At 46.7% G+C, this 63350-nt stretch overlaps 1 protein-coding gene across 1 annotated transcript; it reads left to right on the top strand.

Moving 5' to 3' along the window:
* The first annotated feature begins 21241 nt into the window (after positions 1-21241).
* PSAT1 (phosphoserine aminotransferase 1) lies at positions 21242-50401 on the top strand. The gene is made up of 9 exons (XM_004772143.3): positions 21242-21400; positions 25504-25564; positions 26912-26981; positions 30067-30272; positions 31294-31466; positions 33284-33453; positions 40785-40913; positions 47903-48040; positions 49198-50401. The coding sequence occupies exons 1-9, from the start codon at positions 21341-21343 to the stop codon at positions 49301-49303; spliced, it is 1113 nt and encodes a 370-aa protein (XP_004772200.2). The 5' UTR covers positions 21242-21340; the 3' UTR covers positions 49304-50401.
* The last annotated feature ends 12949 nt before the right edge of the window (positions 50402-63350 follow it).

Below are 63350 nucleotides of genomic sequence, written 5' to 3'. Positions count from 1 at the left end.
TCTGCAGAAGGCAGTAGTACTATGTGGAGGGACAAACGGGGGCTTTTCATATTTTACTCCACTTTAAGTTATTTGATTTTTTTTTCAATGTAGCCTCCATGCCCAATGTGGAGTCCAATATAGGACTTGAACTCATGACCCTGAGTTCATCACAGAGACCTTGGAAAATACAAACATATGATCTGTCATCCTGTATGTTATGTCCTGTGTCCATTTATTTTTTTAAAATGTCTGTCCTAGTATCCATGTGGAAAATGAGCTTTACCATGTAACCTCTCAGAGCTTTGTACCCCTGGCGGCTTCCTACATAGTATATTCAAACTGCCTTTTTTTTTTTTTTTTAACCACAACCCACAGTAAAAATTATACTTTATACAAAGGAAAAGGTGATTGTCCTGGCCCACAACTGCCTTGTGTGCACACAGAGCGAGTGGAAAATTTCATCAAACAGTTCTTACTGTACTTCTAGTGACACTCTAGTATGTTCTGTTCTGTTTCATTCCTTTAAAGAAAATTCTGTTTGCAACCCACTAAGTAGGTTTCACAATCCACTATGGGGTCATGAGCTGTGGTATGAAAACACTGGGGAGAATGCTTCAGACATGTGTTCTGACCACTCTTGACCAAACTGCAGCAGGTGTAAAATGCAAGGCTTTCCCACCTTTGCTTGGTTCCTCTATAGGGCAAAGTCCTCCATTTGTGCATTCCTTGCAAAGCTCAGCTTTCTTGAGCTAGTAATTTATGTGAGGTAATTTATGTGAGATTCCCCTCTAAAAAAAACAAAAAAAATCCTTTCGTTACAGTGAAAGACCAAGTTTTCACACTGATGCGTCTATGCAGAATCTTAAAAATGTAATTTGGTCAAAGAATTAAAAAAAAAAAAAGGCAAATGTCTATGATTTAAAGGCCTCACTTGATGTTGCTCACAAGGCACATAATGTACTTATTGTAAGGGTTGAAAGGGCTCATTCCCTCTTAGTACAGTTTGTAAATTTTAAACTAGTGTGAATTTAATAGCGAAAAACAGAAAAACAACCAAGCAGTTTAGAATTAAATAAGGACACCTCCTATAGATTAGATAATCATTAACTTTGTTCCTGAGTGACCAGTGAGGATTACTTTGACCAGTGGTTTATTTTAAGGTCTCCGAGAAAGACAGTCCTCAACGTCCTTCATTGTGGAGGAGGCTTTTATCTCTATGCCAGAAATACCAAAAAAAAAACACTTCACAAGGATCTTAAAACTGGATAATCCCAGGTCATTTTATCTTATGATAAAATTTGGCCATGGTGTGAAAAAACAAAAATGCGGAGAGGGGATAGGAGAAGTGTTGTGTAAGGCTACAAACTTACAACAAGTACTAAGTAAGTCCTATAGATGTAATCGCAGTGTAGTAAATAATCATCAAGCTTGCTAAGAGACTAGATCGTGATTACTCCTACCACTAGAAAGAAATGATAGCGGGGGCGCCTGGGTGGCTCAGTGGGTTAAAGCCTCTGCCTTCGGCTCAGGTCATGATCTCAGGTTCCTGGGATCGAGCCCCGCATTGGGCTCTCTGCTCAGTGGGGAGCCTGCTTCCTCCTCTCTCTCTGCCTGCTTCTCGGCCAAATAAATAAAGAAATGATAGCTGTGTGATTGGTACAGGTACTGACTACCGCTACAATGACAATCATACAAATGTATCAAATCAATACGTTCTACACCTTAAATTAACAAAATGTTATATGTCAAAAATATTTCAATTAAAAAAGAACCTAAAATCAACTTAGTAAATAGCTCTAATTTATTTACGCCAAAGTCCAACTAAATCTTTCTTAAGAAAGATTTACATTGGAGCGCCTGGGTGGCTCAGTTAAGCTCTCAACTATTGATTTCAGCTCAGGTCATGATCTCAGAGTCAGGTCATGATCTCAGAGTCATGGGGTTGAGCCCCACGTTGGGCGTTGCACTCAGTGGGGAGATGGCTTGAGATTTTCTCTCTCCTCTTCCTCTGCCCTTCCACGTGCATGCTCTCGCTCTCTCAAATAAATAAATAAAATGTTTTTTAAAAGAAAAAAAAAAGGAAAGCAGGAGAGAATCTAGTGCCTTACTGTACATCAGGTAGAAGACATTTTCACATATTATTCCAAGACTTGAAAACCTATGAGGGGTCAAAGGTGTTGAAAAAAAAAAGGAAAGCAGGAGAGAATCTAGTGCCTTACTGTACATCAGGTAGAAGACATTTTCACATATTATTCCAAGACTTGAAAACCTATGAGGGGTCAAAGGTGTTATCTTCATACCCTTTCTATCAGTCATACCCTGGTTCAAGCTACTGCTAAAAGTCTAGTGAACAGTTGGCTGTTTTTTGGGTTGATTGGCAAGAAAGGCATATTTGAAGCTATGGAACATGGTTTTCTTGGTTTCCCGTTCCTTATGGATGCTTATATTATTTTCTATAGTTGCTCTCTTCTCCAATGAAGTTAATGTAATAATCTTGTAACTAAATAATAAGTTTAAATTGGCTAATCCTCAAAAATTTTGTTATAGATTTCCATTCATTTTTTATTTTTAACAATTAAATATAAAATTACATAACGTTTTCCAGGGGCACCTGGCTGGATTGGTTAAGCGTTGGACTCTTAGTTTCGGCTCAGGTCTGGATCTCAGGGTTGTGAAGCCTACTTAAAAATAAATAATAACTTTTTGCAGAAATCACTCCTCTTATACAGAGTGAAGTCCATAGTCTTCAAGGCCTGGGTTTTGAATACAACTGATAAGGTGAAGTTGGGTGTTTTCTTTCACTGATAGGAGCAGATTTACCCTGAACCTTTTACTGGGGCTTAAGATTTTAGTGCTTTGGGTTAAAATAAAGCCTCAGGCCTACAACCCTCAGTTGTCCTTGATTTTGCCATACCTTAAAGGTATTCCCTTTTTGTCCCAATTTCAACAAATGTGCTGCCAAAGCAAGCACTCAGGTATCTCCTTTTATAAACAGGACCAGCATGGAACTTTCCACTCACGGGTGCTAACTCTGTTCCACAATTCACAGAGAGATTGTAATCACTTAGGGTTTGTCCCTGTCACTCTTCTCTACAACAAAAAGATGCCTCTCCGCCTATGTCTCGTCTCCCTCGTTCTCCCTTGAAGGAGAGTCAATGCGTCGCGCCTTGGCTGAGAAATGGGCCTTGCGGGCCGGCGGCCGTCTGACTAACAACGTTGAAGCTTCAGCCCTTGCCGGGGACTTCAGCGGAATCAGCAGCAGCTTCATCTCCTCAGGGACTTCAAAGGCCCATGAGGAAGAGACAGGGTCCCTGCCGGAATGAGGCGAGTCTTAACGTCCCAGGCCAAGATGTCTCCCTGAGGTGGGTTTTGAGGAGAAGCCGCTTCTGAGGAGGGCTCCCCCCACAGCACAGGGGCCTCGGGCCAGGGTTGGCCCTATGCAAGCCGTGGGGAGGGCTCCGTGGCGGCAGGACTGACCCCGCCAACGTGGGTCTCTCCCAGCTGAGTTTCGGTTCACAAGTCAGCGACTCCACACAAACAGCGCAAGAAGCGACCGCCTGGAGAACCGGAAGCCGAGACTGTGCTGCCGTGGAGGCCGCTGTGGAAAGAATTCGACTCTCCCGCCGTCGCTGAACGAGCCCCCTCGGACTGACCCCGAACTGAAGGGAAAGTGGGCAGGAAATAATTGTGGATTTTTAATTTCTGTAGAGCTCAACCTTCAAGAGAAAGGATATTAATTTTTTTTTTTAGACTTTAATTCCTCCCTGAGAATTTAATAATGTGAGGCATTTCATACAGTTCAAATCAGGGCATTTTAATATAGCCGGCATTTATTCTTTGGAATGGATTTATGCCTCATTTGAATTCATTGCATAATGTCCAGTGAGCTCTAGCGAATGAATGAATGCCTTACCTGGGAAAATCCAAGATGGAAGACAGACTGCGGAGTGCATTTTGAGGCCAGAGCATTGGGCTGGGCTTGGGGGAGTTTAATCCGTGCTCCACTGAGACCCACTTCAGAGCCTTCGAGGTCCCATGGCTGACCTCAGGAGGACTCACAAGGGGACGCTGATGAGGCCGGGGAGCACTCAACGTTTTCCCAGGAAGAATGGCTGCACTTGCGCAGGGCCAAGCTGTGTGTGTTAAGAAACCCAAATGTTAGAAACACTGGGGACGTCAGGAGAGAGACGTTTTCCCCCTCCCTTCTTGGGTCAGCTGAAGTCCGTAAAGCTGAGTGTCTGATTTCTCAGAACTTCTAGGCTCTCAGCGTTCGTTCTCCTTGTCAGGCGCCCTTCCTTCTCCCAAGATGGAGGGCCTTATTCTGCCTGTTTGAGGTCAGCAGGGGGGTTGTTCATCACACAGGCTCGGCCTCCTCCTTCTGGATATCTTCTGGATCCTGCCTGTCCCCACAGCCTGCCATTGCCTGGTAAGTCCATTCCATCCCGTGAAGGAAGAAGGCGCTATCCAAAGATAGTTTGGATTTGGCCCTCCTTCCTAGGCTGCAGCTCCCCTTGAAAAGTACTCAAGTGGCTATTTTAATCCCCTTTAGGGCCTATTGGGATTCCGTGAATAGGTTTCAGCTGGGTTCAGAACTTGGAAGAACAGTAGAATTAATTAGCATCCCCGAAACAACACAGGCTGTGTTCCTTCACGTGTCAAGAAAATATAATACTTAACTCTGGAGTCCCACCACCATGGCTTCTGTCCTTGGAGAGAATGACCATCTTCCTCAGTTCCAGTTAGAAATCCTAGGGAAACCACCTCACACCCATTAGGATGGCTACTCTAACAAACCAACAAACTCCAGAAAGTACCAACGGTTGGTCAGGACGTGGAGAAAGAGGAAGCCTTGTGCCCTGTTCGTGGGAATGTGACATGGTGCAGCCACTACTAAAAACAGTATGGAGTTTGCCCCAAAATTACAAATAGAACTATTATATGACCCAGCAACTCCACTTCTGAATATATACCTCAAAGAACTGAAAGCTGGGTCTCAAATATGTACTTGCACACCCATATTCATGGCAACATTAGTCACAGTAGCCAAAATGTGGAAGGCACCCAAGCATCCACTGATGAATGAAAGGATAAACAGAATGTGGTATATACATATATGAGGTAATAGAAAATAGATATATTAGTCTTTAAAATACATATATTTAAAATCTGTATACATGGGCTCCTGAATCCTGGCATCGGGCTCCTAAAACCCTTGTGATTTTCTAAGTGATAAGAGCACTAGAAGCATCTCTTGTTCTGATGAGGTGACTCTGGGGGTGGGCTTCCAGATGGCTCCTGGTTGGGGGCTGGTCACCAAAGAAACAAGACATAATTAGTAGCTTGGAGTTTTCAGCTCGGCTCCTCCTTCTCTAAAGAGAAGAGAGGGGCTGGAAATGGAGTTAATAATTGATCATGCCTACGTGAGAAAACCTCAAAATAAGTTCCAGTAGTATAGGCTTCTGAGAACTTCCAGGTCGATGAACACATCCATGTACCAGGAGGGTGTCGTGGGCCATACAGGGGACAGGATCTCCTGCCCTTAGAACCCTCCCAGACCTCGCCCTATGTATTTTTTTTAATCTGGCTGTTCTTCCATATCCTTTGTTATATCCTGGTAGATAGAAGTAAGTGTCCCTGAGTTCTGTGAGCTGTTCCAGCAAACAATTGAATCCAGTGGGGGAGAAGGTCATGCAAACCTCTAGCTGTAGCCAAGTCAGACAGAAGACGTGGGTAAACTGGGGACCTACTTCTTGCTGTTGGCATCGAAAGTCTTGAGGGACTGATCCCTTACCCTGTGGGATCTGATGCTAACATGAGGCAGAGAGGTCAGAAGCAAGTTAAATTGTAGGAGCCTCAGCTGGTGTAGCAGAATTGCTTGGTGGGGGAAAGCGCTCACCCCTCCCGTGTCAGAAGTGTGGTGAGCGTGTTAGTCCTGTGGGAGTAAATACTGGTTTTTTTCTTATGCGATGTACAAGAGAGTAGTCACATGCACAGAGACAGGAAGTAGAATGACAGCAGCCAGAGCTGGGAGGAGGGGAAGTTGTTTAACGGGGTAAAGAGTTGCAGTTTTGCAAGCTGGACGCCTTCTGGTGGTTGGTTGCACAACAGTATGAATGTACTTAATACTACTGAACTGTCCATATAAAAATGAGTAAGATGGTAGAGTTTTTGGTTATTTGTATTTTACCACAATTTTTTTTTAAGATTGTGATGAACGCCCCTTGCATCGGGGGCTAACTCTCGAAGCCATCAATTGTGGCCAGTGGGCAGTGTCCGCGCAGAACATCTGAGCCTCCACTCCTATGAAGAAAGGAGCCCTGAGTGTCCGCTGCTGCTGCCGCCGGCCTTCATATAATTTGAGACCAGTGAGATTCTGGAAAGCTCTGGAATCCTGTGGCTGAAAAATGTCTGTGGTAAAGAAAATCATAAATGAAACTGAAGAGTCATTGGAATTTTTGCAGAAGAAACAATTCTGTATTTTTTTTTTTAACCAGTAAAAGAAAGAGGTGTCAACTCTCCGAGTTGTCTAAGCCGAGAACAATGAAATTAATAAATCTCCGAAGTTCAATCTGAGATGCCAGGACAGGAAGGGCAAGAGAGACAGAGTCTTTATTTATTTTTTTCTTTTTTTGCTGAAGCCCTAGGATACAGTGTTCTTACACGATCAGTATTTCCCAATGATATATGATCTTCTGAGTTCATTTAAGGTCATGTGCAATTTGCAGCAGTAAGGATTTAGTGATTTTAAAATAAAAATGTCTTTCTTTTGTAATGTCACCTAGCACTTTGGTTCAGGATAAAAATGTTAATCATTGATTTTCTGTTGAAACTTGGTTTTCCACTGGGCCAATACCTCATACTGAGTAGTCTTACCCGCATGGGTGATGAACTGGAATGTCTGACAGACAGTGTACATCAGCAAAACAGCTAAGAGTTCTGATTATTGACAGAATTTGAATGAGGTCATCAAGCCAAACTATGCAAAGGAGGGGAAGGAGAGGGGATATATAGTGTTCGCTTTCTCAGCCCTCTGCCTTTCCTCTGTGAAGACTGTCCCACTGTGGGATTAAGCTGATCCTACCTCACTTCAGTATTGGGGTGCTGCCAGTCCTACTGCTCCACACCCCTGGGTGCAGGAGTAAGTGTGTGACCCAAAGGCCCCAGAGTCCTTTCAAGGTGATTTTGAACTAGAAGCAAGGGAAGACAGTCCCTTCTCTCATGGCAAAGACGGGACAGTCCCTGGCCATGGTTTCAGGCCTGAGGAGAAAGCCAGTCTGAGAGAACAAAATGGTGTGAAAAGAAAAACAAAAATGGGGGACAAAAACATGTGCAAAATCACAGCTTACAGTGCGTGGGGGTTTTGTCCAGGTTGTCCTTGAAGCAAAGCCTCACCCTTGCCCACCGCCTTGGGGGTTGGCTCCCAGTTCCATGAATGGATTCATTTCTCCTCTGCCTGAGTTGGTCAGAGTTGAATTTCTGTCATTTTCAGTGGAAAGAGTCCAGGGATGCAGCCCAGCGCATATCTGCATGGGACACCCAGCACCACAGGACAAGGAGAGTCCCTCGAAGATAAATCAGTGCAACATTAGGCTACTGACTTCCCTTCCTGAGAAAACAGGGAGTCGCAGGAAGTTGGCTTGAACACTGGACTCTGGCTTCTGCTCCATCATTAACTGCACCATCTAAATGATTTATCTTCTAGAATTCCATAAAACGAGGGAGCTAGACAATACCATCCAAAGCGCATTTCAGCTTATATTCTTTCAACTATCGAAATGTCAGTTTGATTTATGCTACTGAGTCTTCTCTTGGTTTTGACCCCAACTCTGCCTTTAACTCTTTGCCTAAGTCTTGCTCATTTTTAAAAAAGATTTTATTTATTTATTTGTCAGCAAGAAGGAGAGAGAGAGAGAGCACACAAGCAGGCAGAGAGGCAAGCAGAGGCGGAGAGAGAAGCAAGCTCCCTGTCGAGCAAGGAGCCCGATGTGGGACTCAATCTCGCAGGACCCTGGGATCATAACCTGAGCCGAAGGCAGCGGCTTAACCCACTGAGCCACCCAGGCGTCCCAAGTCTTGCTCATTTTAACAGGGTTTAAACGTTAGTCCTTCCTGTGTTGGCTAGAGGGAGTAAGACACGAAGAGATGGTGTACCCTGTATCTCCCCAGCTGAAATATCAGATATTTAATAAAGAGAGGATACCTGTTATTGACATTATAGGGCATAAAAAGAAGGCAGAAGAAAGAAGAATCACCAACTGTCCTTGGCATTTTCTGCTCCTGAGGCTCAATGCTACTATGCACGGGCTGATGTTTTCTTGCAGGACAGAAGTGGCTGAAAATGCAGGGGATATGCAGACAGAGTTGAGTTCTGCTGTTTGGGCAGTGGTTGGAGTTGCTACTTTGGAAGGCTTGGAAAAACTCCCGGTGTAGGTGTGATTTCCCCCAACCTAACTATGTCAGAGCCTCTCAACAGCCTGGGATTGTTGTTCTTAAACAAAACACTTTGGGATTTCTCTGTTCTTTTCAGGAAATATCTCGTCTGTGTGGTGAGGAAGGGGAGTAGTGTCGTGTCTCTTGAATAGGATATGTCCCTCTGCAAAATATGCTTGCTTGTTCCTTTGAAGCATGTGTGTGTGCGCGCGCGTGTGTGTGTGTGCGCGCGCGCTCAAAAAGTTAAAGATTATCATTGGTTGACCCATTAACTTTCAGTTTTTGTTTGTGCTGGGAGAAATTAAAAAATGGGTCAGAGGATTCCTTACAATAATTCTGCTTTCAGAGAGTTGGCTGAACTTCATAGCAAAAATCCTTTGTTGGCTGCCTGCTAAGGAGTGAGCTCCACCAGTTCCGGGCCTGAGGCTACCTGGACTGTGGGGACATCTTATTCTCAGACAGATGAGGGAGGTCTGCATTTATATTGACATTGTATTTAGTAAAGAATAGAGAAGAAGAAGCCCATTCTCTAGTTTCTCTCTCTTGGTGTACTCTCATTTTCCTTTCCTGGTGATAGAAAGAAGCAAAGGGTGGAATGGTTCCAAGTAGAGAGACAGCTACAAATTTGGTTGTCCCTAAAGTAGCTGATCTCACAGTTTCTTCTGAGCAAGCAAGACAGGAACTTGAGCAGTTCTGGCCCCTCCATGGGCTCACCTACTCCCACCTTCTGCTACAGCCCATCAAACAGAATCTTCTCATCAGATCTTATCCCTGGTATATTTCTTCCTCTGGCCCATGGAGAGGAGTAGATTGAACAATCATCAGCTTAATTCGTTTATCTTGCTTAGCTATACAAAAGAAAGAAAGAAAAGGAGAACAAAAGTGTGTGTGTTTGTGTGTGTGTGTGTATATGCGCGTGCACACACGCACGCACGCACGTGTGCATGCCCAGGCACACACACAGACCCGTGTGTATGCATGTGCACATATATTCATATGGCTTTTATTTCTGTTTGTTTTTTTTTACATTCTTAATCAAAATTTGCTTAATATCTATTATGTACAATAAAAAAGCAAGATGTAAAACAGTGCTTATGTTACCTTATGTGTAATAGGGAGAAAGGGAATAATCATATATTTATATTTGCCTGTATTTGCTGAAGAAACTTGAAGAGACACAAAAGGAAATGACAAAGGTATCTACTAGTGGAGTTGAGATAGGAGCTAGCTGGGTGGAGGATGAGGAACTGTTCACTGTACATCTTTTATATGTTTGATTTTGAACCATCTGAATGTATTACCAATTCAAAAAATAGACTCAGTACCTAAAGTAAAAGTGTCTCAAAGTTGGACATTCTCTGCCTATGCTCTGAATTTCTATAATGTTTGAACACTTTATTTTTATTTTAAAAAATATTTTATTTTTTTATTTGAGAGAAACAGAGAGCATGAGCAGGGGTAGGGGCAGAGGGAGAAGCAGGCTCCTCGCTGGACAGGCAGCCCAACAAGGGGTCGATCCCAGGATCTTGGGATCCTGACCTGAGCATAAGGCAGATTCTTAACTGACTGAGCCACTCAGGTGCCCATGTTTGAACATTTTAAAAGCAATCATGTTTAAATATGCCTCGGGAAAATTTCACATGCTGTTAACATTTTTCCTAGGTACAGAGATCCAAGAAGACAAAGGCAAAGTGCCAGATATTTCCCGGAGGACCAAGACTGTGTATAAATGCACCGAGTTCAAAAAGTAGGGAAGAAGAGGGACTCTTCCAGCCACTGGGTTTCTAACACAAACGTCTCTACATTTAGATCACCGGTGCTTCTCCTCTGAGTCGACCTCTGCCACCCTGCTCCTACACTCGCAATTCCAGAAGGACTGAAGACCAGCCTAACAGCAGCAGCTAACTTGCTGGTAAGTGGATGAAATCAGGTGATAATGAGCTTGGGATGGAAAGGGACCACAGATCTACAGAAAAAAATGGGGGAAGGGTAACCAAGGCTGTTGGAGGTACCTTGGATCAGTTCCGCAGAACAGGGCTGGCAGAACAGGGGAGCAATGCCTGTCAAAAGGCACGGGAACACTCTATGAAGTTCTTGCCTGCACTTTGGAGAGGTCGCAGCATTTTTCTGGAGGAGCAGAGATGGAGCTGTGGGGTGAGCGCAACTCCCTCCCCAGCCCATGCCCTTTCCTTTCTAGATCTCAGATCGCCCAGGGTTCAGTTTGTATTTTCTGAGCTCGTGCTCTTCTGGGAGAATTTTTTTTTTTTTTTTTTAAGATTTTATTTATTAATTTGACAGAGAGAAATCACAAGTAGACAGAGAGGCAGCCAGAGAGAGAGAGAGAGGGAAGCAGGCTCTCCGCCGAGCAGAGAGCCCGATGCGGGACTCGATCCCAGGACTCTGAGATCATGACCCGAGCCGAAGGCAGCGGCTCAACCCACTGAGCCACCCAGGCGCCCCTCTTCTGGGAGAATTTAAATAATCTTGCTGACACCTCGAAGTGATCTTTATTTATTTATTTTTAATTTTAATTTTTTAAAATTTACTTCTATTATCGTATAATGTATTCTTTCAAGAGTACATCAGATTCAAGAATCAAGATTCATCAGTCTTCTGTAATACCCAGTGCTCGTTAGAACACCTACCCTCCCCAATGTCCATCACCCAGTATTTTTGAAGTTTTTCTTTATTTATTTGCGAGAGAGGGAGAGAGTGCACAAACAGGAGCAGCAGCAGGCAGAGGCAGAGGGAGAAGCAGACTCCCTGCTGAACAGGAGCCCAAAGTGGGGCTCGATCTCAGGACCCTGAGATCATGACCCGAACTGAAGTCAGACATTTCACCAACTGAGCCACCCAGGTGCCCCCTGAAGTCATTTTTGAAAGCAAGGAAGTGTGTATAAGACAAAGGGTATGTTCTGGGGACTCAGAACGCAATGGTCTGTTATCTTCTTGGCTTGATTGACCAGATTCTTGATGACCCTAGACAAATCCTTGATCTGGGTTTCGGTTCTCGTTCTGCCAGGTGGGACCAGGTGTTAGTCCTCAGCAAGAGGTAGCAGCCGTGGAGCCACAGAGGGCAGGACCAGCCCTAACCATCCCTTTTCCTCATCAGAAGCTGGAGGCGTTGCAATAAATGCCTGAGATTTACGATGTGAATGCTGTAAACAGTCCAGGACAGATGTAAGACACACCAGAAGTAGTTCAGTTTAATACCTGAGAATCATCCCTTGGTGTTTGAAAGAGGACAGGTGCTTTTCATTTTTTTCTTCAGAAGCACACTTGGTCATTTTCTTCCATCTGTAACCTTGGCGTTTAGAGTGCAGACAGTTTCCTGCGACCCCTGAGTTCCAAAGGGTCAGTCTACCTGGTTACTAATGCAAGGAAGTTTAGTCATGGTTAGAGATTTGAGACTCGGGGCCAGCCTGGCACCAGGTCATCCCGTATAACCTGAGGATTTTTGGCGATATGAGTTACAGGGATGCCAGGACCGACATCATCAATATAAAGATGGTTATCCATGAAAAAGTCTTCAGTCTTTCATCCGCTTCCTCAGTTCTGTAAACTTCCACTCCAAACCTCAGGCAGTCAAAGGGGAGGGACTAAGGGATTCTAAGGGGAAGTCATTTTCCTCCCTGCTGCCTCAGGACAATGCTGGGAGAGGCCGGCTCTGAGAATGTGTAGGTGGATGATTCGAGATGACGAGATGACGTTCCAAGATTCCTTGCGGCTCTGCAGGCACTCTGTCTCCACCCCCTGCCCCCTGCTCCTCTATCGACCCCTTCTTCCCTGACAAAATGCATCGTTTCCACAACCTGCAACTCACCGAGGGCTGCCGTGAACTCTGGGGGTTGCACCAGGTCAGGGTAGTGCGGACAGGTCCAGTGCCAGTGAGAGGTTTGCTGAATCCCCGTTGCGGCCTCCCTTACCAGTGAAAACATGTGCCTAGAATTCTAATTGCACGGCGACGTGTTCATACTCGATGCAGAAGGAGCCTTCCAGTCTCAGCACATGCCCTGGGCAGGACGGGCCCCAGCAGTCCCCATGTGGCAAAGTGGTAGGCCAGGATCACCAGACTTTCTCAGGGTCGAATGCCAGTCCCCACCTACTCTTTAAAAATAATCAACTTTAAAAAAAAAATTAACTTATCTATTTGAGAGAGAGAGAGCGTACATATGAGCATTCGGGAGGGGCGGGGGAGGGGCAGAGGCCAAAGCAGACTCCCCGCTGAGCAAGGAGCCTGAAGTAGGACTTGATCCCAGGACCCTGAGATCATGACCTGAGCCAAAGGCAGATGCTTAACTAACTGAGCCACCCAGATACCCCTAAAAATAACCGACTTTTAAAAAATGATTATTGTGGGACGCCTGGGTGGCTCAGTTGGTTGGACGACTGCCTTCGGCTCAGGTCATGATCCTGGAGTCCTGGGATCGAGTCCCGCATCGGGCTCCCAGCTCCATGGGGAGTCTGCTTCTTCCTCTGACCTTCTCCTCGCTCATGCTCTCTCTCTCACTGTCTCTCTCTCAAATGAATAAAAAAAAAATGATTATTGTTTTTAATATTCACTATAGAAAATTCTGGAGCATTAGGAGATGCAAGTTCTTTTTCCTAGCAACAAAGACTGTCAGCCTTGTTAATTCCTTCTTCCTGCCCTGGACATTTGCTCAAAAAGTATTACCAAGCACGTATGGTGCTGATCCTCGGGGGACGGTGTGAATAGGGCAGGTGTGGTCTCAGTTCTCAGAGCACGTGTGTTCTAGTGAGAGGGTGGACAGTGACTAAGTATACGAGTATTTCAGAGACTGGCAAGTTCTGAGAGAAATAGCGTAGGAAATATGGTAAGGGGCCGAAGGGTCTGCTGGGGCCACTGTGGCTGAGGTAACCAGGCAAGACGTGGGAGGTGGTGTGAACTGTGGGATGGGCAGAGCCAGCCTTGGGGAGGCCAGAGAATGCCAGGAAGGGAAAGAGCTTGAGAGGCTTCCAGGACTGATGGAGTAAAAAGGAGCCAAGAGGGGGACCAAGGGCCAGGCCAGGTATTATCCTGTGGGCCTGTTAGGAATTTGGGTCTTTTTCTAAAGGTAATGGCCCAATGTTAAAGGCTTTAAGCAGCGCAGTTATAACATCTACTTCATGTGTGTTTTTTCCTGTGTGTTTTTTCAACTGTTGCTCTGTTTGAAGAATGGATTCTAAGAGGGCAAAGTGAAAGCAAGGGGGCCAGGTCTAGGAGTCTGGGAAGAGAGAGACCATGGGAGCTTGGCTAGGCAAGCAGAGACAGAGAGAAGTGATGGGGTGGAGAAAAGTTCTGAGGTTTAATAGACTTGCTAAGAGATTAAATAGGATGGTGAGGGAAGTTGTGGTGTACCCTCCTCTGAAACCTTGCAGAATGGGGTGGGGAATCAAGCAGCAAGGCACCTGTGTGGTTCAGTCATTCGAGTGTCTGACTCTTGATTTCAGCTCAGGTCATGATCTCAGGGTCATGAGATCGAGTCTCTCATCAGGCTCCGCTCTCGGGGAGAGTCTGCTTGAGATTCTCCTGCTCCCTCTGCCCCTCCCCCATGCTTGCACGCCTGGGCACTGGCTCTGTCTGTCTCTCAAATAAATAAATAAACCTTAAAAAAAAAAATAAAGGCAAGCAGCTTTCTGTCCCTAGAGGAAGAGAGTTCAACATTGGGACAGACCTCTTTGGTTTAGGAAAATTATCATAGTAGATCTAGTATTTATTTATTAATTAAAAGATTTTTATTTATCTATTTGAGAGACAGAGAGTGAGAGAGAGCGTGAGAGGAGAGAAGGTCAGAGGGAGGAGCAGACTCCCCGTGGAGCTGGGAGCCCAATGCGGGATTCGATCCTGAGACTCCGGGATCATGATCTGAGCCGAAGGTAGTTGTTTAACCAACTACCACGCCTGGCGCCTGGGAGCCACCCAGGCGCCCAGATCTAGTATTTATAATCTCAGTCTTTCTCAGTCAACAGATCCTTGTGAGCTTACCCTGGACTAGACATTCATCTAGGTGTACCAGCAAATCCACAGACTCTGAATTCTACCACACAGGGTATAGGTGGAGGGGCCAAGGACAGGCTTCCCTGAAATGTTCCACTTTGGCATATTGATTATTAAAAATAAAATTTTCTTGTGCAAGAAGGACACTCAGCCCCTCCCCCATCCCCCTGAAAGCAGGAAATAACACTCTCCTCTGAAAAGTCCCCTCCCCTACCAGGCCGTAAAGAGACATCCTTTTCACGAGAGATGGAAAATTTAGAGCAGAGAAGCCTGAATAAACAACCCTTGTAACTTTTTACTAATCTAATTTACTACCCTAGCCCAAACTCAGCTGAGAATTCCTTTGTAAGTGAAGCTCCCAGTTAACTTCTCTTTGTCCTGTCAATTTCTCACAGGTTTATTGTCTCTTTGTCTAAGAAGTATGAAATCTGCCTGCTTTGGTCATTTCTTGGGTCCCCATTTCATTACTGAACCTCCATGAGCATGTAATAAAACTCTGCTTTTTCCTCCTGGGAATGGGTCTCATGTCAATTTAATTCTTAGTCCAGCTGGAAGATCCTGAAGGATAGAGAAGAATTTCTCCTTCCCTTCATACACATGAATAAATAATAAGTGGATGAATTCTATTGCATGTGCAAGATGATTCATGCTTTGGAAAAAAGAGAAATGTTAGCAGGGTAAGAGTAATCAGGAGCCCCAGGTGTTGAGGGCGAGGTTTTGATATTATCAAGGTGATCATGGCAGGCCTCACTGAGCTGATGACATCTGCAAAATAGGAAAAGATTCTCTATAAACGTATCAAACCGCAGACGCTGTGGGAGGGCAAGGACCATGCCTGCAGTCTTTGAGGTACATGGTAGGAATGCAGTATTTGTGGAATGAATAAATGGGACTGAATGAATGCATTTGTTAGTGTTCTGGTTTGGGACTATAAATTGTTGCCTAAGTTGTGAGTAGGAGCTGTGACCCCAACGAGGGGACCCTTTTAATTTAAGTGGCTGAATCATTGTTATGTTTGCAGAACGGAGCTGGTTCATGGTTGCAGTGATGGAAAGCGGCTTTTGTTTTCATTTGATTTTTTCATACTGAGCATATTCCTATGTCATCAAAAGTCTTCGTAGGAGGGCGCCTGGATGGTTCTTTCGGTTGAGAGTTTGAATCTTGATTTGGCTCAGGTCCTGATCCCAAGGTCCTGGGATCGAATCCTGTGTCTGGCTCCACGCTCAGCAGGGAGTCTGCTAGATTCTTTCTCCCCCTGACTCTCCTGCTCATGTTCTCCCTCTGTCTCTAGTAAATAAATCTTAAAAAAATAATAAAGGTCTTCGCATGCATCACCTGTAATAGCGGTACAGCAGTTCAGCACGTGCATAAATCATGACGTATTGAGCTCGTCTCCCCATGCTTCTCAGTCACTGCCCTCCAGCCTGCCTTTCCTCCATTTCATCTCTAGGATTGCAGAAATGGCTCTCATTTGCAGCTCTGAATTCTTGCTATTTTTTTTTATTAATCTTCGCTGCCTTTCTGTACCAAACGTAAGCTAGTCAATCAGTTAGGTAAAACCACCGTCTGTTTCTGAAGCAGTGTGTGTTGGAGTTGGGATTTAGTTCGGGGGATGAGAAAAAGAAGGAGCAGGAACGGGAAGTTCTGAGTCCTACACGGGCTCTGTCCCCATTTACCCTGGCTTTGCTCTATCTCCTTCCTTTGTCTGGTATTTGCTCTGGCCCCCAGAAAGAAAATAAAAGGAGAGGCACCCACCTGGCTCAGTGGGTAGAGTGCATGACTCTTGATCTCGGGGTCGTGAGTTTGAGCCCTACGCTGGATGTAGAGCTTACTTAAAAATAAAATCCTAAAAACAAGTAAATAAATAAAAGGAAAAAATAAAATCACCACCACATCACTAACACTACAGTAGTCATTCTGAGACTTGATGATTTCTATAATAGGTACACGTAGACTTTGGGCTTTTTTTTTTTTTTTTAAATTTATTTGATACAGTGAGAGAAAGAGAGAGAGAGATCAACAGCGCACAAGCAGGGGGAGGGGCAGAGGGAGAAGCAGGCTTCCCGCTGAACAGGGAGCCCAATTCCGGGCTTGATCCTAGGTCCCTGAGATCGCGACCTGAGCGGAAGGCAGACACTTAATCCACCGAGCCGCCCAGGCACTCTGACACATATAGACCTGGACAGGTGATTAAACAAGCGCTCTGCAGCCATCTTCATGCTTCTGTGAAACCCTGGCGTGAGGTAGCCCAGGTGAAGAATGCTGATCCAAAAATGCACCTGTGAGTCTGGCTGGGTGTGGCGAACACCATGTCTACACACCAGATGGATGGTGGCAAGCAGTTTTGCTCCTTTCCTTAAAAAACAGTACTGAAATAAGTACATTCTCAGGTTAAAAAAAAAAAAATCCTAATGCCTTTACCATACCAGAATCTTTTCAGGCTGTCGAAGATACAAGCGGTGTGCAGTCCCCTGTGTAATTTTGCCCACTAGTCCACAGAGAATATTTCTCTTAAAATGATTCCCTTAGAGCTTTTACTTGTGCAAAGCTTGAAGTAGAATGCTCTCTATACTGATCATATAAAAACAGAGGACAGAGGACACCTGAGTGGCTCAGTCAGTTAAGCATCTGCCTTTGGCTCAGGTCATGATCCTGGGATCTTGGGATAAAGCCCCACTTTGGGCTCCCTGCTCAAAAAATGGATGCACCTTGAGGACATTGTGCTAAGTGACATAAGCCAGTCACAGAAGACAAGTTCTGTATGTTCCACTTACAGGAGATACTCGGAGCCATTGAGTGCATAGGGACAGAAAGCAGAATGGTGGTTTATAGGGGTTGGGGGAAGAGGAGTGGGGACCTACTGTTCAATAGGTATAGTCAGAGTTTCAGTGGGGAAGATGAAAAAGTCTGGCGGTGGAGGGTGGTGATGGTTGCCCAACACTGGATGTACTCATGCCACTGAACTACCCTTAAAAATGGTTAAAATGCGGGGCGCCTGGGTGGCTCAGTGGGTTAAAACCTCTGCCTTCGGCTCAGGTCATGATCTCAGGGTCCTAGGATCGAGCCCCATATCGGGCTCTCTGCTCAACAGGGAGACTGCTTCCCTGCCTCTCTGCCCACTTGTGATCTCTGTCTGTCAAAGAAAAAAATAAACTTAAAAAAAAAAGGAAATATATCTAAAAATGGTTAAAATGGTAAATTTCATGTTATGTATATTTTATCACAATTTTTTAAAAAATGAAGCAAAGTAGGGGACAAAAATAAACTGAGGTAAGCAAAATGAGTAGGATGAGTAACTTTTTCTGTCTTTTGGGGTCAGAATGAAGAATGTTATAGGATTTTGACTTTTTGTTTCTTTTTTGCTACTTAAACTACAATGACTCCCTTGTCCATCTCTCATTTCCTCTGGGAATAATGAATGATACAGAAGAAGGATCTTCAGCTCCAGCTACAAAATGGGCAACAGAAATAATCTCAGCTCATTCCAAATGGGATTCTTCTCTCTTCAGTTGCCTTCTCTCCTCATGCCTCTGGAAATGGAACGGCCAATCTGACTGGAAACAGCGGCATTTTCACGTGTGTATAATAAGGGCCCAATAAAAACTCTTCTGGAAATTAACATTTACAACACATGTCTTTCATAAAGAAGCTTCTTTTTACCTACTCAACACAGCCCACTAAAAGGGAATAGGGACCTTCCTAAAATGCAGGAATTCCCCGGGCTGTCCTTGTACATCTGTATTGAAAAATCAGCAGGAGAGACTTAGAACCAGTTACCAAAGGTATTTGTGCACAGAGTGTGAGGAAGAAACAGAAAGAATTGGATTCTCTCTAGGATGAAAAAGAGGCTCCCTTGTGCTGGGAGGAAGAGAGACATTGAGGCAGAGGTCTACAAGTCTGTAGAGGGCAAAACAGAGTCTCTCACGTCAAGCAGGAGCCTGTGTCAAGTAAGGACCCATGTTCAGCAAAGACGCAGACAGTTAAGTTAAGGTACTACAGCTAGGAGATATCACAGGGACCAGTGTCAGCTGACACCCCAGAACTGAGAAGCAGCAGGACCAGAGGAGGTCTGCAGAGACCCAAAACTGATTAAATCCCTTTGAAAAGGGGAGGATTTGGGAGTAAACTGTCAGAATCTTCAGACTTGACACCTCTATGTCTGACCACTTAAAAAAGGCAGTTGTTGCCAAAGGCTCTGCCTGATTGATCTCCGAACAGAACTGGAAGCCTTCCCTGCTTGAACATCAGAAGCAGTAAGTGCCAAGAATTGACCTGGACCAGGCTGTGGCCTATCTCAGCTTCACACCCACAGACTGACTTCGCATTTGGTTCATTAACTTCCTGCTCCCTTCTGTTATCCTGTTTGTTGTGTGGTTTGTCTTCTGTCCTACTCTGTGCACTGTGTAAGAAGCCAAGTTGATTCACATGGTGAACTGTCACTGAGTTTGGAATCCTGAACCCACCTTCTAATTGTGATTTAACTTTGCTTTATCGTTGAATAAATCTGACATTGTGGAAAGACGCAAGTTGTGTGTGCGCCTTTATAACAAGCACACTCACAACGACGTTCCTGAGTTGAGGGTCTGTGTGCCTCACTTCCCTGTAATATCATCTCAGAAACTGTAAGGCCCTAGGTGGAATGACTGAATGTGACAGGTGGTGGCTGGTGAGATGACAGCCGCCCCAACCCCCCACCCAAATTTCCTGTGTCCCTTTGATGAGGGAAACAAAGGCAAGAGAAATCCAGCCTGAACTAAATCTCCTAATCGCTGACAGTCCACTGAGGGGACAGCCCACTGATGGATACCTGAGACATGCAGAGCCTGACCTCCCTCAAGGACCTCACGGCTGCCTTGGTGCCTTAATGTTTATGTTTTATGAAAGACTAAAAATAACCTTATCTTAATGGCACTGAGCCCCTCAAGGACCAGAAAGCCTTGTTTCCACATTCACTGGAGACATACACTATCCCTAAACCCCTCTCATTAAAACGTGTGTGTGTGTATTATATATAATATATATATAGATAAATTATATATATATGTATATATAATCTCCTCATAATCCTGGTATAACTCTTTCTACCCATGGGTTCTGTCTCTGTGCTATAAGACAATCACCTTTTTGGACCCAAAAAGCTCTCAAGAATTCGTTCTTCACTCACAAACCCAAAAACATCCACATTTCATCACCTTGTGAGACACGGGAGTGGTAGAGAGCTAATTGGCTGAATCCGCCATATAAACCTGGATGGCGGACACAACTCAGTCATATTTTCTGGGGATGGAGGACTAGATGGATGCCTGCTTTCCTCTCCATCCCAAACCTTAGGACCATGTAAATCCCTGTGGTTAGGGACTCCAGGAAGGAGGACGGCCAGCTCCCCCACTTCCCCAGGGGACTAGCTGCTAAGGGTCTACAGATAAGTCATGATATAAAATAAGGGATAAGTGAGGATTCTTGCAATCTTAGTTTATGGACTGAGATTCATATCCTCTGCTCAATTTTGCAGTTTTTTAACAGAAGGTGCTATGGAAAGCAGTGACCTTGTTCACTTCAGCTTCTTCTAGAAACTTTGTCCTCCAACTCACAAATCCAAAGCAGGACCTCTGCCCCCTGCCCTATCCGACCCACATACATACCACAAAAAAACAAGCAAAAGCCCCAAACCCTGCTAGCTTACAAGCCTTTTCACACTGGGATAATTGACGCTGTGGATGGTGTTAAGAAAGTCCCAGGATGGGCACTGTTTATATTCCTGGAACATCAATTTTGCTCAAAGATTTGGTACAATATTTTTATGTTCAAAGAAACTAGGTTACATGATGGAGTAGAAAGCAAACTTTGTAGTTTAAAAAAATGATGAAATTCCAGACTTCAAAGAACTGTCTTTCCTATAGGGAAGGGGGCCTCTTGGTTTCAGAACCCCATGGGGGTTCTTTTGAGAGGGATGCATCTGTGTAAAAGTTTGAGCAGCTCTGGCCCTGCGCCCGGCCTGGCTCAGGGCCTCTCCCCAGGCTTGCGCCTAGTCCCTAGGGATATTGCATTGCAGTTAATACCTCCTCACATTTCTAAACTCACAGCTTGTCGGCGGTGGCGCAAACTGAGAGCTAAAGTCTGATTCTAGCTCGCTCTTTTCATAGGAGTAAAGGGAGAATCAGCAACCTACAAGGACTCCCGGGAAGGGGAAGGGGGGGTGCAATCCAGGTGTCCCGGGCTAGTGCCCCTCCCAGAGTCCTTGGCTGCCTCCATCCTTTCATCCTGCTGGAACTCCTGGCCTCCGGGCACGTGCGGAGAACCTCATTCCCCACCCACCACTCCCGGCCCATCCTTCACACGCCAGTTCCTTTCTTGGGAGCCCTGCCTCTCCACTGGAGTATCTGGGGTCCGCGGGGGAGCTCAGAAAAGCTTGGTGAATTAATAACTGCTGGCTCTGAAATATGCATCAGAACCCAGGGGTTAGTGAAGGAGAGGTGGCTGGATTGGGGAGCGATTTCCTCCACATCTTCCGGTGCGACCGAGAGAGAGGGGCTGGGGTCAAGGTTGGAGGGCGGAAACAGACTTGATCCAGGATGCAGAGGCACTAACTCACGTTAGCAGGGGCAGCCTTTTCCCGCCGCCCACGATGCTAGGGCGGGCACTCTGCGGAGTCCCAAGGCTGGCGCAATCTCCCGCGCGCCTTGCATTCATCAGAAAAGAGTTGAAACAGTACACGAGAGGAGGAGCAACTGCTCCTGGGCCTTGGCTGTTGAGCACGACCAATGGGGATGCGAGCCCCTTAGCGCGAACCAATTAGCGCAGGGCCTGCTCCTGCGCGGGCCAATGGTGGCGCCGGCTGGGCGCTGGGAGAAGACAGATGGTCTGCGCCCGCAGCAGACTCGCGCCGCGCACGCTTCTCTCCGTTGTCCTTGTCGCCTACGCTGCCGCACCATGAGCGCCCCGACGCAGGTGGTCAACTTCGGGCCCGGGCCTGCCAAGCTACCTCGCTCGGTAAGTCCCCACGGGCGCGCGCCGGGAGTGGGGTCCGAGCGGGAGCCCGTGCTCGGGTGGCTATGCATCTTTGCACGGGGTCTTAGGATCCCTTCTCCCCGGTCGGAGCCCTCCGAACCCTCTGCGCCAGCGTGCACGCCCAGTTCGGGACCCTTCGCAAGTGGGTTTCTGGAAGAATGCGCTTGGGAGAAGGAAACTGGGCAACAGGACTGTGCAGCTGCCCCTGGCGCCGACTGCCGGCGAGCGGCTTGCACGACGTGACTCACCGGCGCAGCGCACCTGCAGACTCCGGGTCTGCCTCCTCCGGTCCTGGGCCCGGGCGCGGCGCGGCGCAAAAAGCTCTCATCGCTGGGTTCGCCTTGCAGGGCACCGCTGCGAGCCAGGCAGTATTGAGTGGATCCGTGAATGGACACTGAGTGAATGGTGAATGGGGATCGCGCGTTAAACTGGAGGGGATTGCAGACTGGAGTCCCGCGCCTGACCTCTCGTAAGGAGTGTTTGGTTTAGCCAGCACTTGGGAACATTGCTTTTCAGAAATGTAAATCTGAAAGCCTTCAGTCCCGGCTTTCCTTCCTTGTTTTCCAAGAGAACCTTCCCTTCCCCCGCCTTTTTCAGTCGTGCTTTTAATTTTTTAATTATTATTATTATTATTATTATTTTAAATTTTAACTGGCTTGACTCCTAAAGGCATTCGAGTATTCAAATTCTGGTAGGCTGTGGGCGGCCAGCCCAGTTTGCTTCACTTTGTTTCGGAGGAAATGGAATGATTAAATTCTCCCCGGGGCCACGACCAGACTTTTCAAGTGCAAGTGGAACTCACTCCCTGCCTTCCTAGGCCCCTAGCCAGGTTTCAGCTCCTCCCCCCAAACGCCCATTCTCCTTCCCACATCATCTTCAGTCCGCCCCCGCCCCCACCAACTGTGAAGAAGGCAGTCTGTGGTGTGCCTTGATTGACAAGCTGCTATCTCTGTTGTTATATTTTCATTTTTCTAACCACATTGACTCTGATACTATGTTGTAGCAACATGGGGCTTAGCCAAGTGCTTTACAATTATCTATTGTTGAACAGAGTAGAAATCTCCCTGGGATAGAGCCTCTTCTGTGTTGTAAGAACAGAGAATCTTAACAATTTTAGAAGGGAAAGGACTTCGTGCTTTCCTAGGGGCAGAGCTCATAGTAGTGGAAAGAGCAAGGCTTGGTTTTTCCCACTTACTGCAGCCTGTTTTAGGCGAAATTCCTTCCCTGCTTAGAGCTGTGCAAGTGTTTTTTGTACCCTCCTCAACTTTGTCTTTTCTCCGTGGTTTGGAGCCTTCTGAGTGTTTGTTCCCTGTGCAATTTCTTTCTTTCTTTTTTTTTTTTTTTCCTTTAAAAGTACTCTCTCCCCTGTGGGGCTCGAACTCAGGACCTGGGGATCAAGAATCTCAACTTACCCAGCCAGGCGTCCCTCTCTGTGCAATTTCTTATGCCTTTCTTATAATGGAAGTTGACAGTTATTTCTTACTTTCTTGGGAAGATTTTTCTCCTCAGATGCCTTCTCTGAGGGGTGAAGGGGTAGGAGGAAGTGGCAGATGTTGCTTTTTATGAGTTTTGATTTGATTTGATTTGATTGTAAGGATTAGAGAAGCTTTTCAAACTTTATTGCTGACCGAGACCACAATGAGAAATATATTTTACAAAATGACGAAGTGTATGTATAATTAAAGCCTTATGAAATATTTAGCCTAAATAACTATGACATACATACTTTTTGTACTGTGTTCAATGCTAGTCTGTTCTATTTAGTATTGTGACCCATAAGAACGATTGCATTCTGCAGTTTGAAAAAATAAACTCCACTGGACTAGAGGGGCATGCTTTTTGGGTAGAAGTCTTTAAAACTCTTTGTAATGATTTGGATCCTAAACTCATTTCAAGGGATACTGCCTGTAAGAGAAATCCTGTCTTAAACGGGTTCAAAGATGCCTTTACTATCTGTTTGTGTTCACCAAAGAAAGGATTTGTTAAGTGTGTTTAATCGGCTAGTGCTGATAATAATAATCATCAATAATAATAATCATCCCATAGTTTGCAAAACCAATGACAAATACTTTTTTTTTAATGCTAGCTTTTAATATTATTATTGTTTTTAAAGATTTTGTGTATTTATTTGAGAGAGAGCGGGAGCATGAGAGGGGTGAGGGTCAAAAGGAGAAGCAGGCTCCCTGCTGAGCGGGGAGACCCATGCAGGACTCCATCCTGGGACGCCAGGATCATGACCTGCACCAAAGGCAGTCGCTTAAATAACTGAGCCACCCAGGTGCCCTATTATTATTTTTAATTAATTTCTACACCCAACATGGGGCTTGAACTCACTACCCCAAGGTCAAGAGTCACATGCTCCACAGACTGAGCTCGCCAGGTGCCCCAACAATGACAAATTCTTAAACTACCCCCCCTTGCCAGGAAATCTTTTAATTCTTTATTGTTAAATGTTGTATTTCAGACAAGTTGCCATCCAGTTTAGATTGTTTTGTGACATCTGATTTAGTCTGTCTTCCAAGGAAATTTGATGGCAGGATGCTTCTACAGAGAGCTTGTCTCACCTGTTTCATGTATATTTTTAGAGCTTCCCCCCTCTCTTTGCATGTTTCGGCAGTTCTCACAGACACAAAGGTAAGGCAGGGGAATCTGTGCACACATCTCTGAGGATTTTAACTTGCAGCACCTATCTACACCCTCTTTTTCCCTATCTGCCCCTCGATTTTTTTTTCTTTTTTTTGAGAGAGAGAGAGAAGCAGATTCCCTGCTGAGCAGGGAGCCAGACCCTGAGATCATGACCTGAGCCTAGGGCAGATGCTTAGTCGACTGAGCCACCCAGGCGCCCCTGGATTATTTTAAAGCCAATCACAGATATCATGTCATTTCACAAAAACACTTTTAGCATTCATTTCTGATAAGACTTTCTATCTGTCTTCTTTAAAAACAAATAAATAGGGCGCCTGGGTGGCTCAGTGAGTTAAGTCGCTGCCTTTGGCTCAGGTCATGATCTCAGAGTCCTGGGATTGAGTCCCACATGGGGCTCTCTGCTCAGCGGGGAGCCTGCTTCCCTCTCTGTCTCTCTCTGCCTGCCTCTCTGCCTACTTGTGATCTCTCTCTGTCAAATAAATAAATAAAATCTTTTAAATAAATAAATAAATAAATAAAGGATTGGTGTTGTTTTTTGGCTTTTTCCCCATCGCGTAGTTACTTGCGTTCTTTGCACTTTGGGGGAGAAAACGGCCATGGGGCTCCTCCCAGGTCAGCTGTGTTTTGCAAGGGGTGGTGAGCCGTGCCCCTGTTTTCTGACTCTTTGGGATTGCCAGTATACTGGGTCCCACCTGCCCATGTGTCCCTGTAAGGTAGAACGTGCTTGAGGGGCTGTAGTCATCTTAGTAGAGGGGTCAAGAGACTGGCTAGGTGCCTACCCTTCAGAGCCTCTGCTGATCTCTCTTCTGCAAACTGGGGACAGGAGTATCACCCCCGCATGGCTCTGTTGGCAAGAGGGATCTTGGACTGATCTTATTCAAGGCCAAGCTTCCTAATTTCTGTACACCCAACCTGTCCCAATTGAGCACCTTTGACTGGCAAGATGGGAAATTGATTTATCTGCTTAATTTCAGCCCAATTGATCTTTTTGTTGTTCCCTGAACCCAGGACTCAATGCATTTTGTTGCACTTTTGCTTTCAGAGAGTGGTAAGTGTAACTGTGGAGCAGACTTGTCTGGAGAATCTGGTTTTTCCTAATGGTTTTATCTTGATCGTTAAGGGTTGTCTTAAGAAAAATTCTCTATTTGATTTTTTTTTTTTTTTTGAATCTAGGTGAATTTTTTTATCTAAGTAAATTCATTTTGGGAAAATTGTATTTTAATATCAATCACATGACATAATTTCACACTTAACTTGTGTGTAAGTTGCATCAGCAGGGCTCTGTGGACTGGCTGGAAGGAAGGGGATTGGCTGTGGGGGGTACAGAAGTTTCCAGACCTCACAGGCTCTGTGGGTAGACTCCCTCCCTGATCTGATGTCCAGAGGCAGAGCTCTGGGCTGAATATTCAAATCATTTTATTTTCTCTTATTTCTTCTAGGTATTGTTAGAGATCCAAAAAGAACTATTAGACTACAAAGGAATTGGGATTAGTGTTCTTGGTAAGATTCACTTTTTGACTTTAAATATCCAGGTTCCAACGAGAACTGATGAAAATCCATCTGCCTTGAATTTTCACCTCTGTCTCCTTTAGGCCTTTGTAAATATATTTTTAAATATTGGTATGTTTGATAGAAACCTTTTAAAATTTTTTTCTAAAGGTTTTATTTAATTATTTGAGTGAGATAGAGCATGAGGGTGGGAGCAGCAGAAGAGGGAGAGAGAGAAGTAGGCCCTCCACTGAGCTGGAGCAGGGAGCCTGATGTGGGGCTTGATCCCAGGACCCCAGGATTACGACCTGAGCTGAAGGCAGACACTCAACTGACTGAGCCACCCATGTTCTCCTAGAAGCAGTTTTGAAATCAGCATACATGCTGGTGAGGGGTTCTTGCTTGTCTGTTTACCACTTCATGATTTCTTTTGCTATTATAGTGTCCGAGATCAGAGGATGCTGAACATACGCATCCCAGGACTCCAGCCCTCTTTTACTGAACTTGAAAATGAACCTAGTAAAAGTTTAAAAGTCTATAAGCCTTTGCTCACATCTTGCACCTTATTAATTGCATTAAGTTTCTCCTTTATCATTGAGGAAGGGGCCCTTTGAATTTTAAAAATTTTAAATTTTAATTTCCTTTTTTTGGGGGGTGGTAACTCCCAAGGATGCACAATATGGAGAGATTATAGGGTTAACTGTAGGATCACTGCTATTAAATTTTGTTCCTGTGGGGTTGGTCCCAGCCACGCTGGGGTTTCTGTGCAGTGAGAGCCACAGAGTGGAATTTTGTGCTATTATTTCTATGGGGCAGTCCTTGTACATGGATTCATAATTGTGAGAAGGATGTTGAGAAATCACAGAGACAGAAGGATGAATTAGTAAATGGCTCATTCAATGAGTATGCCGCTTGAAAATCATTCTGTGACTAGAAGTCTCCAATGTTTGCAATTTGAAAATTAGTTTGGATTTTCCCCATAGACGAAGCGAGACTTGGCCCACAATTTGAGTGCAGAATAACTGAGTTTTCCCTTTATCATCTTATTTGCAAAGTGTGTAGCTACTTCTTTTTCTTTTTTTTTTTTTTTTTAAAGATTTTATTTATTTATCTGACAGACAGAGATCACAAGTAGGCAGAGAGGCAGGCAGAGAGAGAAGGAAGCAGGCTCCCTGCTGAGCAAAGAGCCCGATGCAGGGCTCTATCCCAGGACCCTGGGATCATGACCTGAGCCGAAGACAAAGGCTTTAACCCACTGAGCTACTGAGGCGCCCTGTGTAGGTACTTCTAACGTTACTTCTGTGTGATTGGTTTTAAACAGGAACTTTTTTTTCTTGTTATTTATCTTTCCTTCCACAGAAATGAGCCACAGGTCGTCGGATTTTGCCAAGATTATTAACAACGCAGAGAATCTTGTGCGGGAATTGTTGTAAGTTTAAAATTTTAAACAGAGTCATTACTCTTGGTTGATAATCTGTATATGTGAATATCTGTTAACAATATTTACTTGGCTGTGTGTTAAGAATATTTCATAGTTAAAAATAATCTTTTGAAGAGTTTTCCCAAACTCACTGAATTAGTATATGCTTTTTATTTGTTTCCCATCCTGCGTTTGTGTTTTTATTTTAATTTGTTTGTTTATTTATTTATTTATATTTTTATTTATTTTATTTTATTTTTTAAGATTTTATTTATTTATTTGACAGAGAGAGATTATAAGTAGGTAGAGAGGCAGGCAGAGAGAGAGAGGCGGAAGCAAGTTCCCCGCTGAGCAGAGAGCCCGATGTGGGACTCGACCCCAGGGCCCTAAGATCATGACCCGAGCCGAAGGCAGCGGCTCAACCCACTGAGCCACCCAGGCACCCCTATTTATTTATTTTTAGAGGGAGAGAGGGGGAGTGAGACTCCTAAGCAGGCTCCAAGCCCAGTATGGGCTCCCTGCCAAGCAGAGAGCCCGATGTGAGGCTCGATGCCACAACCCTGAGATCATGACCTAAATGGAAATCAAGAGTCAGATGCTTAACTGACTGAGCCACCCAGGCACCCCTGTGTGTTTTTAATTTAAATGGTGTTTCCAGTGATTTGAAATCATTATATCTAAGAAAGATTTTTCAGGATTAAAAGGGATTTAAATAACAGAGAAATGGTCATCTTGGTCAGTGTACTGGTTCTTAAAGCAAGAGCCTCATAGTACCTGTTCAGTCACCTGCCTGTGGGTGGGTATTAAAAAATTCAAGTACAGGGCCGACCATGCCCAGCTGAATCAGAATCTCTGCAGAAACTTCAACTTTAACAGACTCTTGGGGTAATTTTAAGAGCTCTTCACTCCAGGAACTTCTCAAATGATCCCTCTTAGCTTATCTGCACTACTCTCCTTACCCAGAGGAAACCTTACTCTTAAATAGATTGCTGTTTAAGGGATAGATTTATATACTATCTAAGTATAGTCACATAAATGTTACAAATGCGGTAATCTTTAAAAAAAAAACAAAACAGGGGTGCCTGGGTGGCTCAGTGGGTTAAAGCCTCTGCCTTCGGCTCAGGTCATGATCTCAGGGTCCGGGATCGAGCCCCACATCAGGCTCTGCTTGGCGGGAAGCCTGTTTCCCCTCTCTCTTTGCCTGCCTCTCTGCCTACTTGTGATCTCTGTCTGTCAAATGAATAAATAAAATCTTAAAAAAAAAAATAAACGTTTCCTGCTCATAAAACTAGTATATATTCATGGTAGAAAGTTTAGGAAAAACTGAATGTCACAAACTAAACTGAAATTTTCCATAACCCCATCTGTCAGAAGTAATTATTGTTAACATTTTAAGGGTGCAAGTTTGCATGATTTCATTAACACGATTGGAATTGTACTGACTATTACTTTCCTTTTGAACTGCCTTGATAAAAGTCTTCAGGTGGGGCGGGCTGGTGCCTTTTTTTTTTTTTTTTAAGATTTTATTTATTTGACAGAGAGATCACAAGTAGGCAGAGAGGCAGGCAGAGGGAGAGAGGGAAGCAGGCTCCCTGCCGAGCAGAGAGCCTGATGCGGGGCTCGATCCCAGGACCCTGAGATCATGACCTGAGCTGAAGGCAGAGGCTTAACCCACTGAGCCACCCAGGCGCCCCGGCTGGTGCCATTTTTGTGAGGAGCACTAGAGCCCAGTGCATTGTGGGTGGCCAGAACCGGTCATCATTTGATTGGCGCCTCACATGGGTTGTGCCTGTTGGGTTCCATGTCATGTTCACAGCACAAGGCCATCCTTCATGGAAAAGGTATTTGGATATTTGGAGCCCCGGCCCAGAAGATGTGGCATTTGACCCGTATGGCTGCAAGCCTCTTGGGCCCGGACTTCCAGTTCACTTTCTGGGCCTATCCTTTATTTTCCTAACCAAGTGCCTGTCTTGTGTCCCTGTACCTGGGCCTGTGTCTCGTGTCCTTCCATCCAGGTGTTGGCCTGCTTATCTGTCTGGCGTCTGAATAACATAAACCTGGAACAGTGCCTTGGGCTGCCAGTCCTCAAGGCTGCCGAGAACCTCGTGTTTTAGAGCCTCCCAGTGCCAGCTGCCTGCTAGCCTACATGATCGCGGGCAGATGGGGTTCAGGACCAGATACTTGCACACCACCCATTCAAACCCTCTCACATTGCCCTGCCCTTTGGTACTCAGGCCTCTGTGCTGGACCTCTGTCCCCAGCCATCTGCCTTTGTTCCCAAGCTCTGAGCTTCCTCAAGGCTGGGGTCCAGTTTCCATGGCCTAGTCCCTCTGGGGCTGGCCTTCTACTGCCTGCAGCTATTCCAGAAAACATCTTAATTTTGTACGCCGGAGTAAAAAGATTTTCACTGGTAATCTCGATGTTCATCAATATGTGATGACATGCTTAAGCCTAACACATTATCTCAGATCCTTTGCTAGGGTCCACTTGGTTCCTGTAAGGGACCAGCACATGTCTGTTTTTAGGACTTCTGGTTGCAGAAGCCCAACTCTCAGCGGAAGAGGAAATGTATTACCTCGTGTAACTAGACAGTGCAGGAGCGATTAAGGAGGAGCTCAGGTGATGTCCAGGAATGTCTTTTCTTCCATCTCCTGGCTTTGCTTTTGGATGTGTCGGCCTCACCAGATGGCCACCAGTGGTTGCAGGATTAGCTAGTTTATTCGTTCCCTCAATAGAGACCATTCATCTTTTCCAGAAGTTTGAGCGAAGATCTCAGAACTGAACTCCACTGGCCATCTTAGCTTGTGGGCTCATCCTCTGGAGTCAGGGTTGGCCACCCTAGAACCGTGGGGACTGAGTGATAGCAAGGTGATTCCCTAAAGGAACAGCAGGGTGTGACTAGCTTCCCTCCAAAAAGTACCCATAGGCTTCCACAGGGAGCCCGAGGAAGGGCTTTGGGGAAGGCAAAGCAGGGCTGGGACTTTACCACATTTCTTGTAGTATATCCACCCAAAGTAAAGTGCTGGTAGAGCCTCGCTCATTCTTTCTTTGACCTTGTGTGTTTCTGTTTACTGTCTCCCACGCTTCTGCCCAGAGCCATTCCAGATAACTACAAGGTGATTTTTGTGCAAGGAGGTGGGTCTGGCCAGTTCAGTGCTGTCCCCTTAAACCTGATTGGCCGGAAAGCAGGAAGGTGTGCTGACTACGTGGTAACGGGCTCTTGGTCAGCTAAGGCCGCAGAAGAAGCCAAGAAGTTTGGGACTGTGAATATCGTCCACCCCAAACTTGGGAGTTACACGAGTAAGTGCTGGGATCTGAGCTCTACAGTGATAATAGAATGTGAACAAATGCTGCCGAGTGGGTGGTCCCTTTTCAGATACCTGGTTATCCCTGCCCAGGGCAACATGCAGTTTTTAATTCCTTCTGGTTGGTAGCTGATTTGATACCATTTAGAGTGGATAGTCTCCCTTGTTAAGATTACTAACTGGCTGCTACAGAATGAATATTCTTTTTTTTTTTTTTTTAGTATTTTATTTATTTATTTGACAGAGAGAGATCACAAGTAGACAGAGAGGCAGGCAGAGAGAGAGGGGGAGGGGGGAGGGAAGCAGGCTCCCCGCTGAGCGGAGAGCCAGATGCAGGACTCAATCCCAGGACCCTGAGATCATGACCTGAGCCGAAGGCAGCGGCTTAACCCACTGAGCCACCCAGCCACCCCAGAATGAATATTCTTTGATTTACTCAGCTGAAAAACCTATGGCTGATTTGGCTTTAGGTATGGCTTGATCAAGGGCCCCAGTAATGTCTGCAGGTCCTGATGTCTCTCCCGGTCTCCTCTGTGATGGCTCCACAGTCCCTTCCCTTTTAGAGGATGCTCCTGGCCTTATATTTTCCCAAGTGTCAACGCCTTCGTGCAAGCATTCCCAATCATAGCCTCACATGTCCTGTGCCCCATTCCCATTCAGTCATGTGAAACTGAAACTGACTGCACCCGAATTACATGGACTGAGTTGGGGCGACTGGAGCCCCAAGAAGGAACTCAGTGGACATAGGGTGGATGGATACTGGGTAATAGGAAAAATTTCTACCATATCATTCTTGAAGATTAGTTGCCCCCAACAACTGTCAAGAAGATGGGATGAATCATCCTTTTAGGTTGTTGATGGGGATTATTATATAAGATGGATAGGGTGGTTTCCCTTGGGAGGACTTTGCAGTCAGCTTTTCACAGCTAGGGGAGGGCTGTCCTGCCTGGCCATTCCCATCTACATGAGCAAAGAAGAATGAAAGCACAGACTCTCCACCTCTTCTTCTGTGATAGAAATCCCAGATCCAAGCACCTGGAACCTCAGCCCGGACGCTTCCTATGTGTATTACTGCGCTAACGAGACCGTGCACGGAGTGGAGTTTGACTTTATCCCTGACGTCAAGGGGGCAGTGCTGGTTTGCGACATGTCCTCAAACTTCCTCTCCAAGCCAGTGGATGTTTCCAAGGTAGAGTGTAAAGGGGCCAGGTGGGGGAACCCCTGTGTCTTGGATTTCATGAGGGCATTTTAAGAAATAGGAGAACAAGGAAAGGCCCAGAATGTCTTGGGCCAACAGAGACCCTGAAGCCAAGACAACTCACGATGCCCTGGCTGCAAGGTCCTTGTTTATAGTAGTTTGTCGGGACGTGTGAGTCTTGATGGGTTCCACCTTGTGTTAATGATGGCCTCACAGAGTCACAGGGAGTCCTTGGGAACTTCATCTGCCTTTGAGGGTGCCTCTTAGGAAATGTTTTGGTCAATACACTGGGAGTAGCTCACTGACTTCTGGGGAAGCTGCAGATGATCCAAGCTCGGGGGATCTGGGAAGGGGCTCCCCCTTACCTTGAGCCCACCTCAACTCCAAGAGCATCCACAGGACACGTGGGCTTTCCAGGCGGCACGTCAAGGCGGGCAGGGGAGAGTGCCTTCAGGTGCGTGCCGTGAGGGCGTGTAATAACTGTAAAGCATTTAGAAACAAACACACTCAATGGTAGCCTGCCTTTTAAAAAAATATATTGTGGTATAATACATATAACATAAAATACACCGTTTTAACCATTTTTGCATGTACAGTTCAGGGGAATTAGGTATATGAACACTGTTGTGCAAATATCACCTCCATCCGTCTCCAGAACTGTTTATCTTCCCAAACTGGGACTTTTGCCCCTAAAACAGGAAGTCCTTAGGGCTCCCTCAGGCCCCGGGAGCCTCCACTCTCCACATTGGACTTCTCCAGCTCCCTCATAAAATGGTACTCATGCAGTATTTGTCCTTCTGTGTCAAGTTCATTTCACTTAGAGTATGGCTCAGGGATAGCCATGCAGTGGCTGGTGTCAGAACATCATTGCTTTTTAAGGCTGAATAATATTCCATGGGGTGGTTCTCCCACGTTCTCTTTGTAGCTTGCTTTTTATTACCAGATCTGTGCATTGGCAATTCTCAACAATGCTAACTGTGACATGCTCCCTTCCGGGCCAGACCCTCTTCCCTCAGACTTGGGATGCCATTCGCTGTTTAGAAGGATTTCATGGGGGGAGGTGGGAGAAGGCTGTGTGTCTTATAGGACAATATTTTCTGAAGTTCCTTTAAGCTAAAGGTTCATTTAGCTTAATTTCTGTTTGCTAAAATTTCTTCTCAGGTAGCTTGTCTATTATTTCTCAGCATCTTCTGAGTGTCCTTTTATGCAAACATGAATACATTAAGAATGGTTTCTTTTGGTTACCAGGCACAGTTAGCAGCCTCATTTTATTTTGTTTTAAATTTTTAAAAAGATTTTATTTGTTTATTTGAGTGAGAGAGAGCGAGGGAGTGTGCCCACACTAGCAGGGGGAGGGCCAGAGGCAGAGGGAGAAGCAGGCTCCCCGATGCGCAGGGAGCCCCATGTGGACTCGATCCCAGGACGCAGGGATCATGACCTGAGTCGAAGGCAGACGCTTCACTGACAGAGCCACCCAGGTGCCCCAGCAGCCTCATTTTAAATACTGGTTTGGGTGTAGAAAGGAGGTATACAGAGCGAAGGTGAGTATGTGTAAGATCTTTATAGAGATGCTCAGACTAGCCCCTTGCTGGTGAGAAGGACCATGCACATACTTAACCTGCAGGCCCCAGACCTGGGGAGGACAGATGTGCTGTCCCAGATGGAGATGCCTGTAGAGAACGGAATGCACTTTGAGCAGAACTGGAATAAAATTGGTTCCTCGTGCTTTGGACAGAGACCAGGAAATGGGGCTACATGTGTGAAAAATGGCCGTGTGTATCTACAATAGCGTGTCTTCTCTTGCTCAGTTCGGCGTGATTTTTGCCGGTGCACAGAAGAACGTGGGCTCTGCTGGGGTCACCGTAGTGATCATCCGCGAGGACCTGCTGGGGTTCGCGCTCCGAGAGTGCCCCTCGATCCTGGAATACAAAGTACAGGCTGCAAACAGCTCCTTGTACAACACGCCCCCGTGCTTCAGGTGAACTCTGGTGGGGGGTTGGGGGGCGGCAGGGGGCAGGGGACTGATGGAAGGGGTCTCACTGTTTCCCATCAAAGCGGAGACAGATAGCTTTTAAGGTAGAGAGTGTTTTCATGAACCAGTGACCTCGTAGTTCAGACATCCTATCAGGCTTCTCTGCCTAGCTCGCCTCTCTCTCTCTGTTAACCTTCTGTGCACTGTCAGATCAGTTTTTCTTGCCCTTTCTTTTTGGGGGTGGTGTTTTGTTTGATCTCCATAGCGTTAGTGGTTCACCATTAACCCAGACGCTCTCTGTAGATGAAGTGGCAGGCTTGTATCTCAAACAACCGGTGAAGCTTTGGAAAAGGACTTTGAAAGGCCAGGCCTCCCCCGCTTTCTTTTCTTGCCCTGCTGGGCCTGCCCGAAGCTGGCCGCCGTGGCAGCAAACATACTGGCTTGGAAAAAACACCATTCTGGTTTTTCACCCAGTCTGCAGGTGCCCTGTAAGCTTGGCTTCCCATTAGCCAAGTGAGAAAATGGTGTTGAAACACATTCAGGAAGAGCAAGCCTTGCCCCCTCCTATGCCCCCCATGATCTTTGAACAGCTGGCCTCGGATATTTTGTGAAAATCTTGTGACACCTAGGATTTAACAGTTGCCTGGGGGATTGTAGTGCTCACTGGCTGTGTGACCTTGGGCAAGTCACTTAACCTCTCTGTGCAGCCAGTTCCTCCAGGAGTAATAACAGTACCCTGCCAACTGGGTTGCTGTGAGGAGAGAACATATATGAAAAGCACTTCATGGTTGGCACTGGTGATTATGCAAGTTAGCTGCTGTATTACTATTATTGCTGTTTGTCTCGGTGTTAGTTCCCAGAGGCTTGGCAGGGGAGGGGAGAGCCACAGGGCAGATAATGGTGTAGAATGCCGACACTTTATGTGTGTGACCCTTTTCATCCTCCCAAGCACCCTAGGAAGTAGCATCCATTTTGCAAGCAAAGAAGCAGAGGCCATACTTGGAGGACACGGCAGAGCTGGGATTTGAACCCAGGTAGTCTGGCTCCAGATCCGGGGCCTGTATACCTTGTACCTTCATGCTCGCCACAAGCGCAGTTATCAGAGTGCATTTATTTGTGTCTGAAGGATCCCATGTTAGGAGACTAGGTCACTGTTAGAATCTAGCTCTTCCACTCATGGATTTTTCTGTGGTGGGTGGAAGTGTGGGCTCAGGCTGGGTCAGGCCGTGGTTCCATCCAGGTTGGGATTTTGTCAGAGCTCTCCCCCACGGGGCTGCCTCTAGAAAAATCTCGCAACTACTTGGCTATAGCAAAGAAAGGTGTTGTTTTTTTCAAAGTTAGATTTCTGATGGAACTTTCTGCTGGATTTCTGCACAGCGGACGGGGATGCACAGCAGCTCATTTGTGTCTCCTGCTTTCCTCAGGGAATGGGGTGTTCTGGTGCTTACTCTCTCGGTCAGCTGTAAACCCCACTCTGTTTCACCATGGTTGAAAGGGTCTCTGAAATGCCTATTAAGGGTGGGGCAGCGGCACTTGGGTGGCTCAGAGGGTTAAAGCCTCTTCCTTCGGCTTAGGTCATGATCCCAGGGTCCTGGGATCAAACCCCGCATCTGGGTTCTCTGCTCAGTGGGGAGCCTGCTTCCTCCTCTCTCTGCCTGCCTCTCTGCCTACTTGTGATCTCTGTCTGTCAAATAAGTAAAACCTTAAAAAAGGGGGGGGGCAGTGGGGCTGAATCACGACCCCATCTGTCCTGTCTCTGGGGGTTCCAGCCAGTGAAACAACCAGGGATCACTGGCCAGCTTGGACACGGGAACTGGTTGTGCTGAGCCGTGATGGCACGGGAGCAGGGAGCCTGGGGAAGCGGCTTAGATGCCAAGTTGCACAGTGACGGGGGTGTTTGTCCCCACCCTGGGGCCAGGGCCTGGCTCGTAGTTAGGCGAGGCTTTCAGGGCAAGGCAGGGGCCACCATGGGCTCCAGGAGGAGGCATGGAGAATGTTGTCCTTGAAATGTGTCTTGAGAGCTGGCAAGTTCAGATTGGAGGAACGCCCGGAGGAGCTGGGGGAGGGCACACCCTCTGCTAGTTTCTGTGGTAACTACGAGTTGCTGGGAAGCAAATTCTGAACGAGGCAATGAATATGTTAAAATGCTGTTTGTTAATCTTAGAGTCAAAAGTCAGCGGTGAAAAGTCAGTGAGAAAGCAGGTCAGTCTGTCTAATAAATATGACAATGATAAGAGATAACAAGGTCTGGAGTCAGACCTAGACACGCAGAGAGAAAGGGCTCCTTCCAGTGGCTCTCATGGAGGGACAGTGCCCTCCCAGCCCCTCGCAGGCATCAGCCCCAGGCCCGGACCAGTCAGGTCAGCTGGTCACCTGGTCGCCTGGGGGAGGGTGGTGTGGTGGGTGGTAGGGGAGGGGGGGGGAGGGCGGGCACTGCCTCCCCAGAGCTTTCCTGCCCTAGGGGGGTTGCTGAGCCAGAAACAAAGGCAGACCAGAGTAGTGTTCACTGAGACCACCCCAGGGCAGGATTGTTAAATATTGATTAGAATGGTGGAAATGGAGCAGATGAAAGAGTCTGGGTTAAACGCTTGCTGACCAAGACCCCCACTGGGTGTCGCTTTGCTTTCTTTAACCCTGAAAGAAAAATAAAAGTGTGTACAATTGAGCAATTACCTTAAATCTATGATTCGAAAAACTTCAGATTCACTCATGGTACTTAAACACTCAAGATTAGAAAATTACAGCTTGTCCAGTGAGAATAAGCTCCAAGGTAGAGAGGGGAAGATTCGTGCCACATTCTCTCCCCGAGTTCTTGAGGGTGAGCTGGTAAGGCAGCCCAAAGGCTTCCGAACTTTGTGTGACACAGAAGCCCTTGAAAAGGCCCCATATTTGAAAAGAAGCCTTGATTTACTTATGCATTTTCTTTTAAAACCAGAGCTGAATGACCACAGGCTCTGGGCATTTTGTGCGAACTGGGCTGGGTTAACGGGCCTTCAGGGCCTTCACGTAATGGGCCGTAGCCCTGAGCAGTGAATTGGGGTGGAAGAAAGGAACACGTGGTCATTCTGTTTTCCCCCTTTAGTAGATCACACTGGAGCCCAGGAATGAACAGGCAATAAGATGCCTAAGCTTCCCTTCTGTCCCCACAAAACAGTTATATACCACAACTAACTGAACCTGTGAGTATTAATTTGTTTTTGCTCTAGTAGGAAGTAAGTAAAGTAACCACGAAGAAACAAAATAACCCCATCATCTCAAGCCCACGTTTCTCAGTAGAGTAGGATCGTGGGGCTGCCTCAGGGCCTTAACCTCACTCACCATGAACCCCAGAGGCAGATATGCCTCTGCAGTTAGATTCTTCAGAACAAACAGCTAGGAAGAGTTTTTCCCAAGGACTTCCTGGTATGCTTTTCTCTTTCCTTTCCTTTCTCTTTCTTTCTTTCTTTCTTTTCTTTCATTCATTCTTTCTTTCTTTTTCTTTTCTTTTTTTAAGATTTATTTATTTGAGAGAGAGAGAGTGTGCACACTTGTGGGAGTGTGTGTGAGTGCGGGAGGGGCAGCTGGAGAGGGGAAGCAGACTCCCCGCTGAGCATGGAGCCCCACGGGGGCTCAATCTCATAACCCCAAGATCATGACCATGAGTCCGATGCTTAACCGACTGAGCACCCCCCGGGCACCCCTGTGCTCTGCTTCTGAAAGCCTCAGCACACAGAGTACATTGTATTACTTAAAAAAATTAACGTGTTCTTAACAAAGGTGTCTGGAGCGAGCAGAAACTGCTGGGGTAGCCGCTGTTAACTGCTGTGTGTCTGGGCCTCTGCAAGTACCCAGAGCCATGTATTCTGCAAGTGGAAATTTACCATATGGACTGTTCTGTGGATTCCTTTTTTTCTCCCCAGCAATATGCCATGTGCAGTATACTCTTATACTCTAATACAGCTTACATGTCTGCCTTTTTTCTTTCTTCCCCTTTGAGGTGCTGTATGGTATTCTGTGGATCTCCTGTGGTTTATTGAGTTACTTATCAATAGGTGGCTTTAGATGGTGAACTTGCTGCTGTGTGAAGCCGGTGGCGTTTTAGAAGTAAAGGGAGAAATCAGGCATGTTCCACTGATGTGTGGGGAGAATTGAGGTGAAGTTGCACAGCTGCGTAAGCATCAATGTCCCCTGGGTTTTGAAGAGTTTGGATTGTGTGGGGGTAGCAATCTGAGTTAATCATGAATGAGAAGCCTCAGGGAGAACCTGCTTCTTTCTGAGGGGTCAGCCTCAGGCTGAGGCCTCAAAGGAGGCCCGGGGCGGGGAACCTGCTTCTTTCTGAGGGGTCAGCCTCAGGCTGAGGCCTCAAAGGAGGCCCGGGGCGGGGGCTCCGGGCAGCCATCCAGTGAAGCAGGGAGGGGGCAGGGGTGGGGGTAGGGGGTGCTTTCTGCTCATTGGCTGCTCAGATCCCCAAGATCAGCAGGGCGGGGGCGCCTGCAGAACAGAGAGCCTAGGTGGCTCAGTGGGTTAAAGCCTCTGCCTTCGGCTCAGGTCATGATCCCAGAGTCCTGGGATCAAGCCCCGCGGGGAGCCTGCTTCCTCCTCTCTCTCTGCTTGCCTCTCTGCCTACCTGTGATCTCTGTCTGTCAAATAAATTAAAGTCTTAAAAAAAAAATCAGCAGGGCGTGTGAGCTTGAGTCTGAGCTCAACAGCCACAGAGAGGGAGGTGTGTTGGGGGGCTGAGGACTGGCTGGGTTTGGGGGCCTGCCCTGGGCCTTGCTGCAGCCTTGAACTTGAGTAGTGAGAAAGCAGTAGGGGAATTCAGGGTCACAGGGCTATGGGTAGAAGCACAATGTGGCCTCTGAAGAGTAGTGAACTGGCACACATGGCTCTGCTTGGATCACGGGGCAGGGTTTGTCGGGGAGTGAGCAGTTTGGGGTTAGATGGGAATTCCAGAGCATCTTCCTGAGCGGTGGGCGGGCAGCATCCTGTCTGGAACACACATGCACACGCCTGTGCCATGAAGCTGTTGTAGCCCCTGCACTTGGCAGCTGTTTCTGGGAGGTTTGGTGCCAGCCAGGCTGCCCCACGAGCAGGGGAGGTCATGGTGGGGGTCCTGGAGCCCTTCCTGAACCAGATGCCTTGGTTACTGTGGAAGGAGCTTGGGCTTTGGAGTCAGAGCAACCCGGTTGTAATGTTGGCTTTATCGGCCACTTAATGGGTGATCTTGGCCAAATTAAGCTCCCCAAAGCTCAGTTTCCTCATCTGTAAAATGGGCTGTTGGTAGCTCTGACCTCAGGATTATTGTGATGAGCGAAAGGGAGAACAGCTAGCAGGGCGCCTGGCCCCATAACAGATGTTAGGAAATACTCTGGCCTCTTTCTTTCTCGTTGTCTCTCTGATTCTCAGTCTCGATCCAGAGAGCTACAGCTGTGGCCCCAAATTACTCAGGGACTCTTCTCTGCTTCCTTCCTTCCTTTTCTGCCACTAGCTACTGTTTCTCATTCCTCAAGCAGGGAAGCCTCCGGAACGCCTTTTTTTTTCTTTTTTTTTTAAAGATTTTATTTATTTATTTGACAGACAGAGATCACAAGTAGGCAGACAGGCAGGCAGAGAGAGGGAGAGGAGGAAGCAGGCTCCCTGCAGAGCAGAGAGCCCTATGCGGGACTCGATCCCAGGACCCTGAGATCATGGCCTGAGCTGAAGGCAGCGGCTTAACCCACTGAGCCCCCCAGTCACCCTCCAGAAAGCCTTTTACATGGCTTTGGGTGCCCATTGCTTACCGAGCAGCCTGGCATTGACTTCCGCTTAACTTCTGGGTGTGGAAACACCAGAATCCTCTACCTACCAGGTTGAGACAGTGAATGAACTGGCCAGAGCCTCAGACTTCCCCTGACACCAGCTTCTGGCTGTTAGAGTGTTTTCCAGATCCAGTGATCTCCTGCTTCAACTTGTCATGGTGGAAAGAGCCCCGTGGTGTTAATAAACAAGGTAGCTCTTGTCCAGGGGTTAGCATCCTGGATCGTCGCTGGGCATTGACTCCTGGCAACTCAGTTTGCACAGATTCCCATGAGGGGACTGGCTTTGTCCCACCTCTGGAGAGTGCCTAGCTGAGAGCTGGTCTTCATATTCCCAGCTCAAGAGGATGGAGTCTCTTCCCTTGGACACCTGTGTTCCTGTCCCTACAGACTTTCAGGCAGGTGCACTCGGAAGAGCCCTTGGTACCTTTTTAAGAGACGAGCTTTCAGAAGACCATTGGGAAACCACTCACCGCGCTTCAACACTGTGTGTGTTTGGTTTAAGTTTTGGGGGCTTCGTAATGAAGATGGCACTATCTACACTTGTGTGACCTAGCTACCAGGTGCTGGACCCTGCGCTAAGCACTTTCCCCAACCCATCTCCTAGTCTCTCTTCTCTAGTCCTCTCGGGCCCCGAGGTCTTACGGCTGGCAGAGTTGACATTCTGGCTCAGAAAGGAACCCTCCCAAGTTTCACGAGCAGCCAAGGGGCCGTGGCTCCTGGAACCAGAGACCCAGATTCCGCCCCACCCCTTTTCCCATCTGCTCTCTGTTTCTGATCATTGCTTCTTTCTGCTGGAATATTGACTTCATTTTCTCAGATGAGTCTCCTTCAGAGACTCACAATGTCACCAACACACAGGTCTGCGTCTCTGTGCTCACTCCCAATCAGAGAGTCCCAGGGAGGGCTCTAATTGTCCCAATTAGGTCCCCAGCCCTGCTGTGAGACCAGGGGACAAGGGACCCAGCTGGCTCTGCCTGTTGGGTGGGAATGGGGTTAGGAGGATCAGGGCAGCTAAAATGCCAGGTATCCCCCAAAGGGAGGTAGGCCTCCCTCTTTCCAGGTGGGAAAGCCAAGGTTGGGATTCCCAAGGTGAATAACCCTGAGTGGTCTTCTTAGTTAGTGGCAGCAGCCGTGGAACTAGAGTCAGGACTGACTCTGAGCCTGGGCTCCTAGTGTCTTGCCACACTGCCTCCCGCCAAGTAGAGGGCCTCATGGGAGGGCTCAGGGGTAGAAAAGCTGAACGCTGCTTCAGGTCTCCCACAGCCACGGAGTCCAAGTCATGGACACAGAGAAATAGAAAGTAAGTGAGTGAATGGTACAAACTATGGGATGGATGGGCAGAGGGCTCTATGAGTGTAGGAAGTGAAGGGGTTAACTGGGTGGGGATGGGGAGCCAGGGTCCTGAGGACACCTGGTGCAACGAGAGAGGAGGATTTGCATTAGGGCTGGGGCTGGACAGGTAGGGATTGGTGTGAGCTCGAGAGGAGTCTATAATTAAAACATTTTTTCTGAATGTCTTATGCAAAGCAGAGCTAGATGGATTTTTAATCTTTATTTCAGCATCTACGTCATGGGCTTGGTCCTGGAGTGGATTAAGAACAATGGCGGGGCCGCAGCCATGGAGAAGCTCAGCGCCATCAAATCGCAGATGATTTATGATATTATTGATAATTCTCAAGGATTCTATGTGTAAGTTGATGCGCTTTCATCTCACAGTTGGCCTCTTGTGCATTTTAAAATGTGTATATGTCGTGTGCCTTTGAGGAGTGGACATCGTCCCTTTACTTGAGCTCTTAGAAGTGCGGTGATCTGGGAAGTCCAGGGCCCCAGGATTACGGGGCAGGTGAGCTCTTCCCTTGTGCATCCCCACCTGGGGAACCCCAGGGGTGTTGATGTTTCTCACACCAAAGATCTCACCTTCTTCCCAGTGTAGACCCCTTCTCCCACTGTCTGCTTCCTCTGTAGGGCTCCTGGGAAAAAACACGTGTAACTTGCTAAAAGCTCTCAGCATTACTCAGGGACTCCGTTGGAGAACCTTGTATAAATATCTATTCCTGGGCCCCTCAGCTGGGTCACTTCACTTTTTTTTTTAAGTTTTATTTGTTTGAGAGAGAGAGAGAATCTAAAGCAGACTCCACTTTGAGCTCAGAGCCCTACCCGGGGCTCGATCCCACAACCCTGGGATCATAACCGGAGCTGAAATCAAGAATTGGACACTCAAGCAACTGAGCCGCCTAGGCACCCCAGGTCACTTACCTTTTTTAGGAAAGTTCACTGCTTCCCTTCTAGGACGGATGTCACCATCCCAGGCCTGCCATGTGTGAATGGTATTGGCTATGGTATGAGGAGAGTTCTAGTTAAACATTGTTGTGACCAGATGAATCATGAATGTGCGTTGACCGCTGGATGAGAGTGTATGGGTCTTGCATTAGCCTCGTAGGACTGCTGGAACAAAGACGCAGGAACTTGGTGGCTTAAAACAACAGAAACCTGTTCACACTCCTCTGGAGGCCAGAAGGGCAGGGCATTGGCAAGACCCTGCTCCCTCCAGAGGCTCTAGGGAGGAATCCCTTCTTGGTCTCTTCCAGTTTCCGGTGGCTCCAGGTAGCTCTTGGCTTGTTGGTGTTGTCAGCCTGGTCTCTGGCTTTACCTTTGTTGGGTGTCTTCATTTCTGGTTGTTGGATTTAGGGCCTCCCCAGATATCCAGGATGATTGATCACAACTAGAGGCCTGTAACTTAATGACATCTGCAAAGACCCTTTTTCCAAATAGGTCACATCCACAAGTTCTGGGGGTTGTCCAGTCCCCTAATAGAGACCTCTCACCAAAATGCTGGGTGTGACGCACCCAGTACATTGCCTGGCACACGGGGAGCTTGATAGATGGCTCTTTTCATTAACGTTGCCCTGCCTTCAAAGTGTCAGATGTATGAGGCTTTATGCTGTGTGTGTGTGTGTGCGTGCGCATGCTACACATAGGTGTTTGTACACATTTGCACGCATATATGTAAACGCATACTCATTTTCCAAGCCTGGGACCTCCTCCTCAAGGACCACTACTCTTTTGGGTTCAATGATAGTAACTGACCAATAGTAACAGGAGAGTGTACACTCTTCTTTGAGAATTCATGTGCCACACGGGATGGATAAAATGGTACTTTAACCCTGACTTCTAATATGTCCCTGTGACCACCCAAGGGTGGGGGTTGGGGGGTTATTTTCGGAGCAGATAGGATAAAGCAGCATGTTTCTGCTACCTCTGCCCTTAAAATGCTTGTTGCCTGTTCCCCTGAGTTCTTGCCGTGCAGTGACCCTCCAGCCATAGGCCCTAGGGGAGTTGAGTTTGGCTACATGCCTTAGCCTCTAGGCTCCTTTCCCGGCGTGGGGAAGGGGTGCACACTGTGCTTTCTGCCTGCTCTGGGTCTGTGCCACAGCCAAGTGCAGACTGGGGGCTTGGCAGATGGTCTAAGAAGTTCCCAGCCAAGGGCTAAATAGTAGTTAGAAGCTTGGAGCAGTAAGAGGATAGAACAACTTAGCCTGTAGGGGGTGTAGGCTTGTTGTTGGTTTTTTAGGTTTTTGTTTGTTTGTTTGTTTTTAATGAGTTTTACTAGAGTTAGTCAGAGGAGGGCAAAACTACTGTTAGGGATTTTTTGGAAGGCGGGAATGATCCCTGCAAAGGTACTGAGGGAAGAAAGAATATTGTGCTTGGGGAGCAAAGAGTGGGTTTTCTGGAGGTGATGATTATGCTGACTTAGAAGGAAGGTAGGGAAAGGTCTGAAGACATGTTTCGTCCACCTGTTCAGTCCTCTGTTCACCTTTCTACCTGTCTACCCACCATCCACGTTTCTATCTGTGATCTATCCAGCCACCCAGGACATCGCCCATCTCTCCAGCAGCCACCCACACCCCTGTGCACCCATGCGTCCACCCATCCGTCATCCACTCACACACCCATCCGTCTGTTCATCCATCCACCGTCTGACCATCCAGCCCATGTTCCTGAGCACCTACTCTCGGCTAACTGTTCTAGGCTCCGGGATGCCCAGAAGAATAGGCATCTCTCCTGACTCCCTAAAAGTGCTCAGAAACCTGAACGTGAGGAAAAGCACTTGGTTATTGTGGAGGCCAAATTTTCTAGTAGCTTTTGATTCCATTTATTTCTCAGGAGATGTGTAGGAACAAAATGGGGAGACAGAAAGAAATAATGATGCCTCTGGAAAAATCCAGGAATTAGAAACAAAACAGAACATAGGAGGAAGCCCGGGAATCCCTGGGTTTCCTTTCCCCCAAGCTTTAAACTCCAAGCACCCAATCCGGCATTTCTCAGAAGGTAGCCTGCTGTGGCCAGCACGGCGGGTGGGTTGTCTCCTGGGCAATCAGGTCACCTTCCCTCCCACCGCCCCCAAACTTCTCATTTTCTTATGTACTGCCTTGACCCAGAATTTTCATCTTCTTCAGAGTAAACCTCTTTCTGGGAACTTCCATCCGCCCTGGGCTGCCGGCCCAGAAAATGTCAGCCTGATGCCTGAGCTCACGCGGGACACGGTTACTGGAGTCCGCAGGCCTTTGCTTGCTCCCTGCTCCACGTTCCCTGTGGAGTGCTTGATAGCTGTTTCTGGGATCATTGGATTTTCAGGAAATGCTCCACTTCTCTTTCGAACTATAGAAATACGGTGCCAAAAGGGAGGTGAACAGTTTTTTTTTTAAAGATTTTATTTATTTGAGAGAGAGAGGGAGAGCACAAGCACAGCACTAGTTCCCCTCAGTGTATCTGGGAGGGAGAGGGAGAGGGAGAAGCAGCCTCCCCGATGAGCAAGGATACTGATGTCCAGCTGGATGCCAGGACCCTGGAGTCATGACCTGCGCCGAAGGCAGACCCTTAACGACTGAGCCACCCAGGCGCTCTGGAGGTGAACAGTTTTAAAGAGAAATACCAAGTAATCTAGAAATACGAGACTGAACCGAGTTCTGGGCAGTTTCCTGGGGGCTGTGAGCCTCGTAGAGATGCCGAGACTGGATGAAACAGCCGTCGAAATCCCTCTCTTCCTCATATGGCCTAACCACCCTCGTGGTGCTGGTCGACCCTGACTTAAGCCCATGTGGACAGTGTAGCATTCTGGGTAGAGAACCCCCTCTTTGCCATTTATTAGCATGTGACCTTGAGCCAACGACCTAACTGCTCCAGACTCGGATACAATGGGCATACTCCTTATGACTGCCTTGAGGACTTAAGTGAAAATCCATGTGAATAAAGAATATACAACAGGGCTTAAGAACATGGGCTCCCTTGTGGGTTAATTTGCATAAAGCGCTAGAAGCAGTACTTGGCATCTAAGGAACATTCCTTAAGAGTTAGTTCCTAATATTATTTTGGGTTACAATGGAAAGCACTCAGAATGCTGGCTTCTGATATTCAAAAGATGTCCAAGTGATAGTGTCCATATCCAGACCCGAGGTCACCTTTCTCGCTACCTTCATGTGGGGACCAGACCCTGGGAAAGAGAGGAGTGTGTGACGGGTCTAGCGATAACCCTAACATAAAGGGAAGCAGGCAGAGCCCTAGTCTTTACAGATACTAACCCTTTGTCAGCACAGCCCTGTGAAGCAGACACTGAAGGCTTTTTTCCGGAGGCACAGACAGGTGAAGGGGCAGCTGGGAAATGGGAACAAGCCAGGATATGCACAGGAGGGGTGACACGGGGGGCTGCTTCCAGGGTCCCTTTTTTTTTTTTTTTTTAAAGATTTTATTTCTTTACTTGCCGGAGACAGAGAAACAGTATAAGCAGGGGGAGTGGCAGGCAGAGGGAGAAGCAAGCAGGCTCCCTGCTGAACAAGGAGCTGGATATGGGACTCGATCCCAGGACCCTGAGATCATGACCTAAGCTGAAGGCAGAGGCTTAACCCACTGAGCCACCCAGGTGCTCCCTGACCAGGACACGTCTTTGTAAGAGCTTTCTAGCAGGTCTCTCCACTTTTTGGTGTTCCACACTCCATTCTCTCCTCTGTGTGCTAGTGTTCCTTTTCTAAAATTCACATTTCATGTTGTTGCAACCTGATTGCTCCTCATGGCTCAAGGACCCAGTCTAGTTCCCCTCAGTGTATCTGCAGGCTTCCCCCCCCTCCCCCCCACCGTCCGGGCCCAGCCCCTGGCCAGGAAGCCCAACCCTGCAGTTCCCGGAGTTCTTGCTGGGGGTCCCCCAGGGCTTTGTAGATGCAGTTTTGCCAGAATGGCCTTCCTTCCGGCTTACCCCATCCTAACCTTGCCATGTCGCTCTGAAACATTTCAGCTTTCTCTTGGGCAGAATTCCTTGCTCGGCTGTGTGCTACTTGACCTCTGACGTGGCATGTTAACTCCCTACACAGCCATCTCACTAGATCGGGAGCAGTGAATCCCCTAGAATCCTTGTTCCCCTTCCTGATCCTTCTCCCAGAGACTGTCTCAGGCACCATGTAAATCATTTGTTGTGTGCGGACTCGTGGCTCCCGTGATACCATCCACTTTCGTGTTAGGATGGGTCCATTTAGGGTGCTGGACTGTAAATAAGTCTTCCTCCTTTTAATTTTTTTTCCCCTTAAATTAGACGTGCTCTTTGCCTGGCACTTCTATAATTAGACCTTCCTTCGGGGAGCCGGAGGCAGCAGGATATCAGGAGGGTAGCCAGAATTTTTAATTTAAATGTCAGCCACGAAACCTACCACCTCGTGGAAGGGTGGTGCGCAGAATTCAGGCTCAAAGACCATTCCAGAAACTTGTTTTCCCTGCTTGGCGTCTCTTTTCCCTGTAGGTGCGCACTTGACTCCTATTAACTTTAGCAGGAATTATGTATGTGCCCTTAGGGGAGAGCATGACTTTTCACGGGGGGCTTCCTCACACTGCTTTTATTTGCTGTTTAATTTTAATGAATCACATCCTGTACAAGTGTGAAAATAAAACAGGGTGAGCTTAAAAATGGAGAAGGGGTGATTACATGTTCTCCTCCTACTTTTATTCTGGAGTGGATGCCCGCTCCTCCCTTTGTCTCCTTTGACTGTCAATGGACCATAATTTTGGCTGCTGATTTTTCAAATCAGAAACTGAAGTCAAAATACTAACCTCTCCTAGATAAAAACTCACACATCTTTCATTTTTTGAGAGTTTGGAGAAGCCTTCTGCAAAATGCTGGGACCAAAAAGATGAATTTGTTGAATTTAACGGATACTTAGCTTGTTTTACTATGTTCTAGACACTGTTTTATTTTTATTTTTATTTAAAAAAATTTTTTTAAACATTTTAATTATTTATTTGACAGAGAGAGCACAAGCAGGGGGAGCAGCAGAGGGAGAGGAAGAAGCAGACTCCCCCACTAGGCAGGGAGCCTGAAGCAGGGCTCGATCCCAGGACCCCAAAATCATGACCTGAACTGAAAGCAGACGCTTAACTGACTTAGCCACCCAGGCACCCCCTCAGACACTGTTTTTGCATCACAGAACACACAAGCCAGTTTTTGTTAAAGCAACAACTTAGTAATAATTTTTTTGCTTTTGACTTTGGGTCAGCAGGCTGGGCTGGACTTCGCTGGGTGGTTCTTCGGCTGTTCTCACCTGGAGTATGTATTTAGAGTCCACGGTGATTCACCTGCAGCCGGCCATCGACAGTGACCTCACAGACATGTCTGGGAGTTGGTGCTGGCTGTTGCTGGTCTCCTGTTACCAGCAGTCTAGCTCAGGCTTGCCCACGTGGCAGCCATGTTTTAAGAGGGCAGATATAGAGGCTGTATTCCCCTTGAGGCTTGGGCTTGGAGGTTGCATAGCAACCCTGATGGTGCACTTTCTTGGTTAAAGCAAGTCACAAGGCCAGCCGGATTCAAAAGGTGTGGAGAGGAGTGCCTGGGTTTCTTAGTCAGTTAAGTGGCTGCTTTTAGCTCAGGTCATGATCTCAGGGTCCTGGGATCAGCAGGGAGTCTGCTTCTCTTTCTCCCTTTGCCCCCCTCCCTGCTCATGCTCACTTTCTCTAATCAACCAACCAATCAATCAATCAATCTTAAAAAAAAAAATGTGAAGAACTAGACCCCACTTCTTGCCTGGAGGGCTGTAGCGAATTTGTGGCCACTTAGAAGCCACAACCCCCCCCTATAAATACTGGCTCACTTAAATCTTACATCAACCTTAGTAGGTAGGTTCCATTAATCTCCCCAGAATACACGAGGAAAGTGAGACACAACAGAGAGGTTCAGTAAGTTGCTCAGGGTCACACAGCTTGGGGCAGTGCAGTGTGACAAGGGCTTTGAAAGCTGTTAATGGCTGAGTCCCTCAGCCACTGTTAGGACCAGCATATATATGTATTTTTTTCTCTAGCCTTATAGAGAGAGGGTCACTCACATCTCCATGTGGTTGCCATGAAAGGCTCCTATATGTTGTGCCTCTGAGCTCTCACAGCTGGTCTGAAATGAAGGTATTATTTCCATTATTCAGGTGAGGGAACTGAGACTCATGGAAATTAAGTACAAGTCATACAAGAGAATGCTAACTCACTGTTCCATATGCAAGAGAGTTCTCCCTAAAAATTATCCATGTCCTGGGGCAGATTTTTTTTTTAAACTTCTGTTTGTATTGACAAAATGTTTAAAGCAGTGTTTCTGTTGATTTGTTAGTGGCTGTTGCACATTTCAGAAAAGTAGCTGGAATAATCATGTTTTTCAGATGTCCAGTGGAGCCCAAGTATAGAAGCAAGATGAATATTCCATTCCGCATTGGCAATGCCAAAGGAGACGATGCTTTAGAAAAAAGATTTCTCGATAAAGCTCTTGAACTCAATATGATCTCCTTGAAAGGACATAGGTGAGTGAGTACACATCAATCCAAAAACTCACCAAAGAATTGGTTTAGTGGGTTTTTTTTCCTTTTCCTTTTTTTTTTTTTTTTTTTTTTTGTTTTTGAGAGATAGAGCACCCACATAAGTGGGAGTGGGGCTTGATCTCTGACCCTGAGATTATGATCTGAGCAGGAATCAGGGGTTGGATGCTTAAGCGACTGAGCCACCCAGGTGCCCCATAGTTTTTCAAATGTAGAACAAAATCTAGGAGTCTCCAAGCTGGGAGTAGCTGCTGTTGTAACTGTTGGAAAGACCAGTTGTCACAGGATAATCCTTTTTAAAAAATATCTTATTATTTATTTATTTGAGAGAGAGAATTCGTGAGTGAGAATGGGGGTAAGAGAAGGAGAGGGAGAGAGAGACTCTTAAGCCGGCTCCATGCCGAGCACAGAGCCCAACATGGGGCTTGATCTCATGAGCCTGAGATCATAACTTGAGCTGAAATCAAGAGCTGGTTTCTCTAACAATGGAGCCACCCAGGTACCCCTTGGATTTTATTTTTAAGTGATCTCCACACCCAACAGGGGGCTTGAACTTACAACCCTGAGACCGGGAGTCACATGCTCCACCAGCTGAGCCAGGCAGGCGCCCTTCTTTTGCCTGCAAAACCCTTAGCATGATTCCCTGGCTGAGCGTGCAGTGGGGCCACCTCTGCAGGCTTTTGTCATAATTCCCTTGGACAAATCTCTGAAATGGCTTTTACGGCCCTAAGGCTTCCATCCCTTGACTGGAGAGAACAGATCCCTGTTGCTCTGGCTGAACATCAAATAGTTAATCCTGCATGCTCTATGAAAAGTGTGTGTCCTTACCACAGGGGAGGCGAGACACTGGCCCCCAGTGGTTGCATTCTCCCGCCTTCCTCGGAGCAGGCCCATCAGATACCTGACTGAGTTAATCCAGGTTACATGTGGGCATGATGGTCTGTTGCTACATTAGGAAGAATTTTCTTGTGATGAGAATTTTCTTGTGATGTGCTGGCCACCTGGGGGCTTTCAGGTGACAGGTTGGATATGATGGCCTCGGGTGCTGTGTCTCTCTTAGGAGTGGGTGACTGGAAAGGCCATCGTCTCGATGCTCAGTTACATGCTTTTGTTCTCACTGGCTGCATCTTTGGTCGCTCTAGGTCTGTGGGAGGCATCCGGGCCTCTCTGTATAATGCTGTCACGATTGAGGATGTTCAAAAGCTGGCGGCCTTCATGAAGAACTTTCTGGAGATGCATCAACTATGAACACATCTTGACCAGTATATACTCTGCCCTTGAACAGTGTATAAAATCTAAAGTAACTTGGGAATGAGGACAGAAACCTAGCAAACATGGTATTTTTCTCGAGTGAACGTGCTTATTACAGATCTCAGTTTTTTTTTAAAGAATGACAGCAGAACATCCACAGCTCTGCAAAGCTGGTGGGTTTAACGGCCTTCACCTTAATTCTCACGTGAACTGGAAGCATTTAAAAAAAAAAAATCTCCCTTTAGCTTTTCTAGCGAATTCTGGCTTTGTCTTTGCTGCTACTTTTTCTAGTTAGATCTCAATATTCAAATCTGCCTGTGGCCTTAATGATGCAAATTGAAGTTACTGATTTCTGGAGACACTCAGGCAGGGCACGGAGGCTGGGTGAGGACCGGGATTCAACAGGTGCTGAGTCTTGATCCTTTACAAAATGACATGGTGGCGTCTCCTGGGTTCTGCACCTGGTAATTCGGGTCCACACTGCCTGTGTGGTGATGTTTAGGGGTTCCAGGCTCAAGGGCAAGCTGGGGGATCTTTCTTTATCCTGTTACTCTCGTTAAAGAGATAAAAGTGACATACTGTATGTTCACATGGCCAAAGTCTGTTTTTAATACCAAATAGTTTATATCTCTGTGCAGTCTGTTTCTAATAATACGGTTCTTGGGGATGCACATAGAGACTAAAGAAAATTTGTTAGAATCCTTAACCTCACGTATTACGGGTTAACGCTTGCAACGGTGTGTCCCTTCTCTCTCTCTTCTCTCTCCAAAATACCTGCTTCACAGGGTTTAGAAGTTCTCTGATTTCCTTTTATGTTCCTTTTAGTGGATAGAAGAGAAGGTTGCTTGGTTGCTATGTTCTTTTTTTTTTTCGGTTAAGCTGTTAAATTAAAATTCTCTGTTAAGCTCCCTTCTCGTTGGTTCACTTGACAGTTTTTTATAGTGTTGGGCCAGTGATGCTGTGAGTTCTGGAGAACCTTCGCTGAAGAGTTTTTTCCCTGTTGTTTGTCCATTGTCAGTATTTCTCTTGACTGTGTGGAAGACATGGAAGTCCTAAAACATCTAAACGTTTGTCAATAAATTTCCTTACCTGCTATTTATTAATGTATGTGTGTATGTTAAGAAACCTCTACACCCAGTGTGGGGCTTGAACTTACAACCTGGAGAGATCAAGAATCGTGTGCTCGGGCGCCTGGGTGGCTTAGTGGGTTAAGCCGCTGCCTTCGGCTCAGGTCATGATCTCAGGGTCCTGGGATCAAGTCCCACATCGGGCTCTCTGCTCAGCAGGGAGCCTGCTTCCTCCTCTCTCTCTCTGCCTGCCTCTCTGCCTACTTGTGATCTCTCTCTGTCAAATAAATAAATAAAATCTTAAAAAAAAAAAAAAGAATCATGTGCTCTACTGACTGAGCTAGCCAGGCACCCCACCTTACCTGCTTTTAAACAGATTGTTCTGTTAAAAACTTTGTGATGGAAAAACTTGAGTCTGAAAGTAGGATCTGATAAGGGTAATTTAGTTCCACCAAAGGTGTAAGTCTTGAGTCCTGTGCATCCATTTTTTTTTTTTTAAAGATTTTATTTATTTATTTGACAGAGAGAAATCATAAGTAGATGGAGAGGCAGGCAGAGAGAGAGAGAGGGAAGCAGGCTCCCTGCTGAGCAGAGAGCCCGATGCGGGACTCGATCCCAGGACCCTGAGATTGTGACCTGAGCCGAAGGCAGCGGCTTAACCCACTGAGCCACCCAGGCGCCCGTATCCATTTTTTTTTTTTTAATGACTTGGTATACCATGGTGGCTTTCCATGGGCTCTTGGAATGGACATTATCAAGAAACCACCTTCCAGCACAGCTCATGCTATAAAGGTCTATGAATTCTGTCCCACCTAGGCCAGAAACATGCCCATAGGACACTTCTGAGCTATCTCTCTATTTTGTTGGATTATGTAACAAGGACTGTGCTGATCTCTTATTCTAGCTCAGCATCAATTAATTGGGTTATTTGCATTCCCCTGGTCAGTGCTACACTTCCCTTGTCTTTGTTCTCATCTGTAAAAAGAAGGATTGAAGTAACTCCCCCACTTGTCCCAGAGATGTTTAAGAGCTTCAAGCAAGGAGTCAAGGCAGGATATGAATAATAACTACAATCAATGTTTATACAGCAAAGCCAGCCGGTCCATGGAATCCTCCTCAGTGTTTACATGAAACAGTGCTCAGAGTCAACCTCGCTTTTCTCATCCTTTCCTGGTGGTTGCAAGCCCCTGTGCTTTGTACCAACCCCAAGTCTCAAACTTCCACTTACTTCCATTCCCGTCTCCAGGGTCTGCTCTGATGTTGGCCCTTGGCGGATTATTTCTACAGCCTGGTCTCCCCTAGGCCCCCTCCCTTGCACAGCTAGTAGGCCTGGAGTTCCCGCCTCATTTGAGCCTCCATCAAAACGGTGTTCTTTTTTTTTTTTTTTTTTTTTTTTAAGATCTTATTTATTTGACAGAGATCACAAGTAGGGGGAGAAGCAGGCAGAGAGAGGAGGAAGCAGGCTCCCTGTTGAGCAGACAGCCTGATGCGGGGCTCGATCCCAGGACCCTGGGACCATGACCGGAGCCGAAGGCAGAGGCTTTAACCCACTGAGCCACCCAGGTGTCCCTGGAATGGTGTTCTTACGGGGTGACCCTTTCGCCCCTCACAGGCCTGCATTCCCTACCAAGGTGTCTGCTTCTCTGCCCCTCCCCTTAGAGCGTCATGGAAGGAGCCTTGTTTCTCCACTTCTGGTACCCGGCATCCTTGCCTTTCAGGGGTACTCAGTCGTCTGTTCAAGGAATGAGGAGTCTTACGCAGGTTGTATTGGTCTTCCTGAGTTTTATGAACTGAACCTGGAATAGAGGCAGATGCACAATCTTAACAGATATGGATTTTTTTTTTTAATTTTTAAAACCTTAGTGTATGGTACAATTTCACTTTCCACTACAATGGTCAACTAGGACTCCGTGGTTGAACAGGGATTTTGAAAGTCTTGGAGAGCTCCCTGACTCATCGTTATAAATCTGTGAAAATGGTCAGTGGACAGCATCCATATAAGTACAAAGGGGAGTCACTTGTTGGAACACAGATTGCTGGAAAATGCTTGTCAAGTGAAAACCTTGGCCTTTGTGTGTCTCAGGTGAATGAACTGATGCCAGTCTGCTGACCACAGGGAGAGAAGTGTGAGGGAAGATAAGTGTACAGGCTCCCGGGTCAGCAGGCTGCGAGAGCCAGAACCAGCCAGCCTTCCCTTGAAGATAAGCAGAGCAGACAAAATCAGTGTCTTTCAGGCCTCGGGGAGTCTAAGGCACAACGGCCTCACATTCCTCCAGATACTCCCAAATCCCCCGCCAACCCCCCGCAAGCTGAATTTGAGGTTTTATTTTTCTCCTTCAAAATTGTTCCCAGTACATAGTCATTCTAATGCTGCTTACGTTTACCTCCACACGCTACTTGGTCTCCCAACACGGTGGTTCTGTTCTTTGCACAAGAAACAAACCGTGTTCTGTCTCCAAGTCTTCATTCCCCACTGGTCTGTGTTTATCTGTCCAATGAGCCTTCATCACCATTTAGCTGATGCTGGAAGGTTTGACAAGCCCTTTGGTGAACTAGGTGATGTAACAAATAATTATTCCTTTCCCCCCAGTTCCGAGCTGAAGGAACCACTAAGACCCATAAAAGGGACAAGACCCACTGATAGATTAGATGTTCATTTCCGCTGAAGGCATTAGCAGGTCTGACCTTGTATCACTTCGTGATTAATGTTTGTTGTAACGTGTTCTTTGGAAGGAAAATAAAATGAGGAAGAATTTTCTCACATTTGATCAGAATGAACATAATTAAAAAGTGAAATGCTACTGGGTTTGGGAAGAAATCAATCACTGTAATTGGAAAGAAGATTCCTTGCCTCCGTCGGTAATTGGACTCTTGGTAATTTAGATTCGGAATTCATGACAGTTTGTGATAAATTGGCTCCTGTTGGGCTAAAGAAGGTAAGAAGTTCTAATTACCCCTGGATTATTCCAGAGTGGATGGAAAAGCTTAATCACAGAAGGAGGTGCTGGGCAAGAGATAGAAAAGCCAACAGCGAGCAAAGATTTATTGAATTTCTTTTTAAGAAGGGTAAAGAATAAAATGGTTCATTTGATGTGACAAAAACAAGAGCATGGTATTTTGGGTATCTGGCATCCTGGGGATGTAAATTGGATTTTCTCGGAAAGTAGGGAACTGGGCATAATAGAAAAAGTTTATGTACACAGAAGTTCTACATTTGGGTTATACCAAGTAGCCTTGCTTACTTGTTAGGGCGTGAGAATATTGACAACCTTGGGCCTCACCTGGGGGGAAAAGTATGGAATTTGTATTTTGAGTGTTTAAGCGTGTAAGTCATCAGTACTAAGTTTAAGGAAGTCTGATACATTTTATTCAAATGAAACATAATTGAAGCTAGTAGAAATGTAGACAGACTAATTAGTGAGCCTGCTGACCTGGTCGCCGTGGGTATCCTAGCCTTGGTTCTGTACAGATTGCTTGAGAACACCCGAGGAATAGGCTGGATTCTAGGTTGATGCCCTGGGTGGTGAATGTATTTTGAATTTGTGTGGTTTATTTTATTTATCTATCTAGTTGCTGATGTATAGATGTAGATCTGATTTCAAACTTACAGGGAAGTCGCAAGATTAGTACAAAGAGCTCTTTTATTTGCTTGGCTTACATTCATCAATTATTAACATTTAGCTTCACATGCTATGGTAGTCACTCTATCTATACTTTTTCTCCCCCCCAGAACCATTTAAGGATAAGCTGGAGACACTGTGCTCCTTTACCTCCAAATAGTGACAATTTCCAGAGAATAAGGGCATTTTCCCGTGTAACCACAGTGATGATCTAAATCAAAAATGTAATGTTGATACCGTTGACTCATCTGCAGTCCGTATTCAAATTTTGCCGGTTATTATAGTAACATCCTTCATAGCTATTTATTTTAGTCCAAGAACCAGTCTACAAGCATGTATGGTACTTAGTTCTTATGTCTCCTTTTTTAAAAAAAATTTATTTATTTGAGAGAGAGAGAGAGCACGGGCAGGGGGAGGCTCAGAGGGAGAAGCAGACTCCCTGATGAGCAGGGAGCCCGATGTGGGACTTGATCCTGGGACTCTGGGATCATGACCTGAGCTGAAGGCAGACATTTAATTGATGGAGCCACCCATGTGCCTGGCTCTCATGTCTCCTTAAGTTAAATATGAAACAGTTCTTCAACCTTTTAGTCTTTCACGTCATTGACCATGGCAGAACACAGGCTGCTTGTAGTAGAAAATCATGGAGTGGGTTTGAGTTGGTCCTGTTTCCTGTTTTGGCAGGGGTACCACAGAAGTGATGTCCTTCTCTGTGTACCCTGACAGGAGGCACCTGATGTCCGTCTGTCTGACTGGTGTCTTAAGGTGGTGTCCATGAGGATTCTCCACTGTCAAATTATTATTTGTCCCTTTGTAGTTAATAAGTATTTTATGGAGAGAGATTTCAAGGTTCCGACTATTCTGTTCTTCATCATGAGAAGGTAAAGTGATTTATGGCTAATTTTCCACCAATATTTCTACAACCTGCTCCTCTCTCTCCCAGAGGGAAAAGAAACCCTAACATATAAGGAAAGGTGTGAAAAAAAAAATACATTGGGGTGTCAAAAGTCAACAGTTGGGGTTATAGATCCCAGGAGCCCTGAGAGTAACAAATGTGTTTTGAGAACATGAATATTATGAGCAAGTGTGCTTTTTGGTGAAACAGGAAAGAAGGAAAAGAATCTTCTGATCAGGATATAGGGACCAACTTGTAGAACTTTCAATCCCTGTCCAGTCAGGTTTCTTTAATTCTCAATATTTTTAAAAGAACATCCCCCTGGTAACACAGACCCTTAATCTAATAGCCGGATTGTGAACCGCACAGCCTGATTATACTTTGAAAGATGTCCTATAAAAACCTAAAGTTAAGGTTGCTTCTGATGTTTCTATCCTAGCAGAATAGCCCCCAAGAGAAAAATAAAATCTCGGCTTCCACCTAGCCAGGTAAAGAGCTGAAAGCATCTTAAATGTCTGAGAAGTAAAACCTGAAGTTGAAATGTAAGAAACATAAGAGGTTATAGGGCATTCTGGGGGGAAAAATAATGATCTTACCCAGCAGAGTAAAAGTTTTCCTGCTGGCTCAGTATTCCTTCCTGCTCCCTTCCCCCACTTTAAAACCATATTTTCTTTAGGGTGAAAGTCCAGGGGTTGAAGCAGAAATCCTCAGAAGTTGTTAGGAAATGACAGGTGAGCAGGTTAATAACCTCAGGTAGCAAGCATTCTGCTATAAACTATACACTGGGGGAAACATTTCTGAATTTTTGATGCATTTAAATCTTGGGTAATCTTACAGTTTCCAAAGAAATACACTCAAATTAATGCTCCCCCTGGCTTTCACCCAGTCATTTCCCCCATTAAGCCATTTCTGATCTCCCAGTCGCATTGTTCAGCGGATATTTTATTTATTTGAGACAGAGGGTGTGCATGCGAGTGCAAGGGAACGGGCCGAAGGAGAATGATGAACAGACTCTCCAATGACTGGGGAGCCCCACTCCTGAGATCATGACCCGAGCTGAAGGCAGACCCTTAATGAACTGAGCCACTCAGTTATCCCTGTTTAGCAGCTTTTTAAAATTGTCTTCCACGAGCAAGGTTCTTGTAGCCACAGGGGCAAGCAAAGTAACCAAAGCAAAATCCTATCACTTCGGATTTTGTTGGTCACAGTAGATTGAAAACTTGATCTAAACTGACTAAAGCAAAACCACATCAACAAAAGCAGAGGAAGGAATCCATTGGCTGATAGAACTGAACAATTCAAAGATAGTTCCAGCCCAGGTCTGGTTTGCTCCAGAGGCCCAAGACATGTGGTCTTTGGGTTCACTTTTCTAGGACATTTTGCCCTCCATCTCTGGCTTCACAATAACCGTGGATGCAGCGGTCGACCAGACACTGGTTCTGAATACTTTGCTTGACCAGGGGATGACAAGGGGTCTGTACTTGTGCCTCCCCAATGAGAGAGTCCAGGCTCACTCTGCTTGGGCTGCCCTAGTCAGGTTCTTCTCCTGAGCCAAATATTAGGGCTTGGAAGAGGGGATATGCTCAGTGGCTACATTACATCAGAGCTCGTCCTTGGGGCTGGGTGGGCAGCCAACCCCACCTACACCCTATGGAAGCCTACACAGTTTGCCAAATAAATTCTGCTTTCCGTTGCCCTTATAGAGCTCACAGCCTACTAAGGGGAGGCAGACAGTAAACAAATTGGATCCAAGATAGGAAGTAAAGGAACAGACCTGAGAGACTGCCAGGGGGATGCAGTCCGGACTGGGAAGTGGGAAGTGATGTTTTAGTTGATATTTGAATGGTAGAACAGGAGTTAATCAGGAAAAGAGATTAGGGAGAGAGAAGAGCAATTTGGGCATTTGGGGGGGACATTTATCATTTTATTTTCTGTTTAAAGAATTGGTCTGTGATGCCACAGTTTGTACAAATGGCCATAGGAGGGCAACTGCAGGAAAGGGCCACCTGGCCACACGTGGCCACAGCCATAGGGAGTGAGATGAGCACCCAGCATTGGCCATTGTGGTGCCTGGGGCCCTCTCCTTCTTGCAGGGATCTGAGGGCCAACAGGGCTGGAGTTCGGATGGGGACAATTAACCAAGTAGGTTGGACATAAATAAACAGGTAAACAGCTGGTAGGGCAACAGAGGTTTGTACCCGCTGGATTTCAGCCCTGAGTGTATCATGTTCTTCTCAGCCTCTTCCCACAGCCTGAGGACCACCAAACCTTCTGTAGGTGAAATCCAGTACATGTTGACTGAACATATCAACGACTATATTGATAGCCATGGGAAAATAATCTATGTTCATATTGATTGATATTGGTAAGATTTCACAAATGCTTTCTTATATTCTCTGAAGTGTCTTAAGCATTGATTCTCTACTAGAGGCTTCTGGAAGTTGGGATCAACATCTGCCAGAGCTTTGCCGAGTGAGGGGATCTTTGCCTGGAGATACACTTTGATTCTGTTGTGCAGTTTTGGAAGCCCGTACTGAGTGATCAGTTCAGTTGTGTTTTGGTTGAACCATCTATTACTTATTATTAAATTAGTGGCCATATTAAAAGATCATGAGATGAAGCCTTAATATCTTGATTCTTGTCTTTTCTTAAAGGGATAGAACATTTGGGCCTGCATTCCAGTGTGGTGACATGTGTCTGGAACCAGCAGGTGCTGCTCTTTAGATGGGGAGAAGGGCTCTAACTTTCCTTTTTCCACCTCGCCCACTTTTTTTTTTTTTTTTAAGATTTTATTCATGAAAGAGAGAGCCAGCACGAGTGGAGGGAGGGGCAGAGGAGAAGCAGACTCCCCACTGCTCAGGGAACCTGATGACATGGGGCTCAATTCCAGGATCTTGAGGTCATGACCTGAGCTGAAGGCAGACACTTTACTGACTGAGCCACCCAGGTGCCCCCGGGCCAACAGGGCTGGAGTTTTTTGGTCATACTTTTTACCTACCTGACCCTTGGGTATGGGGTCTGCAAAGAGCAAAATCTGAGCTTTCTATTAGAAAACCATCCCAAGGCAAAAAGTAGAAGATATTTTTTCCTTGGTACCATCTTTCCAGCCTCTTCTGCCATTTTCAGCTCTGCAGAAGCACAGACAAGCTTTAGAGCTGGGCGATGGACTCTCAGAACAGGCTGGGCAAGTCATCCATCCATCCACCCAACGCACTCACACTAATCTATTCATTTAATGAAATGGGGAACAGCATTGACAAGATCATTATCCCGAAAGGATTGGAGCCTGGTAGGGAAAGGAAAATATGAACATGCAATTGTCATACTCTGGGACAAGTAAACCAGGTCAGGCTGCCAGATAAAACAAGCTGTCCAGTTAAACTTGCATGGTTTATTTGTTAAATCTGGTAACCCCACCACCTGCAGAAGGGTCAGGCGCAAGGGAACGCACACACAGGGGGACGGGGTAAGCCTTCCTAGGGGAATTCCCATGGAGACCCATGAGACAGAGACAGGAGGGAGAGGATCCGGATGGTGGTGGTGGGGGGGGAGTGTTCCATGAAGAACGTGCTATTCTGCACACGTAAAGACCAGGAGTCAAGCTGCCCCCAGGGAACTCAAGGGCAAACATGAAGTTCAGGATGTGGGTGGAGTTTTGTCACCACAAGAAGACGAAGAGGCAGCCAAGTCCTACCTTGGAATCTGGACTTGATCCTAAGCACAGTGGGTAGCTGCTGTAGGACATGAAGCAGCAGAAGATGTGCACTTGAGAAGAGTCCTGGCGGGTGCAGTGGCTGATCGGAGAGGGGGAGTCTGCAGACAGGAGACAGTGAGTGATGGCGGTGGCGACAGTGAGTGATGCTGGAAGCGACAGTGAGTGATGGCGGTGGCGACAGTGAGTGATGGCGGTAGCTGTGGGGAGCAGAGGGGGATGGATGAGCTCCTTACAGGGTGAATGACCAGATGTGGGAGGTGAGGGCAAGGGAAAGGTCAAGTGTGGTGCAAGTGATGAGTAAAAGATGCTTCCACTCAACGGGGTCAGGGACACAGGGAGACACGTATACTGTGCTGCCATTTGCCTGTTTGCTACCCGCCTTTCCATGGCTCTGCTGAGAGCCCCTGCAACCCCTGTTGCTCTGATTTCCTTGCCAACTCTTGTCCGGGTAGGCTCAGCCAGTGGAAAGCACTGGCAAGAGTTTGGAGAGTGGGAGGAAGGTCAAAGCCAGGTTTATCTCCTGCCTCCCTCTCTTTTCACTTCAGGCACCTGCAGCTGGGCCTCTGAGTTCCCATCCAGTCCCAACCAGGCAGGCCTTCCCAGCTCGCGCCTGGCAGCCTGGCTCTGGCCGTGGCAATGTCATCCCTTTCTCAGTCCCTCCAGCCATGGGGCAGCTATGGCTTCTGCTGCTGTGACTCTCTGGGCTGTCTCGCCATCCTGTCCTGCCTTTCAGATTTCTGTCACCATATGAAATTCGCGGTATTTTCCTGAGTGGGCCTTGAGTAATAGGGACGTGTTGAGTTTGTGGTGCCTGTATGAGACATTGGAATGAGGGTGTTCAACAGGCAGTCACGTGCATAGGTGGAAAGCCGCAGTGAGTGGGGTGGGGTGGAGAAGGGGGAGTGGGTGAGATCCTCTGAGAGTCAGCAGAGGGGAAGGAGAAAAGAGACGGTCCAAAGACGAAGTCTCAGAAAGACACCGGCAAGAGAGAACGACTTTGGGAGGACTGGCCAGCACAGAAACTGAAGACAGAAGATACTGCCACGTTAGAAACTGTGTGAGTTGGTGACTTTGCTTAGAAGTCACATAGATGAGGGGGGAGTCTGGGTGGCTCCGATGGTTAAGTGTAGGATTTTCCAGGGTTGTGATTGCGAGCCCCTCGTTGGGCTTGGGCATGGAGTCTTCTTTAAATGAATGAATGAGTGAGTGAATGAATGAATGAATGAGGCTTGAGAAGCACGTCTTTGAACTCATCAGCAGAGAAAGCCCTGGGGCGTCAAGGAGACTGCTTTCATGAGGGTCATGGGGCAGAAACCAGCTCTGGTGAGTATTTGTTTGAAAAACGCAAAAGGACAGCAGCGCTGGGCTGGCCCAGTTGGTTGAGTGTCTGCTGTCAGTGCAGGTCCTGATCCCGGAGTCATGGGATCGAGCCCCATTGTGGGCTTCCTGCTCAGTCGGGAGTCGGCTTCTCCCTCTCCCTTTGCCCCTTGCCCTAGCTTGTGCTCTCTCGCTCTCAAATAAACAACTAAATAAATACGACATTTAAAAGAAAAATACAAAAGGAGAGACACTTTGCAAGGACAAGGCTCCGAGTCCTGAGGCTTCCTGAGAGGACCGAGGGCAGACTCACACCCCCCCCATCACCCTCTCTCTCTGGCTGGGAGCTCATGGAGCGCTGTGGGAGGTACAATCACCGACACGGTTTAAAGGATCCTGTTTTCCCCCTTTGGTATTCAGAACGGTTTTAATGGAATTCATATAAAATATAATATGTAAATTAACAGTGTCGTCAGGATCCCCCTTCCATTTGTCGCCCCCCCCATTAGAAGGGGAGTTCACTGAACGCTGCTTCTTTTTTTTTTTTTTTTTTTTTTAAGATTTTATTTATTTATTCGACAGTCAGAGATCACAAGTAGGCAGAGAGGCAGGCAGAGAGAGAGGAGGAAGCAGGCTCCCTGCTGAGCAGAGAGCCCGATGCGGGGCTCGATCCCAGGACCCTGAGATCATGACCTGAGCTGAAGGCAGAGGCTTAACCCACTGAGCCACCCAGGCGCCCCCTTTTTTTTTTTTTTTTTTTACTGAACGCTGCTTCTTCCTCCCCACCTGGTCCCTGTCGACAACCTGTTTCCTCTCCTGACTCCTGGTGGCCTCACTCCTCCCCGGCAGCTCTTGGGTCCTCAAGCTGGTTCACTGCGGGAGGGAACTGCCACCCACACTGGTGGGCAGAGATGAGGAGGCCACCGCGTGAGCCAAGCCTGAGGCTGAGCGCCGAGAGGTGGGGACCCAGGGGATGGGGAGAGATCGCAGGTCCGGGGGCTCGGGTTCCGAGACATGCGCCCTCCGATCCACAGATCACTGCACACCTGAACTTGCCTTTCCTTGTTTTCCCTTTTGACCCCATCCAGCTTCCTGCCATCCTTGTCCCTGAGGGGAGGGAGGTCGGTACCAGCCTAGGGCTGGTCCCCGGATGCTTCCTATTTCCAAGCCCTAATGAGACTTGTGTATCTATCTACCCCTTTATGTTGCCCTGGCGTTCGCCATGACGTGGAGAGTGGTTTCTGCGGTGGGCTCTCTTTTCTGGTATCTTTCCTCGTTCTTACTGATAAGGTTGGCAGAGGTCATCCAGAGGTCCTGACCCCCAGTTGACCCGCAAGCTGGATCTGGACAAGCGGGGGCTCCCCACTCCCTCTTGCCCGCTGTTCCCACAGCGGGAGCTGCTTTCAAGGACACAACCCTGGCAGAGCAGTGGGTCCTCGGGATCGTCTGAAACCATCTGGGGCTTCTGTCCGAACTCCGAAGGTTCTGGTGGGTGCAGAGACACTCTGTCTTCGCGTCCACCCAGGACAAGCCTGGTAAGTTCCCTGGCTTAACAGTGCCGCCTGCCCCTCTGCAGGACCTGCCTCTCTCTGCCCCCCTCTTCCCCGGCCCTCTGGCAGCCACCAGTTTGCAAACCCATAGATAATCTTAATGCTTGTTTTTCTTCTAAGACGGAACAATCTGATAATGCTTCATGCTTCGGTGATCCGAACAATAGAAGAACCAAACATACACTTTCCAGGACGCCCTTGAGGCCTAGCTGGTGTCACACTGATGTGTTTCCTAACCCTCCCTGTTCTTTGGACCGTTTTCTCATTCGAGTCTGTTTTCCCTCAGACGATTTGTCTGCTCATTTATAAACATCTTCGGTGAATTTGGGCATGCTAATATATTTTCCCCTCAGTTTCAGTGTGCCTTCTTTACTCTCCGTTGTCACTGACTGGAGGGGTGCTTTCAAGATGGCCGTGCAGGGATTCACCACTGCAGCAAAATGCTTTGGAAAAGTAGTATCTCACGTATGCGGAGCACTTCATACAGCCTACTATATATTGTTTCTTCTTCCTCAAAACCCAGTTTATCACAGTGGGGTCAGCTCAGGGCCGGCTGTCCGCAGGGGACGGGGCCGCAGGTTGGTCATCCCCCACACCCCCTACCTCCAGCCGCCAGAGAGCGAGGGCTTCTCCTCATGGTGGTGACAGGGCTCCTGGAGGGAAGGGTAGACGCTGTGTCTTGAGGCCTGGCTCCGAAGTGAGACAGCGTCATCCTTGCTCCATTCCACTGGCTGAGGCCTGTTAAACAGTGAACCCAGATTCCAGGGTTCTGGAAACTGAGTCTGCCTCTCCGTGGGAGAGGCTGTGAAAGTCACCTCACCAAGGGTGAGGATACAAGGAGATTATGTGGACGACAACTTTCTTGCCATGTTGGAAGACAGCAAAGAGGTCTTCGGGAACCTTCATTTTTCAAACGTCTCAGATTCCTGTAATTCTCCATCTCTGGTTTGGTGGTCCCTAGAAATTCCCAGTCACTTTTGGTGAGGAGCCATTTTGGGACCAGTGCTGTCATTCCAAATGAGGAGTTCTAGGATTGACAGTCTATGGCTCCTCATACATATTTATAAGCTTTCCTCTATGCATGTGCAATTATATTTCTGTGTATATTTTGAGAAATAAATTGTACAGGCCTCTTTTCTTTCACACCCCCTAGAGATGTTATAGAGGTAGTAAAAGTGTCCAAATTTGTGAGAAATTGGAATAATCAAGAGTTACCTGTATGGAATGCTATTAACGATAGCAATTCACACTAGAGTACCTTTCATCTGAGACACTCAGGGTCTGTTAACAGATTAAAAGTAGTAAAAGACACCGATCTAGAGAATTTTCATTATCCTGTGCTCTGAAAACTCAGATTTTCATTGGTTTGAATGGGCCTGAAAATACATTTTTATTACTAGGGGCATAGAAGCCTCTAGCAGTGTTCTTAATAAAGCAAGGTGACTTATAAGCAATCATCTGATGAAGGGTAAATGTACCATACTCCATTTTAAGAAAAATACAATATAAAAGTCTTACCATGGAAGAAAATCTTTATATGGTCTTTTAAGAAAACTTCAAGAAAAATAAAGACATGACACTATATTAAATTTAAAGCCGGTGACTTATAAGCAAAGAAAAGCAAAGACGGTCTGATTAAGGCTGTTGTATTGTTCTGCCATTTTTTATGTCTCCCCCATTTCTGTGGCCTTTTTAGATCATAAGCTTTTAGGGCACCGAGAACAACTCCATTTTGATGTAGTGCTGAGCAAATGCACCGAGAGGTTCTCAATAAATAGGCATTAAATTCTAAGTCCGGAAGGGGCCTGGAGACACCCTCTCTTTACTCCCTGGTAATACTGTTTTAACCAGCCCAGAAAAAGACTTTTTCTTCTCTAAAT

The sequence above is a fragment of the Mustela putorius genome, unplaced genomic scaffold (assembly GCF_011764305.1).
Source record: "Mustela putorius furo isolate JIRA1106 unplaced genomic scaffold, ASM1176430v1.1 tig00000854_pilon_pilon_pilon, whole genome shotgun sequence".
NCBI lineage: Eukaryota > Metazoa > Chordata > Mammalia > Carnivora > Mustelidae > Mustela > Mustela putorius.
Note: the sequence above shows the minus strand (reverse complement) of the source record. Positions and strands in the feature narration are given on the sequence as shown.

What these genes read in the sequence shown, in the direction of transcription:
- PSAT1 (XM_004772143.3), top strand. Translation starts at nt 21,341, where the DNA reads ATGAGCGCCCCGACGCAGGTGGTCAACTTCGGGCCCGGGCCTGCCAAG. An exon ending in CAAACTTGGGAGTTACACGA is followed by an intron (nt 30,273 to 31,293) that starts GTAAGTGCTGGG and finishes CTTCTGTGATAG; the next exon opens with AAATCCCAGATCCAAGCACC. An exon ending in AATTCTCAAGGATTCTATGT is followed by an intron (nt 40,914 to 47,902) that starts GTAAGTTGATGC and finishes CATGTTTTTCAG; the next exon opens with ATGTCCAGTGGAGCCCAAGT.